At 45.6% G+C, this 71,658-nt stretch overlaps 1 protein-coding gene across 1 annotated transcript; it reads right to left on the bottom strand.

The window, feature by feature from the left end:
- Positions 1–38,069: 38,069 nt before the first annotated feature.
- LOC123933495 (transport and Golgi organization protein 1 homolog) lies at positions 38,070–53,002 on the bottom strand. Its single transcript, XM_045992727.1, has 15 exons — positions 52,977–53,002; positions 51,182–51,270; positions 50,859–50,933; positions 49,617–49,680; positions 49,312–49,450; positions 47,242–47,394; positions 46,750–46,851; positions 46,040–46,100; positions 45,896–45,931; positions 45,749–45,816; positions 45,532–45,626; positions 44,460–44,524; positions 41,420–41,574; positions 40,764–40,846; positions 38,070–38,118 (listed from the first exon to the last, which is right to left on the bottom strand). The coding sequence occupies exons 7-14, from the start codon at positions 46,761–46,763 to the stop codon at positions 40,801–40,803; spliced, it is 540 nt and encodes a 179-aa protein (XP_045848683.1). The 5' UTR covers positions 46,764–46,851; positions 47,242–47,394; positions 49,312–49,450; positions 49,617–49,680; positions 50,859–50,933; positions 51,182–51,270; positions 52,977–53,002; the 3' UTR covers positions 38,070–38,118; positions 40,764–40,800.
- Between the last annotated feature and the right edge of the window lie 18,656 nt (positions 53,003–71,658).

Below are 71,658 nucleotides of genomic sequence, written 5' to 3'. Positions count from 1 at the left end.
TCTAGCTACATTCCTTGTGCCAGACGAAATGAAGGTATCCTATTCCTCCGCCATCTTGGACTCTTTCTCTCTCTTCTTTCTCCAGATTGCTTTCGGTATTTGGGGTCTTTTGTGATTCTGTATACATTTTAGGACCGTCTTCTATTTCTTTGAGTAATGCCATTGGAATTCAGATAGGGATTTCATCATATCTGTAGATTGCTTTGGGTATGACCGACATGTTAACGTTATTAATGAGCATGGCATATGCTTCCATTTATTTGTGTCATCGTCCAAATCTTTGGCCCATACATTCACCCGCCAACACGCACATGGTTTTCCTTCCTTTTTTGCCTGTGTTCAGTATACCAACTGTTTCTCATTCTTGGTTACTTTTATTCCTAGATTTTTTTTTTACTTGATGCAATTGTCAATGGCATTGCTTTATTAATTTCTTTTTGTCAAAGTTTGTCATCAGTATGCAGAAATACAAGTTGGGACACTCGGGTGGCTCAGTCAGTTAAGTGTCTGCCTTCAGGTCAGGTCATGATCCTTGGGTTCTGGGAATAAGCCTGGCATTGGGCTCCCTGCTCAGCAGGGAGTCTGCTTTTCCCTGACCCTCTTCTGCTCCCCCTGCTTGTGCCCTCTCTCCCTGTGTGTGTCAAATAAATACATTCTTAAAAAAAAAAAAGAAATGCAACAGGTGTCTTTATCTTGACTTTGTATCCTGCAGCTTTCCTGAATTTGTTTATTCTAACAGGTGTGTGTGTGTGTGTGGACTCTTTAGGGATTTCTACATAGAGTTTCATGTCATCTGCAAATAGTGACCATTTTCTCTTCCTGTTTAGATTTCATATCTTTTTTTATTTTTTATTTTCTACTTTTGTCTCAATGGTTTGGCTAGGGCTTTCAAAACTATGTTGAATGAAAGTGGTAAGAGTGGGCATCTTCATCTTGTTCTTGATGGTAGTGGAAAAGTTCCAGCATTTCACCCTCCAGTGTAATGTCAGTTGTGGGCTTATCATATAGGCGTTTGTTTGGTTGAAGTATGTTCCCTCAGTACCCAGATGGTTTACAGTCTTTATCATAAATGCACATTGAATCTTGCCAAGTGATCTTTCTGCCTCTATTGTAACAATCCTAGGATTTTTATCTTTTATTTTGTTAAAGTGATGTATCCCACTGGCGGATGTGCAGATGTGGAATCATCCTTGCATCCCTGGAATAAATCCCGCAGGGTGGTGTTGTGTGATTCTCCAGATGAATTGTTGAATTAATGTTACCAATAATTTGTTGAGGATTTTTGCATCTCTCTTCATGAGGGATTTTGGCCTTTCCTTTTCTTGTAGTGTCTTTGTCTTGTTTTGGTAGCAGGGTAATGCTGCCTTTATAAAATGAGTTTGGATGAATGCCCTTCTCTCCTTTTTAAAACACAGTTTGGGAAGGGTTGCTATTAATTATTCTTCTACCATCTGGTTAGAACTCCTCAACGAAACTGTCTGGTCTTGGGCATTTTTTTTGTTGTTGTTGTTGTTGGGAGGATTTGATTATCAAATCAATATTTTTACTAGTGATCAGTCTGTTCAGACTTTTTTTTCCTTCCTTTTTCCTTGAATTTCATGGTTCATTCTGGGTGTTGTTAGGAACTTATTCTTCTATGTTGTCCAAGGTCTTGGCCTCTATTTGCTCGTAGTACTCTCTAATGATCCTTTGTATTTTTGTGGTATTCATTGTAATAGCTAATGTTTCTTTCTTTTTGTAATGTTTTTCACTTTTTAAATTTAAATTCAGTTAGCCAACATATAGTTTTTGATGTAATGGTTAATGATCCATTAGTTGCATGTAACACCCAGGTTTCATCACCACATGTCCCCTCCTTAATACCCATCACCCACTTGCCCTGCCCGCCAACCTACCACTCCTCCAGTTTATTTCCTATGATTTAGAGTCTCTCATGGTTTGTCTCCCTCTCTGATTTCTTCCCATTCGGTTTTCCCTCCCTTCCCCTGTGGTCCTCTACACTATTCCTTGTGTTCCACATATGAGTGAAACCATATGATAATTGTTCTTTTCTGCTTGACTGATTTCATTTAGCATAATCCCTTCCAATTCCATTCATGTCGGTGCAAATGGTGGGTGTTCATCCCTTCTGTTGGCTGAGTACTATTCTATGGTATGTATGTGCTACATCTTCTTTATCCATTCCTCTGTTGAATGACATCTCAGCTCCTTCTACAGTTTGGCTCCTGTGAATATTGCTGCTATGAACATGTGTCCCTTTTTGAAACCGTATCTGTATCTTTGGAGTAAATACCCAGTAGTGCAATGGCTGGGTCATAAGGTAGCTCTATTTTTACTTTTTGGGGAACCTCCATACTGTTTTCCAGAGTGACTGCACCGACAGTGTAAGAGGGTTCCCACCAACAGTGTAAGAGGGTTCCCCTTTCTCCACATCCTCGCCAATGCCTGTTGTTTTCTGTCTTGATAATTTTAGCCATTCTAACTGCTGGAAGGTGGTATCCCATTGTGGTTTCGAATGCTCTAATGGCAAGTGATGTCGAGCATTTTTTCATGGTCTGTTAGCCATTTGGATATCTTCTTTGGAGAATTGTCTCTTCCTGTCTTCTGCCCATTTCCTGAGTGGATTCTCTGTTTCTTGGGTGTTGAGTTTGAGGAGTTCTTTGGTGATTTTGGATAGCAGACCTTTATCTGTCATGCCATTTGCAAACATCTTCTCCCATTCTGCAGGTTGCCTTTTAGTTTTGTTCACTGTTTCCTTTGCTGTGCAGAAGCTTTTTGTCTTGATGAAGTCCCAATAGTTCATTTTTGATTTTGTTTCCCTGGCCTTTAGAGACATGTCTTGCAAGAAGTTTCAGTGTTCAAGATCCAAGAGGTCGCTGCCTGTGTTCTCCTCTAGAATGTTGATGTGAGACAGGAATCAATTATCTTTCTTTCCTGATGTATTTGGGTCCTCTCTCTTTCTTGGTGAGCCTAGCCAAAAGTTCGTCAGTTTTATTTATCTTTCCAAAAAAGGCAGCTCATATTTTCATTGATCTTTTGTCCTTTTTTTTTTTTGTCTCCATTGATTTATTTCCACATTCCTTTTTGTTATTTCCTTATTTCTACTGTTGTGGGGCTTTGCTTTTTTTTTTTTTCCTTCCCACTTCTTTCCCATGTAAAATTAGGTTGGTTGTTGGAGAGCTTTCAGGTGATTTGATGAAGACCTGAATTTCTATGAAATTCCCTCTTAGGACTACTTTTGCTGTATCCCCTAAGATTTCATAGGTTCCATTTTTCATTAGTCTCAAGGTACTTTTAAAATTTCTTTTGATTTCTTCTTTGACCATTGGTTGTTTAATGGCATGTTGTTAAATGTCCACATAATTCTGAGTGTTCCATTTTCTTCTTGTGACTGATTTCTACTTTCATACCATTGTTTTTGGACAAAATTTGAAACAGAGGGTGAAGGGAACATTCAGTTTCATGGTTAGTTTCCTGGGTTTTTTTGTTGTTGTTTGTTTTGTTTTTTTCCTGAGGGAAGGCCACATGTTCTGTGGAGACAGAGGAACGTTTTGTGAGATTGAAGTGTGGGGTTAGAATTACTGACTACTGCCATGCAGGCTGTGTATGATTGTTCACACTGAAGGCTTGTACTTCCTTAGGTACATTTTCCAGGAGGTGCAGCGTGGCCTTCTCTAACAGAAAGGTGCCATGTGGGTTCATCGCATGGCCCCAAGTCAGTAACCAGTATGTATGGTAAATTGGGGGATCAGACCCCAATTTTCTGTTGGAAGTGAGAGAAATGGGGCATGGTGTGCTTCATGATAATAGCCAAGGTCCCGAGTGACCCACTGGTTGTTGTCGGGAGGTGGGGTAGTGGAGCCGGTGGGTCTGTCTCATCATATCCTGTGGAACTCAGGGACACCCTCCTACCTTCTGAGTTGTGTGGAGACAGGGAGACAGGAAGACAGCAGTCTCTGGTCAGACACAAGGTTGAACTGGCAGCGGCAGTGTGTGGGGGGAACCACTCCTTCATTTCCATACAGACTGACTGGGGTCTGAGACTGATTCCTGCCAGCAGCATGGGGAGAGGAGGGCGGTGATGGTGCACATGTCCTAGGGTCCTAGGGTCCCTTGGGGACTGAGTTGAGGGCGGGGTCAGGCAGTGTGTCAGACTCCAGGTTTGTGGCCAGAGGGGCTGCCGACGGTTGGGGTGGCCTCAGGGAGACATCTAGGTTTCTCCCGCTCTGAGGGTACTGTGCAGCTCCAAATGGCATGGTTTCCTCCTGGGTGGTAGGCGGATTTCTGGGGTCTGGCTCAGGGATGCCCAATCTGGAGGGCTTGGGGGCCAGGCCTCTTGGGACGGAAGCCTGAGAACTCAACCTAGAGTTAGGGTTAGGGCCTAGGGGCATGGCAAGCCCTATTTGCCAGTGCTGAGGCGGGATCCCAGGGGGGCTGAGTTGAGGACGGTGGTCACGTGGTGTGTCAAGCTCCGGGTTGGTGGCCAGGGGCACTGCCAAAGGTCGGGGTGATCTCAGGGAGGCATGCATGTTTCTTCCAGTCTGAGGGTTCTGTGCAGCTCAAAATGGCACAGTTTCCATGTGGGTGGCAGGCAGACTCCTGGGGTATGGCTCTGGGGTCCCCACTCTGGAGGGCTTGGGGGACAGTCCCCTGAAAGTGGAAGTCTGAAAACTCAACCTAGTGTTAGGGTTAGGGCCTAGGGGCATGGCAGGCAAGATCTGCTGGCACTAAGGCAGGATCCCCAGGGGCCTGAGTCAAGGACGGGGGTCAGGCAGTGCATCAGTCTCAGGGTTTTATGGGCTGGGGGAGCGCTGAAGGTGGGGGTGGCCTCAAGGGGCACATGCAGGTTTCTCCCTCTCTGAGGGTTTTGCGCAGCTCGGAACGACATGTTTTCCTCCTGGGTGGCAGGCGGGCACCTGGGGTGTGGCTCTGGGGCCCCAAATATAGAGGGCTCGGGGGACAGGCTCCCGGATGGAAGCCTGAAAACCCAACCGAGGGTTAGGGCCAGGGCCTAGGGGCATGGCGGGCCTAATCTGGCAGCACTGGGGCGGGCACCATAGGGGGTTGAGTAGCAAGAGGCATTGGCCTCGCATGCGCCTGACTTGTAGAGGAATTTCTTGCCGGGTTTGGGCCATGACACTAGGGACCACAGGCCAGGCCCAGGCAGAGGCCCTGCAGACATGGGCTGCAGGAAGTGAGTTCGCCAGGGTTTTTCCGGCCAATTCTCACAAGCTTTCTGCCCAAATCGATATCAATATGGGCAGAAATCTCGTGAGAATTGGCTGGCATTGAGTGGTGATTCGGGCCACGCTGGCTCTCATAGTCTAGAGCGCTTTCTCGCTTGGTGCATATTGTGGTCATCCGGGAACATGGGCTGGGCCCATGTGGCTCCCCCAAGGGCCCCGTTCCTGGGAGATATCTGGGGGCAGAGTGGAGGGAGGGGTTGTGACTGGGCATCAGCCTCTGAGTTTTCAGCCCAGTGTGGCGGGGAAGGTGGGGGATGGCCTTGGGGGCCATGCAGGTTTCTCCCACTTGGTGGGTTTTCAGCAGCTCTGAACAGCACGGAGGATGATCTTAGGGTGGACATGAAGCTTTTTCCAGTTCTGAGGGTTTTCTGAAGTTCTTCTTGGCATGGTTTCCTCCTGGTTGGAAGGCAGAGTCATGCAATGTGGCTCAGGAATCCCCAATCTGGAGGACTCAAAGGAAAGGATCCTGCGGACAGAAGCATGAAACCCAACTGAGGGTTAGGGCCAGGGCCTAGGGGCATGGCGGCTCAATCCACCAGCAGGGGTGTGGGCACCCCAGGGGGCTGAGTAGCAGGAGGCTTTGGCCACGCATGAGCTGCCTTGTAGAGGGCTTTCTCGCCGTGTTGGCTTCTTGGGATGGAAGCCTGAAAACCCAAACTAGAGTTAGGATTAGGATTAATCCTAATTAATCCCTAAGTGAAGGCGGGCGTTAGGTGAAAGTGTCCGAGTCTGTGCTTGGGTCCAGGGGGCATGCAGAAACTGGGGTGGCCTCAGGGGACATTCAGGTTTCTCCTGCTCTGAGGTTTCTGTGCAGCTCCAATGGTACCATTTCACCCTAGGAGGCCATCGGAGTGCCATTGTGAATCTCAGGCATCCCCAGTCTGGCAGGCTTGAGAGCCAGCCCTCTTGACATGGAACCCTATAACCCTCCCTAGGGTTAGGGTTAGGGCCTAGGGCCATGGAAGACTCGATCTGCCGGCACTGAGGTGGGCTCCCCTCAGGGCTGAATTGAGGGCATTTGCCTGGCACTGTGGCAGCATCCAGCTTTATGGCCAGAGGCTGCTGATGTTTGGGGTGGCTTTAGGGTGGCAGCAGATTTCTCCCCCTCTGAAGGTCTGGCACAGCCCCAAATGGCACGGATTCCTACCATGTGGCTGGCTGAGTCTTGAAGTGTCCATCAGGGGTTCTTTTTCTGGGGGGCTTGGGAAGCCAGGCCTCTCGAAATGGAAGACTGAAAACCCAAACTAGGTTTAGGGTTAGGGCCTAGGATCATGGCACGACTTATCTGCTGGCACTGTGTCAGGCTCCCCTCAGGGCTGAGTTGAGGATATGTGTCCATTGACGCAGCAGAATCCGCCTTTATGGCCAGGGGGGCTGCAGACGGTGGGGGTGGCTTTAGGGCGGCATGCAGGTTTCTCCCCCTCTGAGGGTTCGGTGCAGCTCCAAACTGCAAGCTTTCCTTCTGCAGGGTGGGTGGAGCCCAGGGGTGTCATTCAGGGATCCTTAATCCAGGGGGCTTGGGGGCCAGGCCTCTTGGGATGGAAGCCTGAATACCCAAACTAGGGTTAGCATTAGGGCCCAGGGGCATGGCAGGCCCAATCTGACGGGGCTGACACAAGGGCCCCTCAGGGCTGAGTTGAGGCATGCATCTGGCGGCTCAGCAGAATCTGGCTTCATGCCGGGGGGACACCAATTGTGGGAGTGTCTTTAGGGGGCCATGCAGGTTTCTCCCCCGCTAAGGGCTCAGGGCAGCTCCAAATGGCACGAGTTCCTACTGCATGGTAGGCAGAGTCCTGGAGTTTAGCTCAGCAGTCCTTAAACTTGGTGGCCAGTCCCCTTGGAATAGAAGCTTGAAAACCCAAACTAGGGTTAGGGTTAGGCCCTCAGGGCATGGCATAACTATTCTGCTGCCACTGAGGTGGGCCCCCCTTTGGGCTGAATTGAGTATATGCATCTGGTGGGGCGGTGGAGTCCAGCTTTATGGCCATGGGTGCTGAAGATGGTGGAGGTGGCTTTAGGGGGCATGCAGGTTTCTCCCCTTCTGAGGGTTTGGCACAGTTCCAAACTACAAGGTTTCCTCCAGTATGGCTCGAGGAGTCATGGGTTGTCACTCAGGGGTCCTTAATCCGGGGGGCTTGGGGGCCAGGCCTCTTGGGATGGAAGCGTGAAAACCCAAACTAGGGTTAGGGTTAGGGCCTAGGGTCATGGCAGGCCTGATTTCCCTGTGCTGAGGTGGGCTCTGTGCTGGGCTGAGTGGAAGGTGGGCCTCAGGTGGTAGATTGGAGTCTGGGTTGGGGTCCAGAGGGGCGCTGATGCTGCAGGTGGCCTTGGGGGGCATGTAGGTTTCTCCCACTCTGAGGTCTCTGTGCAGCTCCAAATGACACCATTTTGCCCCAGGAGGTGGCAGATTGCCAGAGTGAGTCTCAGGTATCCCCAGTCTAGTGGGCTTGGGAGCCAGCCCCCTGGGAACGAAGCCTGTACACCCCACCTAGGGCTAGGATTAGGGCCTAGGGGCAGGGGAGACCCGATCTGCCGTGCTGAGGCAGGGTCCCCTCAGTGCTGAGTTGAGGGCATGCATCTGGCGGTATAGCAGAATCTGGCTTATGGCTGAGGGGCCTCTGACAAATGGGGTGGCTTTAGGGGGGGGCATGCAGTTTTCTCCCCCTCTGAAGGTTTAGTGAAGTTCCAAATGAAGCTTGGCTGGCAGAGTCCTGGAGTGTGTATCAGGGGTCCTTTTTCCAGGGGACTTGGGAGCCACACCCCTCAGAATGGAAGCCTGAAAACCCAAACTAGGGTTAGGGTCAGGGTCTAGGGGCATGGCAGTCCCGATCTTCTGGTGCTGAGGTGTGCTCCCCAATGGGCTGAGTTAAGGGTGGGCGTCTCGGTTTGGGTCCAAGGGGATCGCAGATGCTGGGGGTGGCCTCAGGAGGCACGCAGGTTTCTCCCATCCTGAGGTTTCTGCACAAATCCAAATGGCACCATTTCTAGCTAAGAGGCCAGCGGCATTCTGGCATGAGTCTCACACCTCCCCAGTTGGCAGACTTTGGTGCCAGTCTCTGGGAACGAAGCCTGTACACTCCACGTAGGGGTAGGGTTAGGGCCTAAGGGCATGGCAGGCCCCATATGCCAGCGCTGAGGTGAGCTCCATTCAGGGCTGAGTTGAGGGCATCCATCCAGATATGGCGGAATCCGGCTCTTTGGCTGGGGGCCCGCCGATGGTGGGGGTGGCTTTAGGTGGGCACACAGGTTTCTGCCACTCTGAAGTTTCTGTGGAGCTCCAAATGACACCATTTCACCTTAGGTGGCTGATGGAGTGCTGGCATGAATCTCAGGTGTCTCCAATCTTGCGGGCTTGGGAGCCAGCCCCCTGGGCACAGAAGCCTGTACACCCCACCTAGGGAAGGGGTAGGGCCTAGGGACATGGCAGGGCCAATCTGCGGGCACTGAGGTGGGTTCCCCTCAGGGCTGAATTGAGGGCATGTGTCCAGCGGTGCGGCAGAATTCGGCTTTATGGCTGGGGGGATGCCGATGGTGGGAGTGGCTTTAGGGGGGCACGGAGACTTCTCCTCTGCTAAAGGTTTGGTGCAGCTCCAAATGATCCAGGTTCTTACCACATGGCTGGCAGAGTCTTGGAGTGTTGCTCAGGGGTCCTTTATCTGGGGGTCTTGGGAGGCAGTCCTCTTGGGATGGAAGTCTGAAAACCCAAACTATGGTTATGGTTAGGGCCTAGGTGCATGGCAGGCCCGATCTGCTGGTGCTGAGGTGGGCTCCCCAGTGGGCTGAGTTGAAGGTGGGCATCAGGCAGCAAGTCGGAGTCTTGGGGGTTTGGTCCAGGGGGCTCAGAAGCTGGTGTTGGCCTCCGGGGTTATGCATGTTTCTCCCACTCTGAGGTCTCTGTGCATCTCCACATGGCACCATTTCACCCTAGGTGGCCGGTGGAGTGCCTGCGTGAGTCTCAAGTGCCCCCAATTTGGCGGGCTTGGGAGCCTGCTCTCTGGGCATGGAAGCCTGTACATCCCACATAGGGTTAGGGTTAGGGCCTAGGGACATGGCAGCCAGATCTGCTGGCGCTGAGGTAGGCTCCCATCAGGGCTGAAATGAGGGCATGCGTCTGGTGGCTTGGCAGAATCTGGCTCAATGGACGGGGGGCCACCGATGATGGGGATGACCTTAGGGGGCATGCAGGTTTCACCCCCTCTGAGGGTTCGGTGCAGCTCCAAACTGCAAAGTTTCCTACTGCATGGCTGGCGGAGTCTTGGAGTGTTGCTCAGGGGTCCTTTATCTGGGGGACTTGGGAGCCAGGCCCCTTGGAATGGAAGCCTGAAAAGCCAATCTAGGGTTAGGGTTAGGGCCTACAGTATTACAGGCCTAATCTGCTGGCTCTGAGGCAGCATCCCCTCAGGTTTGCGTTGAGGGCATTTGTCTGGCACTGCAATAGAATCTGGCTTTATGGCCAGCGGGCCGCTGATGGTTGGGGTGGCTTTAAGCAGGGAAGCTGTTTTCTCCCCATCTGAGGGTTCTACGCAGCCCCAAATAGCACAGAATCCTACCACGTGGCTGGCAGAGTCCTGGACTGTCTCTCAGTGTTCCTTTATCTGGGGCGCTTGGAAGCCAAGCCTCTCAGAAAGGAAGCCTGAAAACCCAAACTAGGCTTAGAGTTAGGGCTTAGGGGCATTAAAGGTCCGATCTGTTGGCACTGAGGCGGGGTCCCCTCAGGGCTGAGTTGAGGGCATTTGTCCAGCACTGGGCAGAATCTGGCTTTATGGCCAGGGACCGCTGATGGTTGGGATGGCTTTAGGGGCACATGCAGGTTTCTCCTGCTCTGAGGGTTTTGCGCAGCTCTGATCAGCACAGTTTCCTCCTGGGTGGCAGGCAGAGTCCTGGGCTGTGGCTCATGTGTCCCCAGTCCGGAGGGCTTGGGGGAAGTTCTCTGGGATGGAAGCCTGAAAAGCCAGTGTACGGTTTGGATTAGGTCCTAGGGCCATGGCAGACCCAACCTGCTGGTGCCAAGACAGGATCCCCGGGAGGCGAGTTGAGAATGGGGGTCAAGTGGCACATCAGGCTCCAGGTTTTGTTGTCGTGTGGGCTGTGGCCTCAGGAATGCATGCGGGCTTCTCTTGGTCTGAGGGTTCTGGGCATCTCTGAAAGGAACGGTTTCCTCCTAAATGGCAGGCAGAGTCCTTGGGTGTGGCTCAGGGGTTCCCAGTCTGGAGGCCTTGTTGGCCAGGTCTCTGGGCATGGAAGCCTGAAAACACGACCTAGGCTTTGGGTTAGGGCTTAGGGGTATCCATGCCCAATCTGCCGTCGCTGAGGCGGCAGCCCTGGGGGCTGAGTCAAGCATGGGGGTCAGGAAGCACGTCAGGCTGTGAGTTTGTGACTGTGGGGTGGTGTGGGGTGGCCGTTGAGGTTGGGAGTGTCCTCAGGGAGGCATGTGGGTTTGTTCCATTCTTAGGGTTCTGCGCAGCTTCAAATGGCACCGTTATCTCCTGGGTGGCCCAGAGGTCCTCAATCTGGAGGGACAGTGTCAGTGTGACTTTAGACCTGTGGAGGGGTTGTGAGCTGCATTAGGAGTCTGTGGAAGGCTGGGCAGTGCCAATACACACCACTGGCGGGAGTGGTGAGCTGCGGTGCGAGGGACCATGGAAGGCATGGCAATGCTGCTTGCCACCGCTGGAGGCAGTGGCGAGCTACAGTAGGAAACACGCCAGAAGAGGAGTCCGGGCAGCCTGCTGGCTCTGAGGGCAGTGGTGAGGTGCAGGGTGAGAGACCCTGAAAGGTGAGTCACTGCAGCTTGTTTTAACAGGAGGGAGTGGGGAGCTGAAGACTCTCTGTTTCCCCAGGCTCAAGAGTGGTGGTAACAACCCCTGGAGCCGGACCCACACTCAGCCTCATGCCCCGTTTCTCCAGGTGTGCTGGTAGTATGCTGTCAGGATGGTTCAGGAGGGTACTTCCGGGGGTGTCTGGAGCCGGCGGTGGGGAACCAAACCTGACTCATGGTGCATTTGGAACCAAGAAGTTGAGTGTTTGTTTGGAAGCGTATATTTGATTCTCCAAAAAGGACAAGGGCATTGGTCGGCTTTAGAAGGAAGTTAATGACCACTTAAGAAACAAGCATTGTCTCTCCTTCCCCAGGAATCAGAGCAGGTATGCAGGCTTTAGGTGGGAGGTGCCTGCTTATCCCCACCTGACAACCCTTCTTCAGACCTGAATTTTGGAAATCAGCGTCTGACTCAGTCATACAGCTTGTCCCAGGATGTCAGCGTTCAGAGAAAACAGGAGGCCCCTGGGGCACAATGTCACATCCATGCCAAGATCGGAGGTAAAACTTCTCTTTCACCCCAAGCCTCCTGGCTTTCCTCTCGTCTCCAGTGGAGACTCAAGGTCACACTGAAGCAGCTGTCAGCAATGTAGGGTGGGTGCCAGAGTTCCTGAATTTCCCTGCAGGGAGCACCTGGCAGGGGATCTCATTTTCTCTGTTTTTTTCCTGGCTTACAAAGTTATCTGGAACTTCTCTTTCCTAGGTAATCCCTTGGATTCGAGAGGGAAGATGAGACTGACTCGATATGTGTTTGGAATCTAGGACGTGTTCCTTCATCTAACAGTGTTTATTCCATTGGTCCTAGGCTGTGGTGGAGTGGCAGGCATCTAGAGTTAGGTGGCTGTTTGTGGTCAGATAGAGACTTGGATGACGTCTTCTCCTTTGTCCAAGGTGATGTGTCCTAATGGATTTGTCTTTTTATCCAAAGAGTTCCAATGAGGGCAGAGGGAAAATACAAAAGGATTCCAAAGAGCCTTGGATGATTGAAAAAGGAAGCTTGACTTTCTCGTTTCACTTGATGGACTATCTAGATAGCTGGACATGCCTACCTTCTCTGCAGTTTCATGGCTGGTGAAGTCAGAAGGACAGTCTTTGGGAATTCCCTTGGATAGAGGCATTATGATGGTTTCTCAGGGTTTGGCTTCATAATTTCTGAAGGTAATTCACAGAATGGAGGAAATTATCCATTTCCTCTTTAGGAAATTGCTGGCAGGGAATGTTCTGCTTAAAGTGGAACCCTCCTTCACTGTTAGTGGGCATGCGGGCTGTTGCGGTGACTCTGGAAAAGAGAATGATGGTTCCTCCAAAAACTAAGAACTGAACAACCCTAGGATCCAGCCATTGCCCTCCTAGGTATTTCCCTAAAGGGCACAAAAATTCACATTCAGTGGGGTACAAGCACTGTGATATTTAGAGCAGCATTAACAACCATAGCTAAACGATGGAGGGAGTCCCAATGTCAATTTAGTGATGAGTGATTTTATATATATCTCTGTCTATCTCCCACATCTTCTGAATGGAATAGGAGCCAGCTTCAAAAAGAATGAAATGTTACCATCTGCAAGGATGTGGATGGAACTAGAGTGGATTTAGCTAAGCAAAATCAGTAAGAAAAGACCAATATCCTATGACTTGAGTCCTATGGAATTTCAGAAAGAAAACAGATGAACATAGTGAGGGCAGAAGATAGGCCAATGAGGAAACAGACTCTACCTTAGAGCAGAAGCCGAGGGTTGCTAGAGGGCAGGGGTGTGGGGGGGAGGGTTAAATTAGGGAGGGCACTTGTTGTGATGAGCTCTGGGTGTTCTGTGCAGGCGAGGAAGCATGGAATCCTACCCCCGAAGCAAAGGAATGAACACTGCATGGAAACGAATTGGAAATGTAGTCAGTGAAGAAAAGAAGACCATGTTCTACTTCACGAAGAGTGAGGTAAAAATGGAGCGATTTTTGCTCTCCTGTTCTGTAGATGATCATTTTCAAAACTCACTGTGGTAGGATACACTAGTTTCTGATTGCATAAGGAGCCCTCAGAAAGCTGCAGTGAGAGATTCAGATCTCAGAGCATGTCCATGTTCCACTGATACATTCCTTCCAGTTTGCCCAGGTACAAAGGGAGGTGGAGAGCAATAGGGAAGAAGAGGAAAGGAGGTGTTAATCATTCAGGGGGTAGCCTTCCCCCTTTCTCACGGAAGCCTTGGGCCAGTGTCTGTTGAGAAGCAGGAGGGGGGATCCCAGAGCTTTGCGGCAGACAGGGGAGTTCCGGGTCTGCCTAGAGCTGACAGGGGTCCCTGAGGAGAGTTGAGCTAGGGGCATGGCAGGCCCGAACTGCTGGTCCAGAGGTGGGTTCCCTGAGGAGCTGAGTTGAGGACGGGGGTCAGACGGTGCATCAGGCTCCGGGTTTGTAGTCTGGAGGCTGCAGAACGTGGAGGAGTCCTCACGGGGACACACAGGTTTCTCTGGCTCTGTGGGTTCTGCGCAGCTCCAAGTGGACTGGTTTCCTGCTGGGTGGCAGGCGGACTCCGACGGTGTGGCTCCAGGGTTCCCAATCTAGAGGGCTTGGGGGACAGGCCTCTGGGGATGGAAGCCTGAAAACAGAAACTGGAGTTGTGGTAAGGGCCTAAGGGGCAAGGCAGGCTCGAGCCGCCGGTGCTGAGGCGGTCTCCCCAGTGGCTGACATCAGGGTGGGCGTCAGGCGGCACGTCAGACTCCGAGGTTGTGTCCAGGGAGGCTACAGAAGCCAGGAGTATCCTCAGAGTGGCATGCAAGTTTCTCCCACTCTTGAGTGTTTGGAGCACTTTGGAGTGCTCCAAAGGGCATAGTTTTCTCCTGTGTGAGGGGCACAGTCCTGGGGTGTCACTGAGGCATCCTTAATCTGTGCGGATGCGAGTCTCAGAGGTGCCCATCAGTGGGCTTGGGGGACAGGCCTCTGGGCACAGAAGCCTGTACACCCCACCTAGGTCTAGGGTTAGGGCCTAAGGGCGTGGGAGGCCCAATGTGCCAGCGCTGATGCAGGCTCCCCTCAGGGCTGAGTTGAAGGCATGTATCCAGCAGTCAGCAGAATCCGGTTTTATGGCCATGGGGGCCTCTCGTGCTGGGGGTGGCTTTAGGGGGGCATGCAGGTTTCTCCCCATCTGAGGGTTCTGTGCAGCTCCAAACCACAAGGTTTTCTCCTGTGTGGTGAGTGGTGTCGCTCAGTGCGTCGTTCAGTATTCCTTAACCTGGGGGATGTGGGGGCCAGGCCTCTTTGGATGGAAGCCCGAAAACCCAAACTAGGGTTATGGTTAGGGCCTAGGGGCATGGCAAGCCCAATCTGCTGGTGATGAGGCGGGCTCCCTGGTGGGCTGAGTTGAGGGCAGGTGTGAGGTGGCGGGTTGGATTCCGGGTTTGAGTCCAGGGGGCACAGATGGTGTGGGTGGCTACAGGGACTAGGGAGGTTTCCCTGCTCTGAGGATTCTGCACAGCTCCAAATGGCACCATTTCACCCTAGGAGGGTGGGGGCGTGCCAGTGTGAGTCTCAGGCATCCCCAATCTGGCGGGTTTGGGGGCCCATCCTCTGGGTATGGAAGCCTGTATATCCCACCTAGGCTTGGGGTTAGGGCCTAGGGACATGGCAGGCCTGATTTGACAGTACTGAGTTGGACTCCCCTCAGCGCTGAGTTTAGGACATTCATCTGGTGACCCCGAAGAACAGGGTTTGTCGCCAAAGGGCTGCCGTGGTAGGGGTGGCTATAGGGGAACATGCAGGTTTCTTCCCCTCTGAGGGTTTGGTGCAGCTCCAAATGGCATGGTTTCCATCTGTGTGGAGGGAAGATTCCTGGGGTATTGCTCAGGGGTCCTTAATCTGGGGGCTTAGGGGCCAGGCCCCTCTGAATGAAAGCCCAAAAACCGAAACTAAGGCTAGGGTTAGGGCCTTGGGTCATTGCAGGCCATGCATCTGCCGGCTCTGAGGTGGGCTGCCCTCAGGGCTGATGTGGAGCATACGTCTGGCATCACAAGTATCTGGCTTTCAAGGCCAGGGTTCCACCAATGGTGAGGATAGCTTCATGGGGCATGCAGGTTTCTCCCCCCTCTGAGGGCTCGGCACAGCTCCAATCACACAGTTTCCTACTGTGTGGTGTGCGGAGTCCTGGGGTGTCACTCAGAGGTCCTTTTTCTGGGGGGCTTGGGGGCCAGAACCCTTGGAATAGAAGCCTAAAAACCAAAACTATGGTTTCTGTTAGGGCCTAGGGGCATGGCAGGCCAGATCTGCCAGCGCCAAGGCAGTCACCCTAGGGGGCTGAGTAGCGAGAGGCATTGGACTCGTGTGCACCTGGCTCATAGAGGGTTTTCTCCCAGTGTTGGTGCTGTGACCACTCAGTGCCCTGGGCCAGGCCTAGGCAGAGACCCTGCAGACATGTGCCATAGGAAGTGAGTTCGTTGGGGGACTTCCGGCCAATTCTTATGAGATTTCTGCCCAAACTGATATTGATTTTGGCAGAAAGCTTGTGACAATTTGCTAGTGTTGGGTGGCAATTGGGGCCGTGTTGGTGCCTGTGGTCTAGAGCGCTTTCTTGCAAGGTGCATGTCGCTGCCATCCGGGAACACTCCCAGGGGCCTCCGGGCAGGGGAACTTTCTGGTACGGAGTTGAGGGAAGGGTTTTGGTTGGGCATCAGCCGGGGAGTTTTCCACCCAGTGCTGTGCCAAACGTGAGGGATGGCCTCAGGGGGGGCTTGCAGGTTTCTCCCGCTCTGAGGGTTTTCTGCAGCTCTGATTGGCACGGTTTCCTTCTGGGTGGCAGGTGGAATCATGGGGTGTATTTCTAGGTTCCCCAATTTGAGGGCTTGAGGGACAGGCCCCTGGGGACGGAAGTCTGAACACCCAACTGAAGGTTAGGGCCAGGGCCTAGGGGCATGGCAGGCCTGATCCGCCAGCGCCGGGGCTGTCACACCATGGGGCTGAGTAGCAGGATGCATTGGCATCTCGTGCGCCTGACTCGTGGGCTTTCTTGCAGGGTTCGGGCCGCAACCACTTGGGAACCCTGTCTAGGGCCAGGCAGTGGCCCTGCAGGAAGTGCTGCTGGAAGTGAGTTCTTTGGAAGTTTTCCTGCCAATTCTCACGAGCTTTCAATATTGATTTGGGCATAGCTCATAAGAATTTGCTGGTGTTAGATGACGATTTGGGCTGCACCAGCGCCCGTGGTCTAGAGCACTTTCTCGCTTGGTGCACGTCGTGGCCATCCGGGAATACGTGCCACCCCATGCGGCTCCCCCGAGCGACCCCACACAGGGGAGATTCCTGGGGGCAGAGCCGATGGAAGGGTTCTGGCTGGGCAACAGCTCCCGATTTTTCAGCCCAGTGTGTCGCCAAAGGTGGGGGATGGCCTCAGAGGGTCATGCAGGTTTCTCTTGCTGTGAGGGTTTTCCACGGGTCCGAATGGCAAGGTCTCCTCCTGGGTGGCTGGCGGACTCATGGGGTGTGTTTCAGGGTTTCCCAATTTGAGGGTTCGATGGACAGGCCCCTGGGGAACAAAGACTGAATACCCAACCATGGCTTTGGGCCAGGGCCTAGGGGCATGGCAGGCTTGGTTCGACAGTGCCATGGCGGGGACCCCAAGGGGCTGAGTAGCAGGAGGCATTGGTCTCACGTGTGCCTGACTCGTAGATGGCTTCCCGTAGGGTTCAGGCCATGACCTCTCGGGACCCTGGGCCAGGGCCAGGTGGAGGCCCTGCAGATATGCACCGCAGGAAACAAGTTCACTGGGGTTTTTCTGGGCAATTCTCATGAGCTTCCTACCCAAGTCCATATTTATTTGGGTAGAAAGCTCGTGAGAATTGGCTGGCAAACCCCCGGCGAACTCACTTCTTGCGATGTATGTCTGCAGGGCCTCCGCCTAGGCCTGGCCAAGGACCCTGAGTTGTCGCGGCTTGGACCCTGCCAGAAAGCCCTTAGTGAGTAAGTGGCAAGTGAGACCAATGCTTCCTGCTCAGTCTCCTAGGGTTCCCTCCCTGGTGCTGGCAGATGGGAACTGCCATGCCCCTAGGTCCTGGCCCTAACCATCGCTTGGTTTTTCCATCTTCCTTACCCAGGGGCCTGTCCCTCGAGCCCTCCATTTGGGGAACCCTGAGTCACACCCCATGAGTCCAACTGCCACCCAGGAGGAAACTGTGCCTTTCAGAGCTGCGGAAAACCCTCGGAGTGAGAGAAACCTTCCTGCCCCCACTGAAGCCATCCCCAATCTTAGGTGCCACAGCAAGCCGAAAAGTCGGAGGCTGATGCCCAGCCGCAACCCCTCCCTCAACTCTGCTCCTGGAAATCTCCCCTGTGCAGGAGCCCTCGGGCAGGCAGCATAGTCACGGTCCATTTTCTGGATGGCTGTGCATGCACGGAGCAAGAAATTGCTCTAGTCAACAGGTGACAGTGCGTTCAGAATCGACGCCCAACACCAGCCAATTCTCACGAGCTTTCTGCCCAAATCAGTATCATGAGAATTGGCCGGAAAACCCCTGGTGAACTTGCTTCCTGCGATGCATGTCTGCAGGGCCTCCGCCTGGGCCTGGCCCGGGATCCTGAGTTGTCAGGGCTCGAACTCTGCCAGAAGGCCCTCAGTGAGTCAGGAGCATGTGAGGCCAATGTCTCCTGTGACTCAGCCTCCTGGGGTTCCCTCCCCAGCACTGGCAGATGGCGTCTGCCATGCCTCTAAGTCCTGGCCCTAACCCTCACTTGGTTTTTCCATCTTCCTCTCTCAGGGTCCTGTCCCTCAAGCCCTCAATGGGGGGAACCCTGAAACATACCCCATGAGTCCTCCTGCCCCCTAAGAGGAAACCATGCTGTTCAGAGATGCAGAAAATCCTCAAGACGGAGACACCTGCATCCCCCCCCCCCAGAAACCTTCCCCCACCATCAGTGCCACATTGGGCTGAAACTTCAGAGGCTGACGCCCAGCCAGAACCCCTTCCTCAACTCGCCCCCTGGAAAGCTCCCTGCACTGGGGCCCTTGGGGGAGCTACATGGTCACGGCCCATTTCCCAGGGGGCCTCGACACACACCAAGTGAGAAAGGGCTCTATACCACGGGTGACTACGCAGCCTGAATCGCCACCCAATGCGAGCTTTCTTCCCAAATTGATATTGATTTGGGAAGAAAGCTTGAGAATTGTCTGGAAAAATCCCAGTGAACTCGCTTACTGCGGCACATGTCTGCAGGGCCCCCGTCTGGGCCTGGTCTGGGGACCCGAGTGGTCGTGGCCCCAATGCTGCGAGAACGCCCTCTACGAGTCATGCACATGCAAGGCCAAGGCTCCTGGCTTCTCACCCTCTAGGGCTCCCACCCCACCAAGGTTATGAAGTTAGGGAAATGTGAGGCTGTGCTTCAGGCTGGAGTTTGTGTGCATGGCTAAGTTGAAAATGGGGCTCAGGCTGAGAGTCACAATGTGGGTTTGTGTCCCTGGTGGACTTGAACATGGGGGTGGCCTCAGGGGCCATGCATGTTTCACCTACTCCGATGGTTTTACACAGCTCCAAATAGCAAGGTTTCCTTCTAGGGAGCAGGATGATTTCTATTTTGTGTCTCAGAGGCCCCCCACATGGAGGGATTCAAGACCAGGCCTCTGGGGACAGATGCATGAAAACCCAAATTAGGATTAGGATTAGGGCTGAGGGGCATGCCAGGTCTGATCTGCTGGCTCTGGGGCCAGCTCCTGGCTGGATGACGGTTGGGGCTCAGGCTGTGTGCCAGAATGAGTATTAGGTCCAGGGCCAGCTTCCATAAATGGGGTGGCCTTGGAAGCTGTGCAGTTTTCTCCTTATCTGTGGATTTGTGCAGCTTCATAGAGCTCGGTTTCCTCTGGAGGGCAAGCAGAGTCCTGTGGTGTGGCTCCAGAGTTCCCAATCTCGAGGGCTTGTGGGCCAGGACACTGGGGACAGAATTTGGAAAACCCAAGTTAGAGATAGGGTTAGGGCCTAGGGCATGGCAGGTCCGATCGGCATATGCTGAGGTAAGCTCCCCAGGAACTGAAGATAGGGTGAGTTTCAAGTGGTCAATCAGGCTCGAGTTTGTGTCCACGATGGCCGCCTACTGTGGCTGTGGCCTCATGGGGCCATGGAGATGTCTCCCTCTCTGGGGGTTTTGTGCAGCTCCAGATAGCAAGATTTCATTTGGGAGACAGGAGGAGTCCTCCTCTGTCCTCATGGGTACCCTATATAGAGGTTTTTTGTTTTGTTTAATTTTTAATTTTTTAAATTTCTTTTCAGTGTACCAGAATTCATTGTTTATGCACCACACCCAGTGCTCCATGCAATACGTGCCCTCCATAATACCCACCACCTGGTTCCCCCAACCTCCCACCCTCCACCCCTTCAAAACCCTCAGATTGTTTTTCAGAGTCCATAGTCTCTCATGGTTCATCTCCCCTTCCAATTTCCCTCAACTCCCTTCTCCTCTCAATCTCCCCATGTCCTCCGTGTTATTTCTTATGCTCCACAAATAAGTGAAACTATGTGATAACTGACTCTTATTTCACTCAGCATAATCTCTTCCAGTCCCGTCCATGTTGATACAAAAGTTGGGTATTCAGGGGCGCCTGGGTGGCTCAGTGGGTTAAAGCCTCTGCATTCGGCTCAGGACATGATCTTGGTGTCCTGGGATCAAGCCCTGTATTGGGCTCTCTGCTCAGCAGGGAGCCTGCTTCCCTCCTTTCTCTCTCTGCCTGCCTCTCTGCCTAGTTGTGATCTCTGTCTGTCAAATAAATAAATAAAATATTTTTTTTAAAAAGTTGGGTATTCATCCTTTCTGATGGAGGCATAATACTCTGTAGTGTATATGGATCACATCTTCCTTATCCATTCGCCCGTTGAAGGGCATCTTGGTTCTTTCCACAGTTTGGTGACTGTAGCCATTGCTCTATGAATATTGGGGCACAGATGGCCCTTATTTTCACTACATCTGTATCTTTGGGGTAAATACCCAGTAGTGCAATTTCAGGGCCATAGGGAAGGTCTATTTTTAATTTTTTAAAAAAGATTTTATTTATTTATTTGACAGAGATCACAAGTAGGCATAGAGATAGGCAGAAAGAGAGAGAGAGAGGAGGAAGCAGGCTCCCTGCCAAGCAGAGAGTCCGATGTGGGGCTCAATCCCAGGACCCCGGGATCATGACCTGAGCTGAAGGCAGAGGATTTAACCCACTGAGCCACCCAGGCACCCATATTTTTAATTTCTTAAGGAATCTCCACACTGTTTTCCAAACTTGCTGCACCAACTTGCATTCCCACCAACAGTGTAAGAGGGTTCTCCTTTCTCCACATCCTCTCCAACACACATTGTTTCCTGTCTTGTTAATTTTGGTCATTCTAACTGCTGTAAGGTAGTATCTCACTGTGGCTTTGATTTGAATCTCCCTGATGGCTAGTGATGATGAACATATTTTCATGTATCTGATAGCCATTTGTATGTCTTCATTGGAGTAGTGTCTGTTCATGTCTTCTGCCCATTTTATGACATGATTATCTGTTTTGTGCGTGTTGAGTTTGAGAAGTTCTTTATAGATCCTGGATATCAGCCTTTTTCTGTAGTGTCATTAGCAAATATCTTCTCCCATTCCGTGGGTCGCCTCTTTGTTTTATTGACCATTTCCTTTGCTGTGCAGAAGCTTTTGATCTTGATGAAGTCCCAAAAATTCATTTTTGCTTTTGTTTCCTTTGCCTTTGGAGACATATCTTGAAAGAAGTTGCTGTGACTGATATCAAAGAGGTTACTGCCTATGTTCTCCTCTAGGATTCTGATGGATGCCTGCCTCACATTGAGGTCCTTTATCCATTCTGAGTTTATCTTTGTGTACAGTGTAAGAGAATGGTCGAGTTTCATTCTTCTACATATAGCTGTCCAGTTTTCCCAGCACCATTTATTGAACAGATTGTCTTTTTCCCCACTGTATATTTTTTCCTGCTTTGTTGAAGATTATTTGACCATAGAGTTGGGGGTCCATATCTGGGCTCTCCACTCTGTACCAACTGGCCTATGTGTCTGTTTTTATGCCAGTAACATGCTGTCTTGGTGATCACAGCTTTTTGGTAAAGCTTGAAATCAGGCAAGGTGATGTCGCCAGTTTTGTTTTTCTTTTTCAACACTACCTTAGCAATTTGGGGTCTCTTCTGATTCCATACAAATTTTAGGATTGTTTGCTCCAGCTCTTTGAAAATACTGGTGGAATTTTGATCAGAATGGCATTAAAAGTATAGATTGCTCTAGGCAGTATAGACATTTTAACAATGCTTATTCTTCTGATCCATGAGCATTGAATGGTCTTCCATCTTTTTGTGTCTTCTTCAATTTCTTTCATGAGTGTTCTGTAGTTTCTCAAGTACAGATCCTTTACCTCTTTGGTTAGGTTTATTCCCAGGTGTCTTGGTGCTATAGTAAATGGAATCAATTCTCTAATTTCCCTTTCTGTATTTTCATTGTTAGTGCATAAAAAAGCAACTGATTTCTGTGCATTGACTTTGTATCCTGCCACATTACTGAGTTGCTGTATGAGTTCTAGTTGTTTGGGGGTGGAGTCTTTTGGGTTTTCCATATAAAGTATCATGTCATCTGCGAAGAGAGAGTTTGACTTCTTCATTACTAATCTGGATACCTTTTATTTCTCTTTGTTGTCTGATTGATGTTGCTAGGACTTCTAATACTATGTTGAACAAGAGTGGCAAGAGTGGGCATCATTGTCGTGTTCCTAAACTCAATGGGAAGGCTGCGAGCTTTTTCCCATTGAGGATGATATTTGCTGTGGGTCTTTCATAGATAGATTTTATGAAGTTCAGGAATGTTCCCTTTATCCCTATACTTTGAAGCGTTTTAATCAGGAACGGATGCTGGATTTTGTCAAATTCTTTTTCTGCATCGAGAAGACCATGTGGTTCTTCTGTCTTCTCTTATCGATTTGTCCTATCACTTTGATTGATTTGAAATGTTGAACCATCCTTGTAACTCAGGGATGAATCCCACCTGGTCATGGTGGATAATCTTTTTAATGTGCTGTTGGGACTTATTTGCTAGGATCTTGTTGAGAATCTTAGCATCCATATTCATCAGTGATATTGACCTAAAATTCTCCTTTTCGGTGGGGTCTTTGCCTGTTTTGGGAATAAGGGTAATGCTGGATTCATAGAAAGAGTCTGGAAGTTTTCCTTCTGTTTCAATTTTTTGAAACAGCTTCAGGAGAATAGGTGTTATTTCTTCTTTGAAAGTTTGGTAGAATTCCCCAGGGAATCCGTCAGATCCCGGGCTCTTGTGTTTTGGGAGGTTTTTGATCACTGCTTCAATCTTGTTACTAGATATCAGTCTATTCAGGTTGTCAGTTTCTTCCTGGTTCAACTTTGGGAGTTTACAGTTTTCCAGGAATGCATCCATTTCATCTAGGTTGCTTAGCTTATTGGCATTAACTGTTGATAATAACTTCTGATGATTGTTTCCATTTCCTTGGTATTATTTGTGATCTCTCCTTTTTCATTCATAATTTTATTAATTTGAGCCTTCTCTCTTTTCTTTTGGATTAGTGTGGCTAATGGTTTATCAATCTTATTTTTTCAAAAAATCAGCTTCTAGTTTCATTAATATGTTCTACTGTATCTCTAGTTTCTATCTCATTGATCTCTGCTCTAATCTTGATTATTTCCCTTCTTGCGTGTGGAGTTGGCTTAATTTGTTGTTGATTCTCCAGTTCTTTAAGGTGTAGAGACAGCTGGTGTATTCTGGATTTTTCAATTTTTTTGAGGGAAGATTGGATGGCTATGTATTTCCCCCTCAGGATCGCGTTTGCTGTATCCCAAAGGTTTTGGACCGACGTGTCTTCATCCTTATCGGTTTCCATGAATTGTTTAAGTTCTTCTTTGATCTCCTGGTTGATCCATGCATTTTTTTTTTAATTTTTAAAAGATTTTATTTATTTATTTGACGGAGATCACAAGTAGACAGAGAGACAGGCAGAGAGAGGGAGAGAGAGGAGGAAGCAGGCTCCCTGCTGAGCAGAGAGCCCGATTCAGTGCTCGATCCCAGGACCCTGAGATCATGACCTGAGCTGAAGGCAGAGGCTTTAACCCACTGAGCCACCCACGTGCCCCTGATCCAAGGATACTTAAGCAAGGCGGTCTTTAGCTTCCAGGTGTTTGAATTCCTTCCAAACTTTTCTTTGTGATTGAGCTCCAGTTTCAAAGCATTGTGATCTGAGAATATGCAGGGAATAATGTCAATCTTTTGGTATTGGTTGAGCCCTGATTTGTGACCCAGTATGTGGTCTATTCTGGAAAAGGTTCCATGTGCACTTGAGAAGAATGAGTATTCTGTTGTTTTAGGATGGAATGGTCTGTATATATTTATGAGGTCCATATGGTCCAATGTGTCATTCAATGCTCTTGTTTCTTTATTGATTTTCTGCTTGGATGATCTATTACTGAGAGAGGCGTGTTAAGATCTCCTACTATTAATGTATTCATATCAATATGACACTTTATCTTGATTAGTAGTATTCTTATGTAATTGGCTGCTCCCATATGGGGGCATAAATATTTACAATCGTTAGATCATCTTGGTGGATAGTCCCTTTAAGAATTATATAGTGTCCCTCTGTATCTCTGACTACAGTCTTTAGTTTAAAATCTAATTTATCTGATATGAGAATCACTACCCCCGCCTTCTTTTGAGGCCCATTGGCATGAAGGATGCTTCTCCATTCCTTCACTTTCAGTCTGGGTGTATCCTTAGGTTCAAAATGGGTCTCTGGTAGACAGCATATGGATTGGTCCTGTCGTTTTATCCAGTCTGCAACCCTGTGTCATTTTATGGGCACATTTAGGCCATTCACATTGAGAGTGATTATTGAGAGGCACATTTTTATTGACATCGTGTTACCTTTGAAGTCTTTCTTTCTGTAGATTGTCTCCATATATTTCTGTTCAATGATACTCTTAGGATTGTTCCTCTTATATAACTCCCCTTAGTATTTCCTGCAGTGTCGGATTGGTGGTCGCATACTCTTTTAAGCCTTGCTAGTCTTGGAAACTCTTTATCTCTCCATCCATTTTGAATGTCAGTCTTGCTGAATAAAGTATTCTTGGCCACACGTTCTTCTCATTTACTGCCCTGAATACATCTTGCCAGCCCTTTCTGGCTTGCCAGGTTTCTGTGAACAGGTCTGACGTTATTCTGATGGGCTTTCTTTTGTACGTAAAGAGCTTCTTTGTCCTTTGTCCTAGCTGCTTTCAAGAGATCCTTTCTACTATTATGATTTATCAATTTTACTATCAGGGGCCTTGATATTTTTCTAGATTGTATAATCTTGGGGGAGACCATTCTGCCTCTAGTACATGAACGCTGGTTCGATTCGCAAGATTGGGAAAATTTTCATGGAGAATTTGTTCCACTATATCTTCTAGTCTTCTTTCTTTCTCCTCCCCCTCAGGGATTCCAATAATTCTGACGTTGGAGTGTTTCATGGTGTCATTTATTTCCCTAATTCTGTTTTTGTGGTTTCTAAGCTGTTTGTTCCAGGCTTCCTCCTGATCCTTTCTATCTGTTTGTCTTCCAGATCACTGATTCTATCTTCTGTCTCAGTTACCCTAGCTTTTAGAGAATTTAGATTACATTGGAACTCATTGAGAGCATTTTGAACATCATCCCTGGTGGCTCTCGGTTCTGCCCTAACATTGTGAACATCATCCCTGGTGGCTTTCAGTTGCCCTAATCAATTCTGTTTGGTTATCCATGCCTTTCTCCAACCTAGCTATTGCCTGGATAATTGTTAGCCTGAATTCCCTTTCCGACATATTGTCTATGTCGATAGCCATTAGCTCTGTTGCAGAAGGCCCAGCCTCTGAATTTTTCTTCTGTTGGGCATTCCTCCTCCTAGTCATTTTGGTGAGAGATGGCTGGCTGAACAGATGTAGCTGAATGTGTCGACTGTGGTGCAGGCAAGGTGCACCCTGGAATGCTTCTGAGCAATCAAGAGTTCCCACCAAGACGAAGAAAAAAAGAACGAGAGAAAAAAAAAAAAGAGAGAGGCAGGAAAAAAAAGAAAGATAAAAGAGAAGGCCCAGCCCAAATGGGCCCCTAGGTAAGATTTATGAAGTATACAAAGAAAAAAAAAAGACTGATAAAGTAGATGACAAGAGAAAAAAATATATATAAACAAAGAACCTAGTCGAGAAGAACCCCAAGTCTAGGATTTATATACTACCAGGACAAACACAAATACACAGAAACACTGGCGGAAGAAAAAAGATGGGAGAGTGGTTATAAGTTCTCAGTGTGTGTGAGGAAGGTTATTTTGATTCTTCCTGGATGTATCTTGATATCTTTGTTAAAGGACTCAACTTTCCTAAGGTAGAGGGGGATTAAAAATTGGTTTACCTATAGGGGTAGCTAGCATTGATTAGGGAAAGGGGATTATCTTGAAGTTTAACTCTATACGAATATTAATAAAAATTTAAAAAAGGATAAAACCAAAATAAAAAAAATTAAAAAGTAGAAAAGCAAAAGAAAAACACAGGTATATGTATCAAAAAGTTCAGGTTAAAAGGTTATTATGGAATTTGATGTACTGGACATCTCACTGTGACGGTAAAGAGGTTAAAAAAAATATCTATGTTAAAAAATTATCTATGTCAAAAAAGTGAACCAGAATAGTGGGAATGAATTAAAAATAAAGGTTGTATCTATGAAGTAGTGGTGGTTAGTCTCTCTCTCTCTCTCTTTTTTTTTTTTTTTTTTTGGTTTGTTTTCTCGGGGAGGGGCCAGCCGCATGGGTTTTCAGGCAATTATGTTCCCTTAGTTAAGTCCTCCCCCCCATCAAGGAGGTGGGCTCTGAGGAATCCAGCTTCTCAAGCTTTTGTTCTCTGGAGGTTTTTTCTTTGTTTGTTTGTTTTCTCTTGCCTGGTCAGCTTTGGATGGCTTTTGGAGGTTTAGAGGAAAGTAAACTGCACCCAGACCTCCCTCTCAGAGAGAAGCCTCAGTCTGTTCCCCTGTGAGTGCTCCAGAGCACATAAATTCCCCCACGGCCACTGGCAGAGCACGTTCCCAGTTGCGTGGTCCCTGGGGACACAGGAATTCCTGCTTGTACCCAAAACCACGAGAGCAGCGGCTATCTGAGCTGCTCCAGACCGCCAGAGAGGTTCCAAGCAGTGATCGCACACTGAGATTTTTCTGCTGGCCTGGGCTGCGAATGCTCAGACTCAGAGTGCTGGGCTGGCGCCTGCACGCACCTCTCAGGGGAGGGTGTGGGGTGCAACTCAGACTCTGGTCCCATGGCCTGCATGCATGGAGAGTGCAGAGGGCTGTGCGTCTGCTGGCTGGCGAGGCTACCAGCCCCTCATGGGAGCCACTACCCAGGCACTCTCAGGCACGCTCACAGCTCAGGGACCAAGACCTGGTTTCTCAGCTGCACTCTCTCTGGCTCAGCACCAGCGGTGGCTGTCCTGGGTCCAGGGACTTAAGCCCCTGTCCCCAACTGCCCCGATTCCCACAATTTCCCCCCGTGATCCTTTGCTCTTTTTGAGTGCTTTCAACTAGACTCCAAGTTAATGCTCGTCCCCAGTCACAGGGCACTCTCGTATTGGGGTATTACTTTCCAATGGGTCGCCTCTGGTGGCTCCCTCTCCCTTTTGTTTATCTTCTGATATCAGTCCAAAGTTCCCACTCTGCTTTACCTGCCCACTGGTGTCTTGTGCCCCTGTAGAGATCCAGACATGTATAATTCTGATCTCAGGCTGATTTCATGGGTGATCAGAGTTCCTTGGTAGGTGATCAGCTCACTTTAGGGTACAGGTTGAAACAGCGCCTCCTCCTACTTCCCCGCCATCTTGTCCCTCCTTCCCACTTCTGGTTCTTAACAGCCTTTCAAATTGCCCCCAGTCTCCAACAACAGTGAATGTCTCCGAAGTTCCACAATGTGCCAAAGGATCAGTCACAGCTTCTTTGGCCTACATTCAGTTTTCCTTTCTTCTCAACAAACCACATTTGCTGATAATTCTAACCTTGAAGGTTACAAACTGGATGGCACTTTGTTTCTACCTGGGGCTCTGATTCCAGCAGTAATCCACAAGTGGGCCCCAAGAGCATCCTTCTAAGACACCCTGAGAGTCAGCAGGTTGTGTTTTCAGCTCCCAACTACATTCTGCTCCTGTTCCTCTTAATTTGAGTCAGGATTTCTCCCCAGAAACAGGCCTGCTTCTGTAACAAACCAACCACAGCATCTCCGGTATGGCATCATATGACCCCTCCATCCACAGATCAGGCCCTAAGTAAAATAGGTCTTATTCAAATACCCTCGAGGGATATGAGGACCAAACCATGGGAACAACACCAAGAATGCAACAACCAGGTGGCTCACCTACCAGCAGGACTCGGAAAGCCACCCAGAGCTCCCTCCTCAGCTCTCATCCAACAAAGCCGCTTCTGCATCCCACCACAGGAGGCACCAAGCTGCTGCAAAGCCCTGAGTGTATATCCCGGGCAGCGTCAGAACTGGATACAAAGCAGTCCTGGCCCTCTGAGGGGCACTGGGTCCTCAATTGGTAGCAGAAACCCTTCCAGCTGTGAAGAACCCACTGTCACATGACGCCATGGCACGCCGTCCGCTCCCTAAGTCTGCTGTGGCGCATGCGCAGATGAAGCACCCCCTGCTGGCCTGAGGCGCATGGGCGCCCTCTGCCTGCTGCCCTGGGAATCCCCGCAATGCTCTAAGCTGGGGCTGCTGAGCGGGAGGCACAGAAGCAGCTCTGGTCCCAGGGAGCCTGTTCTCTACACTGGGGCAGGCCTCTGTGACAGTGCCTCAGACACAAAGATAATGCTTCCTTCTTTCTGTGTGAGTAAAGAATGAACCGAAGTTGACAATGTCACTACATAATTTGTAGTGCTTGCACCCCTCCGTTCAACAATAAAGACTACTGACATACAAAATGTAAAGTAACAGGGGCGCCTGGGTGGCTCAGTGGGTGATGCCTCCACCTTTGGTTCAGGAAATGATCTCAGGGTCCTGGGAATGAGCCCTGCATCAGGCTCTTGGCTCAACAGGGAGTCTGCTTCCTCCTCTCTCTCTGCCTGCCTCTCTGCCTACTTGGGATCTCTCTCAAATAGATAAATAAAATCTTTTTAAAAAATGTAAAGATAAATGTGTTTATCCACCAAAATGTTCATACTACATAAATCACCAACACTCCCATTACACTACCATAATTTTTCTTTCCTTCTTCCTCTTAGGAAGAATTTCCAGTCAGGTCAGGATACATGAAAGTCCACTGATACAAGACATCAGCTAGCACTATGATCTTGATTGTGAGACTTTATTTTCAACCTTGCCAATAAAGTGTTCGGTGACACATACGTGACAGGATCAAGATGCAAATCTAGAGGGAGCTACACTTGCGTTATGAATTTGCTGCATATCTCTTTAGATCGTATTTTCAATGAAAGGGGATTTAGACATGGTAGATGGATTAAATCATTTCCATCAGTCTGGTAGGGAACCAATTTTACCTTCGAAATAACTAATTGCCATATCTTCACTAGCAGAAGGAGGCTTGGTGAAGTAGATGTTTCTGCTTGGATGTAAGAGAAGGCTGCAGGGGTTGAAACTGTCTACCTAACATCCTGTGTTAGGATGGGCAGTGAACATGAGGATAGCAACCCTTCATCCTACTGCACATTGCTAGCTCCAGAGGGAGAACATAGACCTTATTCTCAAATACACTGGGTTGAGATCAGCTGTGCCTCTGTGCCAGTTCCAGTCTGCAGGACTTGGGGCCTGGTTTTGGAACGTGAGCTAGGCCCTGCTGGTGCAGGAGGAATGCAGCAGGGACAGAGCAGGGAGGGAGACGGCTCAGGGTCACCTCCCCACAGGGCAAGCTCTACAAACTACCTGCCAAAGAGCAGCATGCTCTCCCTCAAGCCACCTCTCTCCCTGACGGATCCTGAGGCTGGGCCCCACATCCCCAGGTCAAATGACGGGGACTCACCTTCCCAAGTGAAATGGCCACTGGAGGGAAATCAGAGCCCTGGACTCAGAGAACTCTATTGACCAAGATTCCTGCCTTTTCTTGCCCCAACACTCAAAGCCCCTCCTCCGTGGGCCAAGGTTCCCCCTCCACACTCCTGGGCCACGTCCCACCTCTCTTCATGCAATTCCCCTTTGTTCCTTCCTCCCTCTATCCCTGTCACCTCTGACTCTTCCTCTCCCACTCAGACTCCTGGTGGTGCCACACTGTCTGGGTGCTGTCCAGAAGTCCCTTGACAGAAAAGCTTAGGATGAACCTGATGACTTAAATTAGTAAATGTTATGGAGATCCCACACAGAGAAAGCATGAGAATCAGCTTGTCATTTTTCCATGTATGTACATAATGCAAACCCCACAATGACACCTAGTGAGGTTATAGAGAAAAGTGGCATTTCTAGAGATGTTTTCAGTGTAATACCTTCTCCATTAATATGCGATGATTTGAACACCATGAATCTTTCTATCCAAGGTGAATTCCCAGGACTGAAGGAAGTCTATTTTAATGCCACAGATGCAGTATCATTTTCATTCAGATCAGACCGGTTTTTCCTTTGAAAGGAATCCTTTGAGATTCCTTTTTATAGTTTTATTCAAAAAGCTATTCAATTTCAATTATGATCAAAGAACAACCGTTGTATGTTTCTTGTTCTGAAATATACTGAGACTTCCTTTATTCCCAATTTATAGTTATAGTTGAATTCAATTCCTTCATTGCTATAGACTAATATCCAGGCAATCCTGGACTCCAGACTGGGGCCCATTCCCCCTTGGAGGGCCAGGACATAAGGAAAGGTAGATCAAGACCTTCATTTATACTCACACCCCTCCTACTAACCAGAGGGGATCATCAGGAGAGATGGTGGATGCAAGGAACCTCCAACACCTGGAGGGGGGAGTCTGGAGCCAAGATGGATCTTGGGAAACCTTGGGGAGCAGAAAAGGAGGAGGGGACACAGAAAGTGGGAACAGGGAGGTAGGGTTGGATGAGAGTGAGTCTAGGATTGGATACAAAGATAAGGACTGGGCATGAGTAGAGGGCGAGCATATAGCCAACAAGTACCCTTATGGGCAAAACGGTAGTCAAAGAAAAACCTTCAAGGGATAGCATGTTTGAACTCAGTAACAGTACCACTGATAACGATACTACAATAAATGTCTCCTTCCAACCTGAGCGTTCCACTTTGTGTGACAAGTTGAATAACCTCACTATTATCTAGGTCACTCTACTGTTTGCATGCATGGATTTTCAGTTCTCCTACACAAGGGAAAAATGTAATTGACTCTCATGACTGAGCTTTGAGACCTCCCAAGAATGTGTGTCTTTTAAAAGGTAGATCCTCTCCTGGGGCACAGAGGGACAACACCCACCATTCTCAGCAGCACCAGGAGTTATGAGGGGTTGGGTGCCTCAGAAAGTGACTCTAAGACAAGGATGTGAATATAAGTAGTTTCTCTGGAAGGGTCTTTGGTGAGAAGAAATTATAGGAGCTAAGACATGAAGGAGGAGTGCAGCCAACACACAAGACAGGGCGTTAGTTTAAAGGTCACTGCTTGGGCAACTCTGTCTCCATCTACTGGGAACGTCCAAGAGACATGTAGAACAGACTGAATCATCCCATCCAAGTGCCAAAGACCTGCACAGGATGAGTGTTGCTCTTATGGCCACTGGTTACCTGGCTGACGAGCTCACTGCCATGGCCAAAGAAGCCAAGGAAGCCAATGGACACCCTCAGGCAAAGAGCTGCAGGCAACTGCGGGAGGCAGGCACTGTGTGTACAAGACATGGAGTGCCAGTAAAGACCAGAGGGCACCAACCCTCTCTTCTCCTGGGTGTATTCCCTATCATGACCCATGTGATCTGAAATGCTGAGAAATTAGTGTAGCACTGCACATCATACACCAAATGACGGCCAGGATGCCTTACTTTCATGATCACTTACAGTCCCAATACTGACACTTCTTCAATAACAAGTAACTTCTGTCCCATGACTACTCCAATCCCACTCTTTCACTCCAGAAGTTTCAATTCAAGCAACTCTTCTTCCGAGCACTCTTCAAATCTTGCCAGGGACAAAGACATGTACCTTTAACAAGGGATGGAGGACTATTGACAGCGTATACTTTGTGCCAAGAACAGTGAACGCTTTTGTCCCCAGGAAAAAATTCCCATTCCTTGGAGTCTCAGAAGGCATGGGTTCTGAGGCTTAAGAGTGCTCACTATTGGGGCGCCTGGGTGGCTCACTGGGTTAAAGCCTCTGCCTTTCGTTCAGGTCATGATCCCAGGGTCCTGGGATCAAGCCCCGCATTGGGCTCTCTGCTTGGCAGGGAGCCTGCTTCCTCCTCTCTCTCTCTCTCTGCCTGCCTCTCTCCCTACTTGTGAACTCTATCTGTCAAATAAATAAATAAAATCTTTAAAAAAAAAGGAGTGCTCACTATCCTTGAAATTAGAATTAATAAGCGCAGCTTTACAAGCTGAACAGCAATTGACAGTGTATTGCAGTAGTGACAAAATAAAAAATCTAATCATGTTCCCTTCCTATAAACATTAACAATTAACTGTGTATCTTGAAATCAACCATATATACATACATGCATGCATATACATATATATATCTTTTTGAGAAAGAGAGAAAGAAGCCTGAATGGGTGGGGTGGGCTAGAGGAAGATGGAGAACCTTTTTTTTTTTTTTTAAAGATTTTATTTATTTATTTGACCGACAGATCACAGAGAGGCAGGCAGAGAGAAGGGAGAAGCAGGCCTCCCACCAAGCAGAGAACATGATGTGGGGCTCGATCCCAGGACCCTGAGATCAAGACCCAAGCTGAAGGCAGAAGCTTAACCCACAGTCACCCAGGTGGCTGAGAGGGACAATCCTAAGCAGACTCCACGCTCAGTGTGGAGCCTGATTTGGGCTTAGTCTCATGAACCTGAGATCATGACCTGAGGCAAAATCAAGACTCTGATGCTTCACTAACTGAGCCACCCAGGCGGTCCCCCTATCAACTCTCTTTTATCCCGTCCAGTAACCTCTAAATAGCCTTTGTTTAATTAGCCCCTGGAATGCCAGGCACCAACTTCGCAGAGCACCATGTGATGACACACCCATTCTAGATTAGAAAACTACATTATGATAGAATACATAATGTTCTATGTGTTTTACCTTAACGTAAAACATCTGCAATAGCTCCTTCTGTGGTTTCTATATTGTTGTGTATTACTCAATTTCTGTAACATAAATGCTATTATTTGAATAAAAAAATAGGGGCGCCTGGGTGGCTCAGTGGGTTACCCCTCTGCCTTCGGCTAGGGTCATGATCTCAGGGTTCTGGGATCGAGTCCTGCATCAGGCTCTCTGCTCAGCGGGGACCCTACTTTCCCCTCTTTCTCTGCCTGCCTCTCTGCCTACTTGTGATCTCTCTCTCTGTGTCTAATAAATAAATACAGTCTTTTTAAAAATATAAATAAATAAATAAAACAATAGAAGAGAATAGGTGTCATTTACTAGTAAGTAATGGTAGGACTAATTATGCAAGATTATGCATTAAAAATAAAAAAAATAGTGATTACTAATAAACTTTTCTCTTTACAATAGGTTTAGATTTACCAACAAAACCAAATAGGAAGGACAGGACTGAACATTTCCATACACCTAACACAGTTTGCCAACTATTTTCCTTTTGTTTTAATTCCACTATAGTTCAGAAATACAGTGTGATATTAGTTTCTGGAATATAACAGAGTGATTAAATGCTTCCATGCATTCTCCAGGGCTCATCAGGACAAGCAGCTCCTTCATCCCCATCACCTATTTCAACTATGCTGCCAACCATCGCTTTGTTGTCTGTCATGAAAAGTCTGGATAAAAGACCTCAGACTGAGGCAGGAATCCATCAAAATCCTAGAGGAGAACACATGCACCAACCCCTTTGACCTCAGCTACAGAAACTCTTTACTAGACCCACGTCCAAAGGCAAGGGAAACAAAAGCGAAAATGAACTTTTGGGACTTCATCAAGATCAAAAGCTTCTGCACAGCAAAGGAAAACCGTCAATAAAACAAAGAGGCAACCCACAAAATGAGAGAACTTATTTGCAAATGACACTACAGACGAAGGGCTGATATCCAAGATCTACAAAGTACTTTTCAAACTCAACACCCAGAAAACAAATAATCAAGTCAAAAAATGGGCAGAAGACATGAACAGACAGTTCTGCGAAGAAGACATACAAATAGCTAACAGACACATGAAAAAATGTTCATTATCGTTAGCCATCAGGGAGATTCAAATCAAAAGCACATTGAGATACTACCTTCCACCAGGTAGAGTGGCAAAAATCGACAAGTCAAGAAACAACAAGTGTTGGAGAAGTTGGGAGAAAGGAGAACCCTCTCACACTGTTGGTGGGAATGGAAGTTGGTGCAGCCAATTTGGAAAACAGTGTAGAGGTTCCTCAAAAAATGAAAAATAGAGGATATGATACTTCACACCAGGGCTGAACCTGTTCAAAAAATTACGTGTGGCCAAGTGATTCATGTTGGCTGGCTCACTTGTTCTCAGGATACCTCGTTTTTCTCTTCTTCCCCTTCATCCTCTTCAGCAGTAAGAGGACAATCAAATATTTCCAATTTAAAAAGACATTCCAAGGGGCACCTGGGTGGCTCAGTGGGTTAAGCCACTGCCTTCAGCTCAGGTCATGATCTCAGGGTCCTGGGATCGAGCCCCGCATCAGGTTCTCTGCTCAGCAGGAAGCCTGCTTCCTCCTCTCTCTCTCTGCCTGCCTCTCTGCCTACTTGTGATCTCTCTCTCTGTGTCAAATAAATAAAAAAAAAATCTTTAAAAAAAGACATTCCAAGACTGCAAGGATGTAGAGTGAGTTCAATGAGTTTCAGGCTGAAGGAAAAAGATGTGACCATGAGGTGGCAGTTACATGCGACCCCCTTTCCTGGGGGACTCACAGGTTTGCAAGAGGGGTTGCCCATCACCGTATTAATCCTTCCAATACTGGGGACATTGAACTGGGTACACATGTGCCTAAGTAATGCCTTTCTGCAGCCTGGCTCCGGTGGGCGGTTGTCTCTGCATCAGGGATTTAGAAGGCCAACAGTTGTTCCGGTCTTTTATAGCTAAAGGTTAATCTGGATTGCTTGATTGACTCACTGATTTTATTTATGATAAGAGAATCTTGGTCACAGTTTCATGAGAAATGGAATTGATGCAGGCAGTCAAGACCTAAACATCTGCTCTGCAGGGTGATGTTTTTAAAAGACTGGATGTGTAGAAACCAAATCTGACTTAGGCACCAGCCACAAGTCTTTAGCTCATGGGTTGCAGCCTGCCAATACACAGGGGCCAGCTTGGGCTCACTGATATCACAGAACAGAAACAGAATCTGTCACAATGAAGATATAATATTTCATCATGAAGGGTTTTTTTTCAAAACAAAGTTCAAAAATTATTCAAACTCATAATTTATTCCATTGTGCTTTGTAGCAAATGAAAAAAGTATTTTAAAATGAAAGAATATTTTGGGAGTGATTTAGATATTAATTTTTGTGCAATAAACAATTTACATCTTAGGGGAACACAAGAAAATATGGAAAGCCCAAACTCTGGAAGGATTCTGAACTTAGAGTATTATAGACTATTATAATGTCTATATGCCTATTCATAGAGTGATAATAAGATCTAGTCTTATTTGTATAACGAAATTCAAAAAGAATTTGTAATGCTACTACAACATTATGTGAGACCTGAAACACTATTGAGAATATTCAAAGAAAAATGCTACCCCTTGGTTATTGATGTGAAAACAGACAAAGCCCATCAGTGAGGAAAAGTTTCAATTATAAGAGATGTCACATTAAGAATGTCACAATGGTGCACCTGCGTGTCTCAGGAGCACCTGTCTTCTGCTCTGGTTATTTCTCAGGGTCCTGGGATCGAGTCCCAAGTTGGGGTCCCCACTCAGTGTTCAGTCACCTTCTCCTTCTGCCTCTGCCTCCCCCTCTTCAACACTGTACTTGCATAACATTGTTAAAAAAGAAAACAGAGAAAAGGAGATGAGGTAAAAGGCACGTTTGAAGATATTATTGATGAGTTTCCTTCCAATGAAGACCGGAAAGGATAAATAAAACAATTCCTGTTTTCCTTGTAAATTTAACTCTAAAAGAAGGAAAGGTTTATGGAATCAGGTGCCTGTCAAGTGTTCAGTTGTTTTCCAACTACTGTAACATTGTTGGAAAAAAATAACACTGAGAAGTAATAAAAGCATAGTTCAGTACAGGACAGTCTGTGCTTTTACCTGGGGCACTGGTTCTAGCAGAAATCAGAGAGTGGGATCCCAGCTCCTCCTTCTAGAAGGTCCTGAAGGTCAGTGGTTCCTGCATTCCTGTCCCAACCCAATGTAGCTCCAGTTCCTCTGAAGCTGAGTCACGATTTCACCCAGAAGCAAGTCGGCATCGGTAACAAGACCAACCACAGCATTTCTGATGCGGTGTCCCCTAACCTCTCAATCCAGAGACCCCTGAGTAAAATAGGGTCTTTTGCAATGCCCTCAGGGACAATGAGGACCAAACCCTGGGAAGTGCCCCAATATGTAAGCACCTGTACTTCCCACCTACCAGCACGTCCTGGAGAAGCTCCCAGAGCCCCCTCCTCAGCACTCAGCCAACAAGGCATCTTCTGTGTCACACCTCAGGAGGCAACAAGTTGCTGCAAAGCCCCCATGGTCTCCCCAGGGCGTCTGGGGAACCGGCTGGAAATACAGCTCTGGCTCTCTGTCCCAGGACAGTGAGACTGGAGCTGGATCCCTACAGAAGCCCTTTCTGCTGAGGCCCCTTGGGTCTGAAAAGCCGATGGTGCGCCCTCTGCTGGCCATGGCTGCACACGCAGAGAACCCGCCCCCTTTCTGTTGGAAGTGTACAGGCTCCCTCTGCTGGCCACCCTGGGAATCCCTGCAATGCTGCAAGTCATGGCATCTCAGCTGGAGGGTCAGAGGGTACTTTCTCTATCCCTGACAGATCCTGAGGTTTGGCCCCACAACCCCATGCAAAAAGAGGTGTGCCCATATTCCCAAGTGAAACGGCCTCTACACAGCTCAGCCCCAGAGAGGTCTGAGCTGTGGGCTCAGGGAAATCTGATGTCCAGGATTCCCACCTTCTCTGGTCCCAATGCTCAGAGCACCTACCTAGACCTCCTCCACCATGGTCCATGCTCCACCTCCAAACACCTAGACCAGCAACCGCTTTTCATCCTTGAACTTCTTCTTTGTCTCTGCTTTTCTCTACCCTGTCTCCCTTACTGCTTCTCCCTTGCTAGCACTTGCCCAATCCCCCCACCACTCCCTCAGTTTCTTATCCTGACAGTCTCTTTATCACTCCGCAGACCCTCAGGCCTTCCACTCTGTGCGGCTCTGTCCAGGAACACCACAGGGAACAACCTCTCCTGTCTCCCCCCTCTCCTGCCCTCATTCGGCCCAGGCCCTGCCACAGGGCATGACAATCCCATTTATAAAGGCTGTTCAGGCTGACCCTGACTGCTGCAGTGCAGTTACCAGCCGCTCCTGGGCAGCATGTGGACAGAATGGCCTTGATACTTCGGTGGCCCAGCCATGACCCCAAAGCTGCTGGAGGACAGCTGCGTCCATGACCTGGGAAGAAGGAGGGCTTTGCAGGATGCAGCAGCTCTGCTGCAGAAGGGATTGGCAAAAGGGGCCTAAAAGCTGACAGAAGCATACCCCCAACTCCTCCTGCTGCTGAGGAAGGGATGGGTCTCCTGTCATTGACCTCGGCCCTGTGCATCCCTCAACAGGGAAACTGTGGGAGGACTGAGGGGCATCATGGGTCTTACCACAAACACTGCCACCATCTGCTCCACTCAAGGCCCCCCTGTAGTTGGGGGGCAACTGGTAAGGTGAAACCACTGCACAAAACCTGGATTAATGCTGGGCCTCCTCACCAGGCTCTCAGGGTCTCGCCAAACACTTCATTCTCTGCTCACAGTCACAGAAGACCACTGCCTGGGGACAGCCACCTGTCTTGCTGATCACTACCCCCCCTAAACTAGCAGGGTCCATGTGCTGAAGAGGATCCATCACCAGAGTTAATACAAACAGCAGCAGATCTAAATTCAAGCTGGGCCCCCTCCCCAGAAGGATTCCTGGAGTCCCTTGCAGTAGAGGTACTACGAAGGGCAATCTTGCTCTATCCGCCATCACCCCACGGCTTCCAGGGTGTTATCTGTGTCTGAAGGCTTCACCCTGTGCACTTGAAGGAGAGGGACTGTAGGTCCTCCTGAAGGCAGACGCTGACACAGAGACAGAACCGTGAACGGTTTACTGGGGGGATACCAGGAGAGACAAAGCACAGGGGACAGGATGGGCAGGGAAAGCATTCAGACCACCAGGCAGAAAGCATTCATATAAATATATATATATCATATATATATTATAATATATATGTATATTATATATATACAATATATATATAATATATATATTTATATATATATGTATATATATAATATATATATATAATATATATGAATATATATATTTATATATATAATATATATATTATATATATAAATATATATATTCATATATATAATATATATATGATATATATATATTTATATATATATTTATATATATTATATATAATATTTATATAAATATATATAATATATATTATATATGTAAATATATATATTTATATATATATAAAATATATATATAAATATATATATTTATATATATAATATATATACATATATATATTATATATATATAATATATATATATTCATATTCATATGAATGCTTTCTGCCTGAATGATGGTCTGAATGCTTTCCCTGCCCAATATATGCCCAATATATATATATTATATATATATTATATATATAATATATATATAATATATATATTCATATATATTCATATAAATATATATATTCATATAAATATATATATATAAATATAAACTCATTGGAGCCTGGTTGTAGGAGGTCAAGGAAGTCTTCAGATTACAAAATGATTAGCCTGTAAGGCAAAAGGATTTGGGTTAGTACAATGGGACCTTCTGTTTTCCCAAATGCTCTCTGCCTCCCATAGTGTATCTGAGGCCTTGGATGAACACTTCAGTGTGTGGCCGCCTCTGCGAGTCTATTCATAATAGACAGTAATTGTCTTTACATCTCACATATAAATCTCTGATTGTACCCATTCTCTTAACTATCTTTTACATTTAATAGAAAAAGGGGGCTCGGGGCGCCTGGGTGGCTCAGTGGGTTAAGCCGCTGCCTTCGGCTCAGGTCATGATCTCAGGGTCCTGGGATCGAGTCCCGCATCGGGCTCTCTGCTCAGCAGGGAGCCTGCTTCCCTCTCCCTCTCTCTGCCTGCCTCTCTATCTACTTGTGATCTCTCTCTGTCAAATAAATAAATAAAATCTTTAAAAAAAAAAAAAAGAAAAAGGGGGCTCTTTGTTTTGACTTTTAAATGAGAATTGCCATTACCTGGGCTGAGGTGTTACACTCTTAGTATATTTTATGGACTTAAATGAACATATTTTGACACTCACCAACATGGAGCTATTTTCATTTAAACAGTGAGAACAGTGAATGGTCAGAGCCCAGACACTTTGCCAATTTTTTTTTTCTTTTTGACATAGAGACAGAGAAAGGACAAACTTGTGAGTGAAGAGGGAAGGGGGAGAAGGTGAGGGAGAGAGAGAATCCCAGACAGGCTCCACACTCAGCAGTAAGCCCAACATGGGGCTCAATCTCAGAACCTCGATATCATGACCTGAGCAGGAATCAAGATTCTGCTGCTTAACCGACTGAGCCGCCCGGGGGCCCCTGCAGGTTCTTTATGTACTTCAATTCCTATTGCTCTAGTGATCTCAGAATCCAGTATGCTCTCTCTATCACAAATTTAAAAAAAGCTGAGGCCCTGAGAAGGCCCCACTGAGAGCTGGTACTTGGGCTGAGAAATCAGGAACACAGACAAATCCCCAGGACACTGGGACTGAAGTCCTGGGGGAGGCGCACAGCTACAGGCGGGGCGGTGATGCAGATGCAGAGGCCTGGAGACAGGGCTCCAGCTAGGGCCCTCTTGGCCAACTCTGACTCCCCCGCTAACAGTCTGACTCGGGTTGAGGCGAGGGCCCCATTTGCGGGGTCTCGGTCCCGTCTTCACGTGTTCTCACTGGGGGACATAAAGTCAGCCAGACAAGAATCCCCAAAGACCAAGTTAGATTTCCCAAATCTCCATGACAGTCTTTCACATGGGTCAGAGCCTTCAGAAATTCAGGGAAATAATGCTCTTCACAGACTCTGCGTGAATGGCTTCATGGCAAAAATGACATTCTGAGACAAATGACGGTGTGATCCACACTGCATGAGTGAACACATGCAACAGTTGGTGTGGACCACACGGTGTCCTCACACTCACTCTCAAGCTGCTGGCCTGCCGGGAACAGCCTCACCCTCCCTGAGAGAAGCCCAGGCTCTCCCTGAGCACCTCCAGGCTTCTCAGCACCCACAACACCCTATTTTTTTGTGACTTGGGGCTCCCTCCCTTCTTTCTGGATAAATCTCTGGTTCTTCCCTTATACGGAAAACACCGTCTATGTCCTTTCATCAGTGTGTCCCTCCCTTTGCTCAGACACACACCCTCAATTCCTCACATTAAGAGCAGTCCTCATCCCTCCTAGAGCACAGAGTGTCGTCTCTGTACCATGCGTGCACGCACACCTGCTGTGCCCAGCTATCAGAGAAGGGCAGCTCTCTGTGACCACAAGGGACCTGCCAACCCCCTCAGTATGACTGGAAGACAAAGATACATCAATTGTATCTACAGAACAACCGGAAGAAAGTTACCATGTCCACAGCAGCCTTCACTCCATCATGACATGAGAGGCCTGTGGGCAGCACCGCGGGTCCTCGTGGAGGACGCTCCAGCATCTGTATCTGACACATGCCATAGAAAAGACAGAAGCTTCTCCCCCTGGAAGTGACTGAGCAACATTCTAAAAAACCCTCCACACCAGCCACCAGCATCGGCCACTGTTTCTCATTCTCACCTCCACGACTGGACAAGAGCATTACCCACACGTTTCTAGACTGCAGAGGACAAGGGCAGACCCCTACACTAATGATCAATGAAGGGACCATAGCCCTGTGTCAGGCGTTTACACAACTAAGGAAATGACAGCTCAAACTCTACACGCTGCAGATGAAGTGAGAGGTGTTTCATCCCTCCCAGAACAACATATGTGGATGCTGGATGTGCACGATGTAAGAGATAGATGTCTGCCATTATGCAACGGAGACACTTCCTTCCCAACAATGGCACTTGCCCACTGCTCAGTGTGTGCAAATGGTCAGGGACACGCACATGTGTCCTGAGGAACTTCAGAATCTTACTGCGTCCCCAGCCCGGTTTCTCCTTGAATGTCAAGCCCTGAGCACAAACTCTGCCTTTGCTCCACCAGCACAACCGCAAGGTGATGATCTGGAAACAGAGATGCCTGTAAGCTCCCAATGAAGACTTGCCACTTTGAACGGGAAACGACACCACACATGGACCGCAGGAGATACCCAACAGACACAGGTCAGGACACTGTGCTGCCCAGAGAGGAACAGGACTCCAGAAACGGGTATAACTGAAAACACCCCAGTATTTACTTGGCTCTTCTCTGGGACCTTCTTGGGCATGGTGCTTCTATTGTCCCCTTGAGTTCCACAGGCTTCTGTTTGGGACCGAAGGCCTAGAAGGGACAGAGGTGGATTTAGAACGGCGATGACCATGCAGGATTCAAGCCAACACTCTTCCCGTGCCCCAGCCTATTCCCCTCTCTCCCTCTGGAGGGTCCTTTGTTTTTCTCACAGGAATTCCCTGACCCCTGTGGAAGGGGGAACTGTCCCTCACCCTCACAGGTATGACCACTCTGCCTGGGAACAGATGTTTCCAGAACTAATCTATAACGCTGGACAATTGGGGTGTCCACACGTGAGAGTGATGTGAAGGTTGTGCTTCGTCCAGCACAGAGTCCAAAACATCGTATCTGCGGAGTGCACCTGGGCAATGCCTCTATGTCTGTCCTCTGTGAAATGTCACTTTTCTTCTCCATGGTAGACACCTGCTGCCCAGTTCTGTACGGTGAACCAGACAGTCCATGAGATGGACGTCTACCCAAAGTGGAGGAATGTTACCGTGTCCTCACTCGAGCTTATCATTGCATTGCAAAGCCTTGTGGTACCACCTCTCCGTCCTCTCCACCGACAGAAGTGGTTCAACTATGAATAAGCTTTACAACTCACGTCAATTCAGATCATCTCACCATGTGGTGGAGGAACGAGGTGTGGCTGAGGCCCCCATGTCCACCACTGTGGAGATGGATGAGGAAGAGGGAAGCCTGGTACATTCCACCCCATGTGGTAGGGTAAAACGGAGGGGCCCTAGGCAATGAGGAAACACTCTCACACCTCTACCGACCTGCAGAACAGACAAGAAAATATTTTAGTAAAACAGACAAAAGTTGCAACACCAAGAAAAGCAACCAAAACAAAGAGCTCTCAGCACCCAGCTCCTTCTCCAATGCCACCTTCCAGGAGATCTGCATCGTGCTAGAAAATGTTCATGCCCCTCCCAGCTGGTGCCAGTACAATGAGGGGGGAGAGCGCAATGGCTGTGACAGAAATAGCCTGTCACCAAACATTACTGCCCATGTCTGCCCACGTTCCCTAGTAAGAAGTATTGTCTTAAAGATGAAAAAGGAGGGGCGCCTGGGTGGCTCAGTGGTTTAAGCCGCTGCCTTCGGCTCAGGTCATGATCTCAGGGTCCTGGGATCGAGTCCCACATCGGGCTCTCTGCTCAGCAGGGAGCCTGCTTCCCTCTCACTCTCTCTGCCTGCCTTTCTGCCTACTTATGATTTCTCTCTGTCAAATAAGTAAATAAATTAATTTAAAAAGATGAAAAAGGATCATTGCAAACTAGTAAAGCAGCACATTCCAGAAACGGAGGCATCGACATCCAGGACAACACTTCCTCTTTCCTCCTCAGCCACCGGAGAAGATTTTGGTTTGGTCAGAATGGAGAGAATGTGACAAACTGAATGCCCTTTCTCCACAAAGTTTCCGAGCCACTTGAGAGGAATCGTTTGCTTTTAAGTCCCTGACTATCTCCACGCTGCCTTGCCTCCTGACAAAGGGGTCCTCTACTCTCTACAGTTTCTGTCCATGGCCACAAAGACACTTCAGAAATTAGGGGCTTGTGGTCTGACAGGGGCACTGGAAAAGTGTCTTCTGAGGAACATGATACCAATGACCCTTATTTAAACTCAGCAGCTGTGTTTGTCTTCAAACAGTTATTTGGAAATTTCAACCTACTGAGTTTCAGAGTATTTTTGTCTAATGGGAAATGAAGATGGGAAGGCCAAATAAGAGAATTCATAAAAATGTATACGCTTTCTGATTGAAAACTCCACACGTGTGATGGGAAAAGAAATCAGCTCACACAGTAACTTAGGACCAAATGACCTGCTCCTGGAAGCCCGGCTGAAGGACTGGGAGGCAATGGTCACACAGGTAATCACTGACGTCCCCCGTGAGAATGTGTGCATGGGTTGCAATTACGACAGTGCACCTGAGAACTTTGATACTTCAAAATACTTGTAGAAAGGGTGTTAAGTGGGCTGGTTCGGCACGGCACGTTTTCCAGCAGAAGTAAAATGGGGATGACTCGTGAAACATGCCCTGAGAACATTCCAGACTGCAAAGGAGACAGTATAAAATGCACAGAGAGTTTTCCCCAGTTTCCTTTTGTGAGGATTACCAGACCCATCTATCCCCAGCATGAGCACAACACCAGTGAACCTGAACGTAACCTAAAGGGAGTCGGGCCGGCCAGAGGACTTCACTGTGGAGGGTGGGGTCCTCCTCCCCCAGTTACTTCCCCGGTGTGCATTGTGGGCAGGCAGGGGTGCACACACACGCACACCCATCTTCCCCACCACCACGTTCCAAGACAGTAGCATCGGTGCCAGAACGGCCACCCATCCCCTGTGTCTCCCCTAGAAACTGGGGTGAACAGATGCCATGGGGAAAACTACTGTCACCACATGTTAATACAGGTCTGCACCTCGACAGAGACAAGGAGTCTGTTACCAAGGATAATCAACTCAGGAAAAAACTCCATTCCAGACAGGCCAGTATCTATGGCTGGGACCACACTTCCCCCCATCACAGCAAGCACAGAATCTCCTTCTGTACATTGAGAACAGACACAATGAGAGGCCATGGGAAGCCTGCTGTTCATGCGTGGAAGTGCAGTCACTTGTGGGTCTAGCGGCAGCCCACCAGCAACCCCCCTGAGCAACTCTGCTTCCCTCCCTGACAAGGAGGTGTGCTATGCTGCACAAGGGCACAAGGGCTGTCCATGGCTACAGACACCGCTGAAGAGACAGGAGTGTCCGGAGTTCTGCAGAGGACCTGGAAGAGCACTTTCTGAGAGAAGCACGACCCCTAGAGTGAGCGAGACCAGGTCTGTGGATCCACGTCCCCGACATCTGGACACTCCTTAGCTCAGGCACAGAGCAAATGCATATTCCTTGGTGCTGAGAACCACTGAGGGGCTGATTCGACATCCCCAAATGCAAACCGATGTGTCTGGAGAGCACGAGCAATGCTCCCAGGATGGGTCGGGAGAGACGCTATGAGCTGGCACAGCCACCAGACCCCATCAGTACCTGCTCACGGGAGCACAACTGAAACACGTGTGAGGTGTGGGGCCTGCGGGGAGTCACCGGGATTCCCTCTTTGGGGCCGCTGCTCCAGGGGGTGTTTTCTACGAAGCACCTGGCACCTGCCAGAGTTTACCATCATCTCACCCAGGGGCCAACTGGAGGGGTTCCAGCTCCCCTCTTCATCCACACAGAAGGGACACATGGGAGGTCACAACTCACCTTCTCCACCAACACTCAGGCTGCCCAAAGCATGTGGCCCAAGTGTGAGGCAGTCCTGGCTTTCCCCATTTTCCGTCTGTGAGGACCTCTGCAGACATCCTCCCAGGTTAGCCCCCTGACCCGAAAACCAAAAATGCTCCTGCTCCCGCAGGAAAGCAAACCACAAGGAGTCAGCCGGACTAGCCAACTTCACTGTGGAGTGAGATGTCATCCTCCTCGAGTTATTTACACACACGCACACACGTGTGCACACAGTCTCACACACACAGACACACACAATGTACGAGGTGAGCATCCTACTCTCACATGCCCCTAAGCATCTACAGTTTTGGGAGGAAGCACGAAGGCCAGGACAGGGAGCTGTCCACACTGCAATATATTTCAGAAATGACACAACTAAAAATGCCACAGCACTTACCGTAGGCATCTCTGGGTCCCCTTGAGGGCTGGTGCTGCTGTTCATCCTGGGAACCAGTCTAGGTGCTGGATCAGACAAAGCTCAGAGGTTTATTGTGGTTTGCATGCCCTCCATGCCTTCCTCCCTCACCTTGTACTCTTTCCCACACTTGGGTCCCTTATCAGAGGTTTTCCTACGTGACTCAAGTGATTCCTTTGCGAAGAGAGACACCAGTCACCTCACTCTTGTGGGAGACACTCCAGGGCCCTGGTCCCAGTGTTTCTGTAAGTAAACCATCACGTGTGGACAGGTAGGGGTACAACTGGCTGGAAATCAACACTAAAATTGGGGTGCTCAACACACATCAGGCAAAATCACCTTTTCTTCATAGACTAAACATCTAAGTGAGAATATCCTTGTGTGGGTGACATCCACAAACCCCCAACATGAACGGCCCATGTTCTCTTCTCAGGCCTCAGGTGCATGGTTCATTTGTCCATCCTGCAGATGAGACCTAGCATGTGTGCCTGGCCAACAAATAAACATTTCAGGGAAGAAACAGACTTTTACAGTTGTATAGTCACGAACAAAGAAAACATTGGCAGATTGAGCAATAAAGCTATGGCATTGCACCGATAACGTGAGAGGAGTAAAATATATTTCATTGCTGAATATGGTCCCATAGATTACAAAGAAAACAAAAATATAGGAATCCCCATAACAAATAAATAAATGCCCTTTTTCAAAAATAGTCTTTTTTTTCTTTCTTTTTTTTTTTTTTTTTTTTTGCCAAGTCTTGACCACTGAGTCAAGGTGGGAAGGGTGCTCAACTCCCACCTTCTCAGGCTCAGTTCTTCCGAAGGGGGTGGGGTGGGGGTAAGTAGTGGAGGGGCGTGAGCTCCACCTGTCACAGGGGCAAGTGTCCTGCTGCCTGGGGGCATATGGGGAAAGCACCCTCCTGTCACCCCTTCAGACAAACTGCAGGCTTGTGATTCTCTCCAGGACACACAGCGATCACCCACAGGAACGGGAAGGACACCGTGTGGTTTCACAGCAGAAACCAGGCTGCTGCATTTCACATTGTGCTCCCTACCTTGCCACACAGGCTTCTGCAACTCAGGCTTTCCCAACATCTGTTCGCACCTCATGGATCCCACAGGCAGCATCTCCCCTTCCATCATGCATAGTCTTGAACACAGAAAAAGAGTGGACATCTCTAAGAATTACAACACCACGTCCTCTCTAGACACTAAATAGCATAACCATCACCACTCCAAACACCCGTAAAAACGCACGTCAAACTCTCACACCTGTATTTCAGGTAGGCGTTCTCCCTGCTCTGCTGCACTAACCTCCTCTCCCAATCCCGAGCCTTCATCTGTGGGAGAAAAACACACTCACCTTCAGTTGTGCCTGACTGTGCCCCAAACGAAGATAAGGTTAAGGAAAACACTTACCCAGTTAGCCAGAGCATTCCTCTCCTGAACTGTGATCTGAAAAAAGCCAACACACTGAAAGCCCATGGTCAGGGCTCTAAGGGCCACTTCCATCACCTGCAGGGGGTGCCAAGGGGTCAGTGTGTTGGACACAACTCAGTTTACCTTTTGACTGAAGGTGAGCTCAGTCTCTTGCAGCTGATCTTGCATTTCTTCCACTTGTTGTCTATGAGGGACAATTGTTTTCATCAGACAAAACCCAACACTGGGTGTGATTTTCAATCATGCCCATGTGACCAACCTCCTCTGATCTGTCCCCTCATACAATTGATCCTGACACAGGAAACACTTTCAGCAGACTATAATTGGACAAAGGATCACAGCTATTGTTACAGCCTTTCCTTAATCGTTTTTCTTCACCTGCAGGTTCAGAACTGACATAATTTCCTTACCCGTTTTCAATCTTTCCCTCAGCACATGACAAATGTCTTTTGTCATGAAGTTCTATTCTCCTTTAGCTTCTATCCTCACCATGGTTCCCAGGGTTGCAAAGACCAGCGCAATTAGATGGCACTACATTTATAGGTAGGACTCATCCTAGGACAAACTGCTCTCCTCAAGATGAGGACAACTGACACCACCCCATGGACACTGGTGTGGAGCCAGTTTCCACAGAGTCACGCCAGCGCTGGGGATCAGGACATGTTTAGTAATGTAATTGTTTTGTTCCTTATATTTCCGTGTCTGTTAATTCTCTCTGGATACATCCTATGAAAATTTGTGTATATTACTTGAGTCCTAATAATGTACAAAGATTAAAAATCCAAAGGGAACTGGGATTTCAGGAGCCATTAGTATGTAGTGTCTGAACTTACCTATACTTCTCCATTTCTTCTTTGGTTACTTTCAGATTTTCTTCAGCAGCTGACAGCTCATTCTTGGTTGAATTCAGTTCATAAAGCGTCTCTTCTAGCTTCCTAAGATGGGAAAGGTATATAAATTGTCCAGGAGCCAAGGTCCTGAATTTCTGCCATTTATCCTCCCAGCACACTTGATGGCCTAGGTTGGAATGTCCCCACTAAAAGCACAGACTGACAACACAACAGGGAAATGAATGAAGGCCCCATTTAGGGTTAAAGAAAAATCAAACTCTGGCTGCTGGCCAAGCTCCCTGCAATCAGAGCTGTCTTCATGCTTCTCTACTTTAATTCACTCACCATGTCACCAAATAACATTGCACTTTGTGCCCTCTTGGAGTATGTCTTTGATTTGAGATGGTGAAGGCTCATTTCAATTCAAAGTGAAAAGCCAAGCCTGAACAACTACACCCATTAGGATAAAGCAGGGGCCCGTCATTAGTCTCACACCTCCATGGGGAGCCCTGATCCTCAGACCAAGGCTGGGCCTGAAACAGTCAGCCCGAAAGGAACCTTCCAGAATATGGCTTCACTGGCATGGAAACTCACTCCCACATACCTCTAGGCTTTAGAAGTACAAACTCTGCACCCTCTTGAAAAATCCTGGTGTAGGAAAAGGCCAATCTTAATGCCAAAAATATGTCCTCAAATAATCCATTGAACTGTCAATCTTAATGCCAAAAATATGTCCTCAAATAATCCATTGAACTGTCACATATGCAGGGTGTTATCTCAGGGAACAGACTTCAGATGGAAAACTGTCAGCTCCATTCAGTCAACCTTCTTGAACAAGACCAAGTTCATGAATGGTGAAGGCAGCAAATGGCAATGTTAGAAATGTTGGTTTGCTGTGCTGCCCACAGACTCTTTTGTTCATGGTGTTGATTCACAAGGTTTCAACAGGACACTTGTCAAGAATCTCATGCAGAAAGACTTTAGAAACAGACAAAAGCTCTAGAAAGAGAAGGACATGAGCATCTGCTTCTGGACTCTCAACTACCCTTCAGCAAATGTCTTCTGGAGCGGCAGTCAACGTGGGGCTCAGGGATATGGTTTTGAAGAGAGAAAGGTGGTCAGGACACTGGACCCGCCCCAAGAAGAACCTACCAATGAACAGAACCCAGGTGCCTGTGAAAGAGAACGGCCCCTACCCCTGGAGTCAGAAGGAATAACACAAACCTGAGTCTCCAGGGAAGACAGGGAATTTCAACATGAATGAGGGACTCAAACATCCTGATCTCATGAGAAACAAAAGGAAACACTGGACAAGAGAGCGAACTTGTAGAGAATGCACCCAATTTCTAAAGAGCACATGAAGAAACATGAGAACCACATGGAGAAGAAGGAAGCCTAGGAGAAAGCCAGCCTGGCAGTGGGAGCCAATTTCCCGAGGACACGTCAGTGAATTCTGGAACAGGCGAGTGAATATACAGTAAATGAACAATTAACCTTTTGGGGACAGGTTGGAATGCAACAAGCAAAGTTCTGGTCCAGCCAGCAAAGATGAGACTTAGTGAAACTGCCGGCTTTGGTTGGGATCCGGGAGATTTGCACCTAGAAAATCATGTGGAGGGACAACAGGATGGCTCAGTCATTAAGTATCTGCTTAAAAATATTTGGTTCAGGGGCACCTGGGTGGCTCAGTGGGTTGAGCCGCTGCCTTCGGCTCAGGTCATGATCTCAGGGTCCTGGGATCGAGTCCCACATCGGGCTCTCTGCTCAGCGGAGAGCCTGCTTCCCTTTCTCTCTCTCTGCCTGCCTCTCTGTGATTTCTCTCTGTCAAATAAATAAAATCTTTAAAAAAAAATATTTGGTTCAGGTCATGATCCCAGGGTCCTGGGATTGAGCCCACATTGCACTCCCTGTTGGGCAGGAAGCCTGCTTCTCCCTCTCCCACTCCCCGTGCTTGTGTTCTCTCTCTTGTGGTGTCTCTCTCTGCCAAATAGATAAATAAAATCTCTTAAAAAAAAGAATAAAGAGAAAATCAGGTGGACAGGAAATACCCTGGCCGTCTTAGGGATTGGGCTGCAGCGAATGATCTCAGTTGTATACCAGATGAAGGGACCCAGTATTGCTGGAGCCCCAGCCCACTTTCCACAAAGAAACTTTCCCTGTTTCTGCAGGAAGAGAATTCCATTTTTCTCTCCACATTCTGGACCCAAGTCTTATGCTGAACAAGAAATGGACCTGATGCAGGAGTGGTAAGAGCTCGTGATGAGAGTGAAAAGGAAAGGACAATGTAGACTGACCCAGAGGGGATCCAGTTATCAAAGTGATTAATGCTTGCACCTTTCCCCTTCTACCCCAATGAATCACACAACAACATGTGGCAAGTCATTAGAACAGAAAGGAAAATTCAGGTTACACAAATCCAGATAGGAAGGGCAGGCACAATTCTACAGAATGCATTTGGCAAAAGTACTCTAAGATCCAATTCAAGAAGATCCAAATACAGTTATCTAGACTTGCCACCATGTAAATTCATACAATGGTATTTATGACAACACAGCTATAGCTTACGCTTCTGCAGTCAGTTTTCATCTTTCAGAGAACTCCACCACCATATCCAATTTCTTCTTTAGCAGGTTCAATTCTGCTTCTTTAGATGTTTTCTGAGAACTCGGGGCATTACCCTGGTCTTCCAGGAACTTTTTACTTTCTGTAAAGGATGAGTTTGCTTTTGTGTGTTTGTGCCATGACCTGAGAACTTGGTTTCGATGGGGAAAGGAGAAGGGCAAGACTGTGAAGGCAGGAAGGCTTTCTATCCCTGCCCGGTGCAAACTCATTGCCACCATATGGAAATTTCTTCCCCCAAAACAACATACCTTTCAGTTCTTGGTTTTTGGACGTCAAGGCTCTCAGCTATTGATCCCCCAATTCATCTTGGGCCTTTAAGACAGATTTGAGTAAAGACACATGAGGGCACTTAACAGGACAGGATTATGGAGGACTACAAAGAAATCCCTTGAGGCATAAAGAGAATAAGGGGAAAGTAAGGAAACTAGTTCATGTCAAAAAACGCACAAATGGCTTTCTTAGTGGAACAGATATAAAATAATCTTCTACTACACAATTGGGCTTGCTATTGCCCTTCAATGCTCACGTATTTTGTGGGATTTTCTACATAGCTAGAAGGCAGCGCTGAATGATGTGATGATGACCCAGCTGTGAAATAAACCATACTTCCTAGACCTTGAAATAGCAAACCTCATCGGGGTGGTCCTAAGTGAAATCGCAGCTCACTGTTCTGTAGGAGTTGCAGTTCCCGGACGCCCACGCTCTACTGCGTAAACGGCACATGAGTACACTGCATTCACCTTACCCAATTTGCCAAAAGCCTCCCAAGCCATATTATAGGACAACTAACATCTAACTCTTAACCATGTCCACGTTCTTGATATTCTCTCTCAGCTTGTAAGAGTGCCTGTTTACAATGAAGGTGTCCTTCAAATTTTCATTAACCTCTTCCATCTTTTTGATGTTCTCCTTCAAGAAAATATGTTGAGGGGCACCTGGGTGGCTCAGTGGGTTAAAGCCTCTGCCTTTGGCTCAGGTCATGATCCCAGGGTCCTGGGATCGAGCCCCACATCGGGCTCTCTGCTCAGCAGGGAGCCTGCTTTCTCCTCTCCCTCTGCCTGCCTCTCTGCCTACTTGTAATCTCTGTCTGTCAAATAAATAAAATCTAAAAACAAAACAAATTAAAAAAACAAAAAAAGAAAATATGTTGAAATATATATATATATATTGAATGAGTAACAATGATTCATTCCTTGGGACACCTGGGTTGCACCTGGGTGGCCCAGTCTGTGGAATGTCTGACTCCTGCTTTTGCTTGCCACAAGTCCTGATCTCAGGGTCATGGGATTGATTCCTGCATCAGGCAACACAGTCAGCACAGTGTCTGCTTGGCATTTTCTCTCTCTCCTTCAGACCCCCTCCCCTCACTCTTTCCTTCTCTCAAATCAATCAATCTTAGAAATAATAATAATAATAATAATAATAATAATATTTCATTTACTTTTATTTCTGTTGTTAGAACACAATTCAGGCAAAGAAAGGATTCTTACTTTCAATTTATGTACTTCAGCAAGGGAAAGCTTATGTTCTCTCTTCGTTTCTGCTTGCTTCTTTACTTCCCTGACCTATAAAACATATGAGAAAGGAATCAGAATTCCAAAATATCATGTTAGAGAAACCTATCTAACAATGTGTGACTCCTTTCACAAAGAGAGAGGCAGTGCGCTACATTTGTGAAGGTTCTCTTACTCAAGGACCACTTCTGTTTATTCATTTATAGAAAGAGAGAGAGAAATAGATCCATAGAATGAACTACCAGAGGGGGAAGTAACCAAAATGAAATCACAAAAAATATTTGAAAGGGCACACATACCTTCTCCTCCCAATGAGCTATGTTTTCTTCAAGATCCCTGTTTTCCTTTTTAAGGTCATAAATCTTCTTCTTTAGTTGGTCTAAAGTAACTGAAAGGAGAAAAAAGAATTTTAAGATAATTAGAAAAAACAGCAACATTGAATAATCCCAGTGTGTTAGCACCAGAGAGCATTCTCTGACACTTGGGTGTCACTAACTTGCTAGCATTCCCAGTGTGCCTGAAGAAAGCAAGTTGTAGCAGCATTTGAAACCTAAGACTTTCTATATCAGTGAGATTCCTACTTAAAATGTTTTTCAAACATAGAGAAATGCAATCGAATGTCTTCTCATTTTTCTCCCATCTGTAAGCACCATTCTTGGAAAATCCAATCCCTGCAAATGCTCATGTCATCGCCAGAGCTGTGACAGAAAAATCGAGCATCCTATCAACGAACATCTCTCTCCTCCAATAATTCAGATACAAAAGCAGGTCCCTGCAAACGACCCAAAATGAGCAAAACTATCCTTTGGTCCTGCTCAGTGCCACGTCCACTTCCAGGTCCTACTTGGAATTCCACACAAGGAAAGCTCAAGATGTCAGGTGAGTGACAACTCGCAGGCCTTCAGAGACTTTCTGCTGCTCACAGATCGCCTTTCATGAACCCCAGGCTGGGGGCTCTGGAGGACAAGATCTCTGCTATAAACACACTTGGGTAACAATCTCCACGTTACACAGAGTCTCTGGATGGCCTGGATAATGCACACACCCGAGAAGACAAGCTTTTTTCATCACAACAGGAGAATGTTACCCTCTACCCTTACAGGAAAACAACACTCAAGAGGAGGCTGATCACAGCTGGATAACACATGTAAGGTCTAGAACACAGACTCCTCTAAGAGCCACTTAATTCTCTCATCTTGGGGCACCTGGGTGGCTCAGTTGGTTAAGGGTCTGCCCTCTGCTGGGGTCAGGACACCGGGTCCTGGGATCGCATCCCACATCCAACTCTCTGCTCAGCGGGGAGCCCAATTCTCCCTCTCTGTCTGCCTGCCACTCTGCCTGCTTGTGCTCTCTCTTTCTATCAAATGAATAAACAACATGTCTTAAAAAAAATTCTCTCATCTTTCCTGAAAGTGCAAACTTCTCTTCTTCTGGCCCACTGTGAGCCCTCTTCTCACCAGCAGCACTGCCGCACTCACAGTGATGAACAATGACATTCAACAGTTTCCTAAGTGCCAGGCAGCCACCAGGCCGCCAACAACCAGCACCATGGAATCACCACCAATCTAGGTGCCCCAGGCACTATCCATTATCCCTGCTGGCATAGGCTCTATTCCATTCATTCTCCCCTGGCAGGAAAGGCTCCCTCCACTTCAGACTCAAAACCACCGTTTAATCCTCTCCTATGACACATGCTCTGCATGGAAATATCTGCTTCCTTCTGTAAGTGTAGCATGTTTGCTAGACTCAGAGAGTTTTCTCCTCTTGACATTTCACCAAGAGCCAGCTCATGGTGAAGTACTCACTCCAGACCTCAGGCTGTGTTGGTCACTTGCCTCCCAAACAACTCTCTGCAAAATTACACCTTGTATTCTCCCTAGTCCCACCAGGTGTTCCTCCTCCTGGTCTCTTAGAGATGACAACTCCCTCCACATTGTCACTTAGACTCCACATGGGGAAGAGAACTATTTTCAAGACTTAACAAGTCAGTGAGACATCAGAAGTCACCATATTTATCCCTCGTCAAATTATACCCACATCAAACTCCAGTACCGAGAATTTTTTGGCAAAGAAAACTGAAGCTGAAACTCTTACCTTCATATTGTTGAGGCTTTATCTAAGACAGGAAGAAACAAAGATAAGCTGGATGTCAAAACACATTACAAGTAAAAATCTATAGTTCAGGTAAATACTGCAATTGTAACCCAGAGGTATTACAATAATCGCTTTGCTTAGCAGAATGAATTTACAGGACTAAAAAGGAAGACAAAATTAGAATTTCCTGATTAAGTCATCATAGTTTACAATCCATTTCTGATAAAGAGCACAAGTGTGTATAACTTATTTTTTTTTCCATTTTGTTTATTTTTTCAGCGTAACAGTATTCATTCTTTTTGCACAACACCCAGTGCTCCATGCAAAACGTGCCCTCCCCATTACCCACCACCTGTTCCCCCAACCTCCCACCCCTGACCCTTCAAAACGCTCAGGTTGTTTCAGAGTCCATAGTCTCTTATGGTTCGCCTCCCCTCCCCAATGTCCATAGCCCGCTCCCCCTCTCCCAATCCCACCTTCCCCCAGGAACCCCCAGTTTGTTTTGTGAGATTAAGAGTCATTTATGGTTTGTCTCCCTCCCAATCCCATCTTGTTTCATTGATTCTTCTCCTATCCCTCTACCCCCCCCATGTTGCTTCTCCATGTCCTCATATCAGGGAGATCATATGATAGTTGTCTTTCTCCGATTGACTTATTTCACTAAGCATGATACGCTCTAGTTCCATCCACGTCGTCGCAAATGGCAAGATTTCATTTCTTTTGATGGCTGCATAGTATTCCATTGTGTATATATAACACATCTTCTTGATCCATTCATCTGTTGATGGACATCTAGGTTCTTTCCATAGTCTGGCTATTGTAGACATTGCTGCTATAAACATTCGGGTACACGTGCCCCTTCGGATCACTATGTTTGTATCTTTAGGGTAAATACCCAGTAGTCCAATTGCTGGGTCATAGGGTAGTTCTATTTTCAACATTTTGAGGAACCTCCATGTTGTTTTCCAGAGTGGTTGCACCAGCTTGCATTCCCACCAACAGTGGAGGAGGGTTCCCCTTTCTCCCCATCCTCGCCAGCATCTGTCATTTCCTGACATGTTAATTTTAGCCATTCTGACTGGTGTGAGGTGATATCTCATTGTGGTTTTGATTTGTATTTCCCTGATGCCGAGTGACGTGGAGCACTTTTTCATGTGTCTGTTGGCCATCTGGATGTCTTCTTTGCAGAAATGTCTGTTCATGTCCTCTGCCCATTTCTTGATTGGATTGTTTGTTCTTTGGGTGTTGAGTTTGCTAAGTTCCTTATAGATTTTGGATACTAGCCCTTTATCTGATATGTCGTTTGCAAATATCTTCTCCCATTCTGTCAGTTGTCTTTTGGTTTTGTTAACTGTTTCCTTTGCTGTGCAAAAGCTTTTGATCTTGATGAAATCCCAAGAGTTCATTTTTGCCCTTGCTTCCCTTGCCTTTGCCGTTGTTCCTAGGAAGATGTTGCTACGGCTGAGGTCGAAGAGGTTGCTGCCTGCATTCTCCTCAAGGATTTTGATGGATTCCTTTCTCACATTGAGGTCCTTCATCCATTTGGAATCTATTTTCGTGTGTGGTGTAAGGAAGTGGTCCAATTTCATTTTTCTGCATGTGGCTGTCCAATGTTCCCAGCACCATTTATTGAAGAGGCTGTCTTTTTTCCATTGGACATTCTTTCCTGCTTTGTCGAAGATTAGTTGACCATAGAGTTGAGGGTCGATTTCTGGGCTCTCTATTCTGTTCCACTGATCTATGTGTCTGTTTTTGTGCCAGTACCATGCTGTCTTGATGATGACAGCTTTGTAATAGAGCTTGAAGTCCGGAATTGTGATGCCACCAACTTTGGCTTTCTTTTTCAATATTCCTTTGGCTATTCGAGGTCTTTTCTGGTTCCATATAAATTTTAGGATTATTTGTTCCATTTCTTTGAAAAAAATGGATGGTATTTTGATAGGGATTGCATTAAATGTGTAGATTGCTTTAGGTAGCATAGACATTTTCACAATATTTATTCTTCCAATCCAGGAGCATGGAACATTTTTCCATTTTTTGGTGTCTTCCTCAATTTCTTTCATGAGTACTTTATAATTTTCTGTGTATAGATTCTTAGTCTCTTTGGTTAGGTTTATTCCTAGGTATCTTATAGTTTTGGGTACAACTGTAAATGGGATTGACTCCTTAATTTCTCTTTCTTCAGTCTTGTTGTTGGTGTACAGAAATGCAACTGATTTCTGTGCATTGATTTTATATCCTGACACTTTACTGAATTCCTGTACAAGTTCTAGCAGTTTTGAAGTGGAGTCTTTTGGGTTTTCCACATATAGTATCATATCATCTGCGAAGAGTGATAGTTTGACTTCTTCTTTACCAATTTGGATGCCTTTAATTTCTTTTTGTTGTCTGATTGCTGAGGCTAGGACTTCTAATACTATGTTGAATAGCAGTGGTGATAATGGACATCCCTGCCATGTTCCTGACCTTAACGGAAAAGCTTTCAATTTTTCTCCATTCAGAATGATATTTGCGGTGGGTTTTTCATAGATGGCTTTGATAATATTGAGGTATGTGCCCTCTATCCCCACATTTTGAAGAGTTTTGATCAGGAAGGGATGCTGTACTTTGTCAAATGCTTTTTCAGCATCTATTGAGAGTATCATATGGTTCTTGTTCTTTCTTTTATTAATGTGTTCTATCACATTGATTGATTTGCGGATGTTGAACCAACCCTGCAGCCCTGGAATAAATCCCACTTGATCGTGGTGAATAATCCTTTTAATGTACTGTTGAATCCTATTGGCTAGTATTTTGGCGAGAATTTTTGCGTCTGTGTTCATCAAGGATATTGGTCTGTAGTTCTCTTTTTTGGTGGGATCCTTGTCTGGTTTGGGGATCAAGGTGATGCTGGCCTCATAAAATGAGTTTGGAAGTTTTCCTTCCATTTCTATTTTTTGGAACAGTTTCAGGAGAATAGGAATTAATTCTTCTTTAAATGTTTGGTAGAATTCCCCTGGGAAGCCATCTGGCCCTGGGCTTCTGTTCGTTTGGAGATTTTTGATGACTGTTTCAATCTCCTTACTGGTTATGGGCCTGTTCAGGTTTTCTATTTCTTCCTGGTTCAGTTGTGGTAGTTTATATGTCTCTAGGAATGCATCCATTTCTTCCAGATTGTCAAATTTGTTGGCGTAGAGTTGCTCATCGTATGTTCTTATAATTGTCTGTATTTCTTTGGTGTTAGTTGTGATCTCTCCTCTTTCATTCATGATTTTATTGATTTGGGTCCTTTCTCTTTTCTTTTTGATGAGTCTGGCCAGGGGTTTATCAATCTTATTGATTCTTTCAAAGAACCAGCTCCTAGTTTCATTGATTTTTTCTATTGTATTTTTGGTTTCTATTTCATTGATTTCTGCTCTGATCTTTATGATTTCTCTTCTCCTGCTGGGTTTAGGGTTTCTTTCTTGTTCTTTCTCCAGCTCCTTTATGCGTAGGGTTAGGTTGTGTACTTGGGACCTTTCTTGTTTCTTGAGAAAGGCTTGTACCGCTATATATTTTCCTCTCAGGACTGCCTTTGCTGTGTCCCACAGATTTTGAACTGTTGTGTTTTCATTATCATTGGTTTCCATGAATTTTTTCAATTCTTCTTTAATTTCCTGGTTAACCCATTCATTCTTTAGAAGGATGCTGTTTAGTCTCCATGTATTTGGGTTCTTTCCAGCTTTCCTCTTGTGATTGAGTTCTAGCTTCAGAGCATTGTGGTCTGAAAATATGCAGGGAATAATCCTAATCTTTTGATACCGGTTGAGACCTGATTTGTGACCCAGGATGTGATCTATTCTGGAAAAGGTTCCATGTGCACTAGAGAAGAATGTGTATTCTGTTGCTTTGGGATGAAATGTTCTGAATATATCTGTGATGTCCATCTGGTCCAGTGTGTCATTTAAGGCCTTTATTTCCTTGTTGATCTTTTGCTTGGATGATCTGTCCATTTCAGTGAGGGGAGTGTTAAAGTCCCCTACTATTATTGTATTATTATTGATGTGTTTCTTTGATTTTGTTATTAATTGGTTGATATAGTTGGCTGCTCCCACGTTAGGGGCATAGATATTTAAAATGGTTAGATCTTCTTGTTGGACAGACCCTTTGAGTAGGATATAGTGTCCTTCCTCATCTCTTATTATAGTCTTTGGCTTAAAATCTAATTGATCTGATAGAAGGATTGCCACCCCAGCTTTCTTCTGATGCCCATTAGCATGGTAAATTGTTTTCCACCCCCTCACTTTAAATCTGGAGGTGTCTTCGCGTCTAAAATGAGTTTCTTGTAGGCAACATACTGATGGGTTTTGTTTTTTTATCCATTCTGATACCCTGTGTCTTTTGATTGGGGCATTTAGTCCATTAACATTCAGGGTAACTATTGAGAGATATGAATTTAGTGCCATTATTAGCCTGTAAGGTGACTGTTACTGTATATTGTCTCTGTACCTCTCTGACCTACTACTTTTAGGCTCTCTCTTTGCTTAGAGGACCCCTTTCAATATTTCTTGTAGAGCTGGTTTGGTGTTTGCAAATTCTTTCAGTTTTTGTTTGTCCTCGAAGCTTTTGATCTCTCCTTCTATTTTCAAAGATAGCCTAGCTGGATAGAGTATTCTTGGCTGCATGTTTTTCTCGTTGAGTGCTCTGAATATATCATGCCAGCTCTTTCTGGCCTGCCAGGTCTCTGTGGATAAGTCTGCCGCCAATCTAATATTTTTACCATTGTATGTTACAGACTTCTTTTCTCGGGCTGCTTTCAGGATTTTCTCTTTGTCACTAAGACTTGTAAATTTTACTATTAGGTGACGGGGTGTGGACCTATTCTTGTTGACTTTGAGGGGGGTTCTCTGCATCTCCTGGATTTCCCTTTGCCATATTAGGGAAATTGTCTCCAATGATTCTCTCCAATAGACCTTCTGCTCCCCTCTCTGTTTCTTCTTCTTCTGGAATCCCAATTATTCTAATGTTGTTTCGTCTTATGGTGTCACTTATCTCTCGAATTCTCCCCTCACGGTCCAGTAGCTCTTTGTCCCTCTTTTGCTCGGCTTCTTTATTCTCTGTCATTTGGTCTTCGATATCACTAATTCTTTCTTCTGCCTCATTTATCCTAGCAGTGAGAGCCTCCATTTTTGATTGCACCTCATAAATAGCTTTTTTGATTTCAACTTGGTTAGATTTTAGTTCTTTAATTTCTCCAGAAAGGGCTTTAATATCTCCAGAGAGGGTTTCTCTAATATCTTCCATGCCTTTTTCGAGCCCGGCTAGAATGTTCAGAATCGTCATTCTGAACTCTTGATCTGACATATTACCAATGTCTGTGTTGATTAAGTCCCTAGTCTTTGGTACTGTGTCTTGTTCTTTTGTTTGTGGTGATTTTTTCCGCCTTGTCATTTTGTCCAGATAAGAGGGTATGAAGGAGCAAATAAACTACTAAAAGGGTGGCAAAGACCCCGGAAAAATGCGCTGTAACCAAATCAGAAGAGACCCCAAATTGTGGGGGGGAGAAAGGGGATAAAAACAGGTTCTGAAAAAAAAAAAAAAGAAAAAGAAAAAAATTTTAAAAATAAAACAAATTAAAAAATATAAAAAAGAAAGAAAAAATATATATATTTAGATGAACTAGTCAAAAAACGTTAAAAAAGAAAAGGGTAAACGTTTTAAAAAATTTAGCAGAAGAAGAAAAAAGAAAAAAGAAAAAAAAATTGAAAAAAGAAAAAAAAATTGAAGTAGCCGCAAGATTGGATTGTTTGTTCTTTGGGTGTTGAGTTTGCTAAGTTCCTTATAGATTTTGGATACTAGCCCTTTATCTGATATGTCGTTTGCAAATATCTTCTCCCATTCTGTCAGTTGTCTTTTGGTTTTGTTAACTGTTTCCTTTGCTGTGCAAAAGCTTTTGATCTTGATGAAATCCCAAGAGTTCATTTTTGCCCTTGCTTCCCTTGCCTTTGCCGTTGTTCCTAGGAAGATGTTGCTACAGCTGAGGTCGAAGAGGTTGCTGCCTGCATTCTCCTCAAGGATTTTGATGGATTCCTTTCTCACATTGAGGTCCTTCATCCATTTGGAGTCTATTTTAGTGTGTGGTGTAAGGAAGTGGTCCAATTTCATTTTTCTGCATGTGGCTGTCCAATGTTCCCAGCACCATTTATTGAAGAGGCTGTCTTTTTTCCATTGGACATTCTTTCCTGCTTTGTCGAAGATTAGTTGACCATAGAGTTGAGGGTCGATTTCTGGGCTCTCTATTCTGTTCCACTGATCTATGTGTCTGTTTTTGTGCCAGTACCATGCTGTCTTGATGATGACAGCTTTGTAATAGAGCTTGAAGTCCGGAATTGTGATGCCACCAACTTTGGCTTTGTTCTTCAATATTCCTTTGGCTATTCGAGGTCTTTTCTGGTTCCATATAAATTTGAGGATTATTTGTTCCATTTCTTTGAAAAAAATGGATGGTATTTTGATAGGGATTGCATTAAATGTGTAGATTGCTTTAGGTAGCATAGACATTTTCACAATATTTATTCTTCCAATCCAGGAGCATGGAACATTTTTCCATTTTTTGGTGTCTTCCTCAATTTCTTTCATGAGTACTTTATAATTTTCTGTGTATAGATTCTTAGTCTCTTTGGTTAGGTTTATTCCTAGGTATCTTATAATTTTGGGTACAACTGTAAATGGGATTGACTCCTTAATTTCTCTTTCTTCAGTCTTGTTGTTGGTGTACAGAAATGCAACTGATTTCTGTGCATTGATTTTATATCCTGACACTTTACTGAATTCCTGGACAAGTTCTAGCAGTTTTGGAGTGGAGTCTTTTGGGTTTTCCACATATAGTATCATATCATCTGCGAAGAGTGATAGTTTGACTTCTTCTTTACCAATTTGGATGCCTTTAATTTCTTTTTGTTGTCTGATTGCTGAGGCTAGGACTTCTAATACTATGTTGAATAGCAGTGGTGATAATGGACATCCCTGCCGTGTTCCTGACCTTAACGGAAAAGCTTTCAGTTTTTCTCCATTGAGAATGATATTTGCGGTGGGTTTTTCATAGATGGCTTTGATAATATTGAGGTATGTGCCCTCTATCCCCACATTTTGAAGAGTTTTGATCAGGAAGGGATGCTGTACTTTGTCAAATGCTTTTTCAGCATCTATTGAGAGTATCATATGGTTCTTGTTCTTTCTTTTATTAATGTGTTCTATCACATTGATTGATTTGCGGATGTTGAACCAACCCTGCAGCCCTGGAATAAATCCCACTTGATCGTGGTGAATAATCCTTTTAATGTACTGTTGAATCCTATTGGCTAGTATTTTGGCGAGAATTTTTGCGTCTGTGTTCATCAAGGATATTGGTCTGTAGTTCTCTTTTTTGGTGGGATCCTTGTCTGGTTTGGGGATCAAGGTGATGCTGGCCTCATAAAATGAGTTTGGAAGTTTTCCTTCCATTTCTATTTTTTGGAACAGTTTCAGGAGAATAGGAATGAGTTCTTCTTTAAATATTTGGTAGAATTCCCCTGGGAAGCCGTCTGGCCCTGGGCTTTGGTTTGTTTGGAGATTTTTGATGACTGTTTCAATCTCCTTACTGGTTATGGGCCTGTTCAGGTTTTCTATTTCTTCCTGGTTCAGTTGTGGTAGTTTATATGTCTCTAGGAATGCATCCATTTCTTCCAGATTGTCCAATTTGTTGGCGTAGAGTTGCTCATAGTATGTTCTTATAATTGTCTGTATTTCTTTGGTGTTAGTTGTGATCTCTCCTCTTTCATTCATGATTTTATTGATTTGGGTCCTTTCTCTTTTCTTTTTGATGAGTCTGGCCAGGGGTTTATCAATCTTATTGATTCTTTCAAAGAACCAGCTCCTAGTTTCATTGATTTTTTCTATTGTATTTTTGGTTTCTATTTCATTGATTTCTGCTCTGATCTTTATGATTTCTCTTCTCCTGCTGGGTTTAGGGTTTCTTTCTTGTTCTTTCTCCAGCTCCTTTATGCGTAGGGTTAGGTTGTGTACTTGGGACCTTTCTTGTTTCTTGAGAAAGGCTTGTACCGCTATATATTTTCCTCTCAGGACTGCCTTTGCTGTGTCCCACAGATTTTGAACTGTTGTGTTTTCATTATCATTGGTTTCCATGAATTTTTTCAATTCTTCTTTAATTTCCTGGTTAACCCATTCATTCTTTAGAAGGATGCTGTTTAGTCTCCATGTATTTGGGTTCTTTCCAGCTTTCCTCTTGTGATTGAGTTCTAGCTTCAGAGCATTGTGGTCTGAAAATATGCAGGGAATAATCCTAATCTTTTGATACCGGTTGAGACCTGATTTGTGACCCAGGATGTGATCTATTCTGGAAAAGGTTCCATGTGCACTAGAGAAGAATGTGTATTCTGTTGCTTTGGGATGAAATGTTCTGAATATATCTGTGATGTCCATCTGGTCCAGTGTGTCATTTAAGGCCTTTATTTCCTTGTTGATCTTTTGCTTGGATGATCTGTCCATTTCAGTGAGGGGAGTGTTAAAGTCCCCTACTATTATTGTATTATTATTGATGTGTTTCTTTGATTTTGTTATTAATTGGTTGATATAGTTGGCTGCTCCCACGTTAGGGGCATAGATATTTAAAATGGTTAGATCTTCTTGTTGGACAGACCCTTTGAGTAGGATATAGTGTCCTTCCTCATCTCTTATTATAGTCTTTGGCTTAAAATCTAATTGATCTGATAGAAGGATTGCCACCCCAGCTTTCTTCTGATGCCCATTAGCATGGTAAATTGTTTTCCACCCCCTCACTTTAAATCTGGAGGTGTCTTCGCGTCTAAAATGAGTTTCTTGTAGGCAACATACTGATGGGTTTTGTTTTTTTATCCATTCTGATACCCTGTGTCTTTTGATTGGGGCATTTAGTCCATTAACATTCAGGGTAACTATTGAGAGATATGAATTTAGTGCCATTATTAGCCTGTAAGGTGACTGTTACTGTATATTGTCTCTGTACCTCTCTGATCTACTACTTTTAGGCTCTCTCTTTGCTTAGAGGACCCCTTTCAATATTTCCTGTAGAGCTGGTTTGGTGTTTGCAAATTCTTTCAGTTTTTGTTTGTCCTCGAAGCTTTTGATCTCTCCTTCTATTTTCAAAGATAGCCTAGCTGGATAGAGTATTCTTGGCTGCATGTGTTTCTCGTTTAGTGCTCTGAATATATCATGCCAGCTCTTTCTGGCCTGCCAGGTCTCTGTGGATAAGTCTGCCGCCAATCTAATATTTTTACCATTGTATGTTACAGACTTCTTTTCTCGGGCTGCTTTCAGGATTTTCTCTTTGTCACTAAGACTTGTAAATTTTACTATTAGGTGACGGGGTGTGGACCTATTCTTGTTGACTTTGAGGGGGGTTCTCTGCATCTCCTGGATTTTCATGCTTGTTCCCTTTGCCAGATTAGGGAAATTGTCTCCAATGATTCTCTCCAATAGACCTTCTGCTCCCCTCTCTGTTTCTTCTTCTTCTGGAATCCCAATTATTCTAATGTTGTTTCGTCTTATGGTGTCACTTATCTCTCGAATTCTCCCCTCACGGTCCAGTAGCTCTTTGTCCCTCTTTTGCTCGGCTTCTTTATTCTCTGTCATTTGGTCTTCGATATCACTAATTCTTTCTTCTGCCTCATTTATCCTAGCAGTGAGAGCCTCCATTTTTGATTGCACCTCATAAATAGCTTTTTTGATTTCAACTTGGTTAGATTTCAGTTCTTTAATTTCTCCAGAAAGGGCTTTAATATCTCCAGAGAGGGTTTCTCTAATATCTTCCATGCCTTTTTCGAGCCCGGCTAGAATGTTCAGAATCGTCATTCTGAACTCTTGATCTGACATATTACCAATGTCTGTGTTGATTAGGTCCCTAGCCTTTGGTACTGTGTCTTGTTCTTTTGTTTGTGGTGATTTTTTCCGCCTTGTCATTTTGTCCAGATAAGAGGGTATGAAGGAGCAAATAGACTACTAAAAGGGTGGCAAAGACCCCGGAAAAATGCGCTGTAACCAAATCAGCAGAGACCCCAAATTGTGGGGGGAGAAAGGGGATAAAAACAGGTTCTGAAAAAAAAAAAAGAAAAAGAAAAAAATTTAAAAAATAAAACAAATAAAAAATATAAAAAAGAAAGAAAAAATATATATATTTAGATGAACTAGTCAAAAAACGTTAAAAAAGAAAAGGGTAAAAGTTTTAAAAAATTTAGCAGAAGAAGAAAAAAGAAAAAAGAAAAAAAAATTGAAAAAAGAAAAAAAAATTGAAAAAAGAAAAAAAAATTGAAGTAGCCGCAAGACTAAAGAATCATGGGGAGAAAGCCATGAGTTCCGTGCTTTGCTTTCTCCTCCTCTGGAATTGCTCTGCTGTCTTAAGAATTGAATCTGCTTTCTCCTTGATAGATGAACTTCGTCCTGGCTGGATATTTTGTTGATCTTCTGGGGGAGGGGCCTGTTGTAGTGACTCTCAAGTGTCTTTGCCCGAGGCGGGATTGCACGGCCCTTACCGGCGTCCGGACTACGTAATCGGCTCGGGTTCGCTTTTGGGAGCTTCTGTTCCCTGAACGCTTTCCGTAGAGTTCCGGAGGACGGGAATGAAAATGGCGGCCTCCTAGTCTCCGGCCCGGAGGAGCCGAGAGCCCGGGGCCCCACTCCTCAGTGTGCCCCCAGAGGACAGCACCCAATCACTCCCGTATCCCCAGCCTCTAGCCGCGCTCCGAGCTCACCCAGCCCACGACCAGTTCAAGGTAACCCCGAGCTGAGAGTTCAGTCCTCGGCTCTGTCTCTGAAGCCGGCTTCTCCGTTCTAATACCTGTGAGCTCTCCGACACTCTGACACCCCCGATCCTTCTGTGACCCTGCGGGGCCTGGGGCCACGCTGGCCCCGGTGGGCTTCACCCTGGTTTAGCCTCTGGAGCAATGTCCCTCAGTGGAACAGACTTTTAAAAGTCCTGATTTTGTGCTCCGTTGCTCCGCCGCTGCCGGGAGCCGGCCCCTCCCCCCGCGGTCTATCTTCCCGTCGTTTTAGATTCACTTCTCCGCCAGTCCTACCTTTCAGAAAGTGGTTGATTTTCTGTTTCTAGAGTTGCTGTTCTTCTTCTCTTCGCTCTCCCGTTGGATTTGTAGGTGTTTGCAATGTTTAGATAAGCTATTGAGCTGATCTCCTGTTACCTGATGTAGTCTCAGGCTGCTACTTCTCCGCCATCTTAACTCCTCCCCCTATTTTTAACTCTTTACCAATATTCTGGTTCTTTTTTTTTTATACATACAGATAATTTTTTAACCTATTTACCATCACACCGAGATGTCCAGTACATCAAATTCTTTAATAACCTTCTAACCTGAACTTTTTGATACATACACCCGTGTTTTTCTTTTGTTTTTCTATTTTTTTAATTCTTTTTTAATTTTAACTTAGTTTAGTCTAGTTTATTCTTTTTTAATTTTTATTTTCTACTATACATATAGAGTTAAACTTCAAGGTAATCCCCTTTCCCCAATCAATGCTACCCCTATAGGCACACCAGTTTCTAATCCCCCTGTAACTTAGGAAAGTTGAGTCCCTTAACAAAAACATCAAGATACCTTCAGGAAGAATCAAAATAACCTTTCACCCACACTGAGAATCTATAACCATTCTCCCAATTTTTCCTTCTGTCAGTGTTTCTGTGAATTTGTGTTTGTCCTGATAATATATAAACCTTATACTTGGGGTTCTTTCTGATGAGGTTCTTCCCCCCCCCCTTTTTTTTTTTTGCTTATATATACATATTTTTTTCTCTTGTCATATACTTTTATCACTCATTTTGTCTGTCTGTTTTTGTTTGTATACTCCACAAATCTTACCTTGTGGCCCATTGTGGCTGAGCCTTCTCTTTTATCTTCCCTTTTTTTCCTATCTCTCTCTCTCTTCTTTTTTTCCTTCCCCCCCCTTTTTTTTCTTTCTTCTTCTCTATTTCTTTTTCTTCTCATTTTTCTCTCATTTGGGTGGGGAATCCTGATTGCACAGAAGCGTTCCAGGGTGCACATTGACTGCAGCACAATCGATAAGTCCAGCTGCATCTGTTTAGTCATCTCTTACCAAAATGACTAGGAGGAGGAATACCGAACAGAAGAAAAATACAGAGGATGGGCCTTCTGCAACAGAGCTAATGGCTATCGACATAGACAATATGTCAGAAAAGGAATTCAGACTAACAATTATCCAGGCAATAGCTACGCTGGAGAAAGCCATGGATGACCAAACAGAATTGATTAGGGCAGAACTGAAAGCCACCAGGGATGATGTTCACAATGTTAGGGCAGAACTGAAAGCCACCAGGGATGATGTTCAAAATGCTCTCAATGAGTTCCAATCCAATCTAAATTCTCTAAAAGCTAGGGTAACTGAGACAGAAGATAGAATTAGTGATCTGGAGGACAAACAGATGGAGAGAAAGGATCAGGAGGAAGCCTGGAACAAACAGCTCAGAAGCCACGAAAACAGAATCAGGGAAATAAACGATGCCATGAAACGTTCCAACGTCAGAATTATTGGAATCCCTGAAGGGGAAGAAAAAGAAAGAAGTCTAGAAGATATAGTGGAAGAAGTTGTCTATGAAAATTTTCCCAATCTCACGAATGGAAACAACGTTCATGTACTAGAGTCAGAAAGATTTTCTCCCAAGATTTTAGATTCTCGAAAGTCCTCATGGCACCTTATCATTAGAATGGGGAATTTTGTTTCAAGAGAGACCCTCTTAAAAGCAGCTAGGACAAAGAAGCTTCTTACATACAGAGGAAAGCCCATTAGAATAACGTCAGACCTTTCCACAGAGACCTGGAAAGCCAGGAAGGGCTTGCAAAATATATTCAGAGTACTAAATGAGAAGAACATGCAACCAAGAATACTCTACCCAGCAAGACTGACATTTAAAATGGATGGAGAGATAAAGAGTTTCCAAGACCGGCAAGGCTTAAAAGACTATGCAACCACCAAGCTGACACTGCAGGAAATATTAAGGGGGGTCCTATAAGAGAGGAAAAATCCTAAGAATATCATTGAACAGAAATACAGAAACAATCTATAGACAGAAAGACTTCAAAGGCAACACGATGTCAATAAAAACCTATCTCTCAATAATCACTCTCCATGTGAATGGCCTAAATGCACCCATAAAACGACACAGGGTTGCAGATTGGATAAAACGACAGGACCCATCCATATGTTGTCTACAAGAGACCCATTTTGAACCTAAGGATACACCCAGACTGAAAGTGAAGGGATGGAGAAGCATCTTTCATGCCAATGGGCCTCAAAAGAAGGCCGGAGTAGCGATTCTCATATCAGATAAATTAGATTTTAAACTAAAGACTGTAGTCAGAGATACAGAAGGACACTACATAATTCTTAAAGGGACTATCCGCCAAGACGATCTAACAATTGTGAATATCTATGCCCCCAATATGGGAGCACCCAATTACATAAGAAAACTATTAATCAAGATAAAGAGTCATATTGATACGAATACAATAATAGTAGGAGATCTTAATACGCCTCTCTCAGAAATTGACAGATCATCGAAGCAGAAAATTAATAAAGAAATAAGAGCATTGAATGAAACATTGGACCAGATGGACCTCATCGACGTATACAGAACATTCCACCCTAAAACAACAGAATATTCATTCTTCTCAAGTGCACATGGAACCTTCTCCAGAATTGACCACATACTGGGTCACAAAGCAGGACTCAACCGATACCAAAAGACTGACATTATTCCCTGCATATTCTCCGATCACAATGCTTTGAAACTGGAGCTCAATCACAAGGAAAAGTTCAGAAGGAACTCAAACACCTGGAAGCTAAAGACCACCTTGCTTAAGAATGCTTGGATCAACCAGGAGATCAAAGACGAACTTAAACAATTCATGGAAACCAATGAGAATGAAGACACCTCGGTCCAAAACCTATGGGATACAGCAAAGGCGGTTCTAAGGGGGAAATACATAGCCATCCAAGCCTCCCTCAAAAACATTGAAAAATCCAGAATACACCAGCTGTCTCTACACCTTAAAGAACTGGAGAATCAACAACAAATCAAACCAACTCCACATGCAAGAAGGGAAATAATCAAGATTAGAGTAGAGATCAATGAGGTAGAAACGAGAGATACAGTAGAACGTATCAATGAAACCAGAAGCTGGTTTTTTGAAAGAATCAATAAGATCGGTAAACCATTGGCCACACTAATCCAAAAGAAAAGAGAGAAAGCCCAAATTAATAAAATTATGAATGAAAAGGGAGAGATCACAACTAACACCAAGGAAATAGAAACAATCATCAGAAATTATTACCAACAGTTATATGCCAATAAGCTAAGCAACCTAGATGAAATGGATGCATTCCTGAAAAGCTACAAACTCCCAAAATTGAACCAGGAAGAAATTGACAACCTGAATAGACCGATATCTAGTAACGAGATTGAAGCAGTGATCAAAAACCTCCCAAAAAACAAGAGCCCAGGACCTGACAGATTCCGTGGGGAATTCTACCAAACTTTCAAAGAAGAAATAACACCAATTCTCCTGAAGCTGTTCCAAAAAATTGAAGCAGAAGGAAAACTTCCAGACTCTTTTTATGAAGCCAGCATTACCCTGATCCCCAAACCAGGCAAAGACCCTACCAAAAAGGAGAATTTCAGACCAATATCACTGATGAATATGGATGCAAAGCTTCTCAACAAGATCCTAGCAAACAGGATCCAGCAGCACATTCAAAAGATTATCCACCATGACCAGGTGGGATTCATCCCTGGGTTGCAAGGTTGGTTCAACATTCGCAAATCAATCAGTGTGATAGAACACATCAATAAGAGAAGAGAGAAGAACCACATGGTCCTCTCAATTGATGCAGAGAAAGCATTTGACAAAATCCAGCATCCGTTCCTGATGAAAACGCTTCAAAGCATAGGGATAGAGGGAACATTCCTGAACTTCATAAAATCTATCTATGAAAGACCCACAGCAAATATCATCCTCAATGGGAAAAAGCTTGCAGCCTTCCCGTTGAGATCAGGAACACGACAAGGATGCCCACTCTCACCACTCTTGTTCAACAGAGTATTAGAAGTTCTAGCAACGGCAATCAGACAACAAAGAGAAATAAAAGGTATCCAAATTGGCAAGGAAGAAGTCAAACTCTCTCTCTTCGCAGATGACATGATTCTTTATATGGAAAACCCCAAAGACTCCACCCCCAAACTACTAGAACTCATACAGCAATTCAGTAACGTGGCAGGATACAAAGTCAATGTACAGAAATCAGTGGCTTTCTTATACACCAACAATGAAAATACAGAAAGGGAAATTAGAGAATCGATTCCATTTACTATAGCACCAAGAACCATAAGATACCTGGGAGTAAACCTAACCAAAGAAGTAAAGGACCTATACTCGAGGAACTACAGAACACTCATGAAAGAAATTGAAGAAGACACGAAAAGATGGAAGACTGTTCCATGCTCTTGGATTGGAAGAATAAACATTGTTAAAATGTCTATACTGCCTAGAGCAATCTATACTTTTAATGCCATTCTGATCAAAATTCCACCGATATTTTTCAAAGAGCTGGAGCAAATAATCCTAAAATTTGTATGGAGCCAGAAGAGACCCCAAATTGCTAAGGAAATGTTGAAAAACAAAAACAAAACTGGCGGCATCACGTTACCCGATTTCAAGCTTTACTACAAAGCTGTGATCACCAAGACAGCGTGGTACTGGCATAAAAACAGACACATAGACCAGTGGAACAGAGTGGAGAGCCCAGATATGGACCCTCAACTCTATGGTGAAATAATCTTCTACAAAACAGGAAAAAATATTCAATGGAAAAAAGACAGTCTCTTCAATCAATGGTGCTGGGAAAACTGGACAGCGATATGTAGAAGAATGAAACTCGACCATTCTCTTACACCGTACACAAAGATAAACTCGAAATGGATAAAAGACCTCAACGTGAGATAGGAATCTATCAGAATCCTAGAGGAGAACATAGGCAGTAACCTCTTCGATATCAGCCACAGCAACTTCTTTCAAGGTATGTCTCCAAAGGCCAAGGAAACAAAAGCAAAAATGAACTTTTGGGACTTCATCAAGATCAAAAGCTTCTGCACAGCAAAGGAAACAGTCAACGAAACAAAGAGGCAACCCACGGAATGGGAGAAGATATTTGCAAATGACAGTACAGACAAAAGGTTGATATCCAGGATCTATAAAGAACTTCTCAAACTCAACACACACAAAACAGATAATCATATCCAAAAATGGGAAGAAGATATGAACAGACACTTCTCCAACGAAGACATACAAATGGCTATCAGACACATGAAAAAATGTTCATCATCACTAGCCATCAGGGAGATTCAAATTAAAACCACATTGAGATACCACCTAACACCAGTTAGAATGGCCAAAATTAGCAAGACAGGAAACAACGTGTGTTGGAGAGGGTGTGGAGAAAGGGGAACCCTCTTACACTGTTGGTGGGAATGCAAGTTAGTGCAGCCACTTTGGAGAACAGTGTGGAGATTCCTGAAGAAATTAAAAATAGAGCTTCCCTATGACCCTGCAATTGCACTGCTGGGTATTTACCCCAAAGATACAGATGTAGTGAAAAGAAGGGCCATTTGTACCCCAATGTTTATTGCAGCAATGGCTACGGTCGCCAAACTGTGGAAAGAACCAAGATGCCCTTCAACGGATGAATGGATAAGGAAGATGTGGTACATATACACAATGGAGTATTATGCCTCCATCAGAAAGGACGAATACCCAACTTTTGTAGCAACATGGACGGGACTGGAAGAAATTATGCTGAGTGAAATAAGTCAAGCAGAGAGAGTCAAGTATCATATGGTCTCCCTTATTTGTGGAGCATAACAAATAACATGGAGGACATGGGGAGATGGAGAGGAGAGGGAGTTGAGGGAAACTGGAAGGGAAGTTGAACCATGAGAGACTATGGACTCTGAAAAACAACCAGAGGGTTATGAAGGGGCGGCAGGGGGGTGGGGGGGGTGGGAGATTGAGGACCCAGGTGGTGGGTAATTGGGAGGGCACGTACTGCATGGAGCACTGGGTGTGATGCCAAAACAATGAACACTGTTATTCTGTAAATAACCAAATAAAAATAAATATTAAAAAAATATACTGTAATGGAAAGGGGTCATAGCAGTCATCTATCACCTTCAACCGTTTTTTTTCTTTATTTATTGATGTGTTTATTGATATGTTGACATACAAAGATTCCATATATTCAGAGTGTACAATTTAGTAAGTGTTAATAATTGTATACAAACATAAAACCATCACCAAAATAAAAATAATAAACATTTCCATTACCTTCAAATGCTTCAATATACCCTGCTGTAATTCTGTCCCTCTGCCTCTCATTTCCTTCATTTTACTCAGTGATTACTAGGTGTGTTGTCATTACAGATTCATTTGCACTTTCTGGAGTTTTATATGAATGTAACATAATTTATAAAATAATTTCCTCTGGTTTCTTTAACTCAGCATAATTATATGAGATTCGTTCATATTTTGGTGGGATGTGTTTCTTATAATGCATTTTATTTTTAAACATAACTTTTAAACATATAGTGTATTACATTTTTATTTAAATAATCAAATATCTTTTTAAGAGATTTAAAGGATAAAAAATATGATATATTTATCATTGTAGTTAAATTCTGGGATCTACGTTTTCTGTAGAGTCTATATTGTGCCACCTTTATTCTACGTAAAGGAATTTTTTACGTATTTTTTACATAATTTTTCTGTCCTATAACCTCTACGTATTTTTAAGGTTTCTTATAGTGTGGAACTTCTGGTGAAGTAATTTTTCAAAGCTGTGTATCTGGAAAGAAGTCCTTATTTTCCCCCATACATTTAAAATACATGTTAGCTGGGTATAGAATTCTAAATTTGCACTTCTTATCTTTCAGTTCTTTTAGACAGATCTTCTGTCTATTGCATTGTTTCTACAAAAAGTATGCTGTAATCCTTAAGTTTCTTCCTCTAAAGGTAACATTTCCCCCCTTTTGCTGCTTTTATGATTTTTCTCTGGGGTGCCTGGGTGGCTCAGTCATTAAGTGTCTGCCTTTGGCTCAGGTCATGATCTCAGATTCCTGGAATGAAGCCCTGCATCATGCTCCCTGCTCAGCAGGAGGCCTGCTTGTCCCTCTCCCCCTCCCCCTGCTGTAGTCCCTCTCTTGCTGTCTCTCTCTCTGTCAAATAAATAAAATCTTTAAAAAAAGATTCTTTTTCTTCATTTGAACACTTAAGTTTCTTCCTCTGAAGGTAATATTTTTATCCCCTTTTGCTGCTTTTAAGATATTTTTTTCTTCATCATTCATTTGAGCAGCTGGATTATAAGATGACTTAAGTTTTTCTTAGTGTTCCCTGTGGTTGGAATTCATTGAGCTTTTTGCATCAGCTTCTATCAAATTCAAAAGGTTTCCAGACATTATTTCTTGAAATGTGTTTTTATGCTCTCCCTTTAGAGACTCAAATTATACATACATTGGGTTGTTTAAAGTTCTCCCACAGTTCAGTTATGATTTTTAAATTATTGGTTGATTCCCTTTTCTCTCTTATGTTTCATGTTTGTTTTTTCAAATTCATTA

Source organism: Meles meles, chromosome 21 (assembly GCF_922984935.1).
Source record: "Meles meles chromosome 21, mMelMel3.1 paternal haplotype, whole genome shotgun sequence".
Classification (NCBI taxonomy): Eukaryota; Metazoa; Chordata; class Mammalia; order Carnivora; family Mustelidae; genus Meles; species Meles meles.
Note: the sequence above shows the minus strand (reverse complement) of the source record. Positions and strands in the feature narration are given on the sequence as shown.

Bases quoted from the DNA above. Each gene is read 5' to 3' on its own strand.
- LOC123933495 (XM_045992727.1), bottom strand. The intron at 45,817-45,895 runs GTAAGTGTTTTC...TTTCTCCCACAG, and splicing joins GGAATGCTCTGGCTAACTGG to ATGAAGGCTCGGGATTGGGA. The intron at 41,575-44,459 runs GTAAGTGCTGTG...TCTGTTCTGCAG, and splicing joins GGGACCCAGAGATGCCTACG to GTCGGTAGAGGTGTGAGAGT.